The following is a 70,607-nucleotide window of genomic DNA, read 5'->3' as shown; positions in this document are numbered from 1 at the left end:
CGATAGCATCAGCGTTCTTTTGTTTGAGAAAGACAAAAGTGAGGGTGGGAGTGAAACTGTGTTTATATATCCCAGGCTTATCAACAGTGTTGACTGAGAGGAAACCTAACCTCACCATGACCTTGAACTGGTGTGGCACAGCCGTGTTAAAAAAACCCAGAGTCAACAAACACACCCTTAAATCAGATTTGGCACATTTTATGTCAATATGTCTTATCTTCGGCATTACCATCTCACCCTGCAGCAGATGACCTATCTAATGGAAAAAGCATGATCTTAATGGGTTCAGATCACTCCCACTCTTATCCAGTGTGTTTGTGTACAGGATTCCAACTTGATGCATCTGAGCCAACTCAGCATTTGGATTTTTACATAATTACATGTTAACATCAAAAAGACCCTCATGGTCAACAAACTTCACCCGCACAGAACAGACTTCTTCTATATGCTGTTAGTAGATGTAAGCTTCCACACGTAAAATCGTGATTTTTGGAAAAATAACTGCTTTAAAAAAGCACCGACACAGCAAATGAGGTTGAAAGATCCAGTTCAGCGAGTTGATGATTACAAACGCCTAACTGTCATTCACACTACACATGCTCGAACTTCATTCCTTTGTACATTTTGACTTATAAAAATAATCTAACTGGGAAATTAGCTATAGACAGACCCAAACTAACCACTACGATAGCCTAGCTGTTAGCCTCCACCCTGAATTGGATAAGAGAAGGAAACGGATGAATGGATGGAGACCAAAACTGACATCTGGGATGGGGTCCAGCATATTTAAACTGAAACCTCATGGTACTCAATTAAAAGAACTTCATCCTCAGAGACTTGCACAGGCAGGTAATCAAACACGGGTTAATCTAAATGGATTTCTACTTAACTAACTTCTTCTCTATTTAAAATCTTCTCTATTTAAAATCCTGTCTTATCTCATGCGGTACATCACATCTATCAAAAACTGTCTATTTGTAGAGGTTTTATATATATAATGCTTCAGCTGGTGGGTGGTAAGAAATCAAGTGCTGACAGCTGTGTAGTCAACCAAGACTTAGTGCTTTTCTAGGAATCTGAGCCTTTTATTAGATTGGTGGAAAAAAACAACCACATTTCCAGTTAAGATGTCCTCATATTTCTTTGTCAACACCAGCCTGTCCGGTGCAAATGTGAGAGCGGACGTCCGGTGGGTCGGTCAGGCTATGGTCATCCAGGAGCTCGGTTACTTGCGGGAAGGCTTCTGTAATGCTCTTCTTATGCAATAGGAGTGCATGAAATAGTTTAGTATGAGAAAGTCTAAAAGCTGCAGCTGTGCAAACAAGAATTCGAGCAGCCTGCAGCAGGTGGGGTGTGAGTCTTTTTCACTACCTGAATTTCTTTGCACTGCTGACTCTGTCCTTCTGCAGACTTTAGCTGCAGATTTAATCTTACATGGGATCAAGAAGACTTCCTCCTGTCATGATATGAGAACAGGCTGATGGTTGTCTGAATGGGAAATCTCCAGGTACTCTATGCTTTCATGTGAAGCTGATGGATTTTGCATTTCTTTCCACTTGGATGTGATTATTGAAATAAGAACGAAGAAAGGGAAAATCTTCAGCGTCTCTTTATTAAACAGGATCCGTGCAGGTGCAAGAAAAAAGTCAAGAACAACCAGCTGAGGCTTTTGCCAAGTGCTTGTTGCCAGAATAACTGTGGCCACCACAGTGCAAATTTCTCCTTTAATCATTTCCATGCGTCTTGCAGGGATTGAGAAAATTGCTGTCATGAGTGGTACGCAGACACACGCTGTTCACCGCAAAGTTAAAGTAAACACAAGTGAAGCTCGGCCTCTTTTTGTTTACCTTGCTTTCCCAGTCGCCAAACAAAGGCGCCAAATTGGTCTAAATCAAAACATTGTGAAAGTGCAAATGGTTTTTGAATGCAGCCGTTTTGTCTAACTTAAGAAGTAATCCTATTTGACACATGGGACAGTGAGTAATGTATAGCATCTCCGTGTCCTCTAATTCCCCAAGCCACACAATCATTTCTTTTCCCCTCTTTCTCTCTCTGCCTCTCATTTGTGCAACCTAGCATTTCCACCAGCCGTGCTCATTAATTAGCTTTCCCTTATGGGAAACAGATGAGTTTAAATAAATTAGAATCATGCCTTGAATTGTTTTAATGCCTCGACTCAAGCTCCCAAGCTGCAGTTTTAAAGCATGCTCTCGCCAGTTCAACCCAAAGGGATTTGAAAATGGTAGGAGAGCTGAGGGAAAAGTTACAGAACCACACATGCTTAAAGGTCCTGAGTTATTGTTCTCCACCACCAGATTTTTCTTTTTCCCAGGCGTAGAAATGTGTTTTGAAAGCCAGACGGGCTGATTCATCAGACACCGGAGCCTATATTTACAATAATCAGCGCCTTTATCTCAGGCACTCCCTCATAACCGTTTCTGCTTTCAAGATTAAGCTCGGGGCAGTTTGCCATATCTTACCTTACAGCAGCTCTCACTGTGGAGTCAAGTCATTCAAACATTTTGTGTTTTCTTTTCTTAATTTCTCTACTTTGGGGAGAAATTAAACTTTCCATCCTGTGGCTGTAGCAGGTGACCCTGAACTATCTCTCAGTTGCGCTGCAATAGGCTCCGACTGCTCCGGGACTTGTGATGCACTGAGAGCTCTCCACTCACCTCTTTTCACTCCACATGTGTTTATATACCACTGCAGCATGCCATTACATTTTTGTCTTCTCTCTCCATTAGTGTGGGTTTTATCCAGTCTCCCTGTGTGCACTCTTTTTTCTCTTACTCCTCACACTCAACCAGTCATGGCACAAACATGGCTTCAAACTGCTTGCTCACAGAGTGTTGCTTGATTGGTGGGGTTACCTCCAGAAAACTGTAGGGTCTTTCCCTAAAATAAAGCACCTTGAGGCTACTGTTGTTGTGATGTGGTGCTGTGTAAATAAATCAAAATTTTCCTGATTAGCATCACAGAGCACAGTGACTGAAATCGCCAAGGCTTTCCTGCTTTAACCAACTACCAGACCTTCGGTCCCCATGCGGCTAAATCCTTTCTATCAGCTACATCTATAGGATTTGTCATGCATGGCTGACTGAGCTGTGGTCCTAACCTGAAGCAAAACAACTGCAGCTTTAATCCTGCCAAAACAAGTCTCTCCCAAAGTCACACTGTGTGTCCGTTCATTTCCTTAGAGTCTGATTACACTGGAGTGATGTGGCGCACCCTGTGATTTTTTTCCCTTCCTGACAAAGGCACACGCATAAACTCTGTGTGACATCTGATTAGGACAACTTCCCAATCACCTCTAAAGAATTCATCTACTTACACATTCCCTTCATAGCTGGCTGAATGGAAGCAGGCGCAAGTGAGCCTCCAAACTACTGCTGTGTGTTTTGAACTCACCTCATTAACCACCTTACTTTGGAAACAGGTGACAAATCTATTATCCCATTACCTCTATATTACCCCACTGGTTTTTATTTGTAACTCACTTAATTTCTTATGGTACGTCCAACTTTCTTTCCCTTTGGCTGCTCACAGCGTAACTAATAGCCGGTGTTTTGCTTCTTTACACTGTCGCTTACTCTCCATTTGGATTTTTGCAGGGAGAAAAATGTCTTTCTATTTCACCAGAGAGGAGCTTGGTCGACTGAGTTTTTCCTCTGCAAGTCATTACAAGTTTTCTTCATCTAATGAGACAGATAATTTCTTGGATCACACTGAAATGTGGATAACTCTGTCTTATTGGCCACTTTGGCTTCATATGTTTGGCGTTTTTTCAGTACCACAAACTATGGGTATTAGCTTTAACTGCATAAGCCATTGACATTTGACTTGGTTTATAAAATGCCACAGAAGTTCCTTTGCTTCTCTGTTCGGCGTGAATCGGCAGTATCTCAACAAAAAGATCCTCCACATGCTTCTCATCGAGGTAAATAAACAAAAAAGTGTATATTTAAGCCAATCCTGTTATATATTAATGAATGTGACATTTAAAGCACGAAATCAATTTTTTAAAGCAAACCGAAAATTTAAGGATGCACTAACCAGTTTTTTATATTATTATCTTCATTAGTTCTGTTCATACTAATAAGCCCACAGGGACTTTGTGACCCAGCACTGCATTTTTCAGCTCCGTTTATTTTACTGCACCCTTTCACAGTTCTTTTTTATTTTGCATTTCATTTTTTAACCATTGTCAATAGCTGGATTGTGATAAAGTGACGCACACATCATGCCCAGCAGAAAACAAAAAATAAAAAACCACGAGCTGCGCAGAGTTAATAAATAGCTGTTGAACAAAATGAAGGTTTTTATTGTAAAAGCAGAGTGAAAGTTGATCAGGTGGCCAGAAATATGAGTGTCACTGTATGCAAATCTTGTTCCAGGTCTGCTGAAAGTAACAAAATACATACTATATGCCAACACAAACCATATGACAGTGCTTTTTGCTAGCTTCTTACATGTCCCCAGCAGGTAAAACCAAAATAATCTCTGTATGATATGATGAAAGTAAATGTAATGCATGGTGGAAACTGTGAAGGCTAAACAGAACCCGAAAGAACCCGAATAGACAAATGTTTTTCTGATAAAAATATTTACTCTGATTTCTAATTTTTTCTAGTTAATAATTCGCGCTTTATTATTATGGCTTAGCTATTAACTATTAGTATTAATAATATGTATGTACAAAACAAACAATATAACTGTAAACAATACTGTCCGAAAGTTTTTCTTTAAATTTTGCTTTCAGTGAGCCAGACTTTGGTGAAAAGAGGTCTTGGGCAATAGTTCTTGAGGCTTTCTGAAGGGCTTTGTTTAGATTAGCAGCTCTTCACTCTCTTTCAGTCCAGCCCTTGTGGCTGACCATTTTCTTTTGTTTGTTTGTTTATGTGTCTGTGTCTGCATCTGGACATGCAAATACCCACATAGTGCATTTATTAAAATACATGTCAAATAATAAGATTATAATAATAAGATAGGAGACAACATAAAACATATACAGTGCGTACACATTGTATCAGTGAATCAGAATGCATGTGCAACTGCTAGTTATTCAGAGACTGCTTTATGTTGAAATATATTTTTTATATTATTTTAGCCAAATATTGTTAGCTATTGGGCTAAAATTGTGTAAGTCAGAAATTGTAGATATTCAACCTGCAGTGTTGGATTTGTTACTCAAAAAATTAATGCATTACACAATACTTGTTACTTTTCTTAAATGAAATGCATTGCCTCACATAATTACTCTTTACAGAAGATATTTTGTTACACTACTCATTACTTTTGCATTACTTTGTAACATGACCTGTAATGCACTATTGCAATGGAGATTCTACTTTAGTAACATGAATAAGTAGAAAGGCAACAAGCCTAACTGTCTTTGTTACCTGTTAAAGTTCAGGCTCTGGCTGCTGTGCTGGGGTCTGCATACACTTAATCTGGGTTCTTGGCTAACTCTGTGTTAGCATGCTGTCTGTGTGGATGGCTGCAAAAAGTTGATGTTATTTTAGCAGCATAATGCAGATGTTTCTGTCCTGGACACAGTTTGCACTTGACCATCTTTTTCTTTTGTGTAATAAAAATAAAAGTCGTGTCCAAATCTCCACTTCTCAAAGGTTGTACACCACTCCACTATTTTCCTCCTCCCTGCACACAAATTGAAATCAGCTGGTTGCAGAACAAGTGCATCAGAGGAAAGGCATGTTACCACTCATGTTACAGATAGCTTGTGACATAATTGTAAATGTAATGTAATTACTGAATTTAGTACAATAAACCATTATATTACTCTGTAATTGAAAAATGTCATGTGATTACAGTAATGCTTTGCTTTGAAATGTCTTACACCAACACTGTCAGCCTGTGAAACAACAGTCTTGCCTTATGACTAGCTGTGTACCCCCCAAAAAAGAAGAAACAAAATTCAGAGTACAATACAACTGAAATATGTATAATCAAATGTTTATTTATTCAAATAATCAGTCATTAAGAAAAATGTAATTGGTATAAACTGAATGTAGTGTACCAACGAAATTTTATTTGATTAACTGTAAAATTTTAAGGGTAATTAAATGAGTTAATTATATATATTGGGTAGTTTTTTTTAATTGCATATGAATCAGTTCAGGCTATATTAAACATATGTTTGACTTTAGAAAAGAGAATTGAAGGAATTCTACTACACTCTTTGTGTAGGTGGAAGCTGGTATCTCCTTACAGGTTTCTCCTTCACTGTATTGCGTATTTCTTTCTTCCCTTTGTGTGAACAGAGCACATTCCTGTTGCCTTTTACTCTCTGCTGATAAGGAGGCGAAGAACTTTAACGGCTTAACTTGGCACTTTACAAAGGAGGAACAGGCACTTTCATTTGTTAGCTTTCCACTAAAGTAGCAAAGGAAGTGCTTTTTCATTCTTATCGTCCACTGACTATTTTGCACATAATGTAAAGTGATGCAAAGTCCTGTTTTAAAAGTCATTAAGAACCTGGAAATTCATTTTTTTTAAATCAGGAGTGCAGCAATCGGAAAAATGCATGCAACAAATTCCCAGCTCATTAAGATATTTTTAAATTAGAGCAATCCCTCCTGCACGATTCCACCTCCTCCTCAACCACCTAAACATCTCACAGCCTGTTAGCAGCCCTGCACCCCACACTAAACAAATATACAACTCAGTCAGGCCCTGTTTTGTTTCCTCTACCTCCCCTGCAATGTCCACCAGCCAATGCACCAATGCCCTTGACTTTGTACTCGGTGTCTACAATGCTAATTCTCTGAGCTTAGAACAATAAACACTGCAGTGATGGACCCAGCCCAGAAGAGGCCACACTTCCTGTCTGCCCAGGGCTACTCTACAGGAGAAAGACCAGAGGACTGACAGGAAGGGGTCAGGGAGACAGAAAGAGGAGGTAGATGAGGCATGAAAATGTGGAGCGAGATTGTGTTCATGTGAGAGAAAACAAAAAAGTTGGTTTATAGCGTAGCAGTGTAGAAGAATGTGATGTATGACTTTGCTAGTGATCACTTTCTTAAATGTAATGTGATTACACACATTAACCAAATCTGCTTGAAGCTACGATAAACAAATTGTTCTTTTCATCTTTTTTGGAACCACTAATCTTCCTGAAACAATAACACTTTGTCAGAAACAGAATGCAGGTCGATTCCAGCATTTATTATTATAATTCAAACAATGGCAGCAGACTTGGCTGTTGCTGCATTTGTGTCTGTCAAAGGAAAGAATGATATAACATTTAGAAAACTGTGTATATTCTAATTTTCTAGAAGATCCTTTTTTTTTGTTTTTCTGGCTGTGCAAGTCCAAAGAGCGCTCAAGCATGTTGCAGGCTCCTTGTGAGGTGCATGCTGATTGGTTCTCTCCATTTTCTCTGTGTCTTTGAGACATCTGGCTGCAAGCATCTTTAGGATTCCATCAATACCACAGCAAGGGGGAAAACCCCACAGCTGAAAAAAGCAGGCTCAGCAGTCTGAATCGTGGCCAGCTCAAATCGACTCCAACAACCTTTCAGTCATCTCGCAGAGCTCTCTGTGAGCTGCAGATCTTTGCCAAGAGTCAGAAAGCCAGGTGAATGTGGAGTGAGGTGCAAAGAGGGAGCTCTTTTCTGACCAAATATAAACCATGGGAGATCACTGATGTGCAGGAGAGGTAAGGTCTGTGCGTGATTGTCTTTGAATGACAGCGTACATCCTGCTGTTGTGCTTTTTCCTAGGCAATTAGCTGTAATCAGCCCCTCTGAGCTCCCTGGGTGTTCTACAATACTTTCACACGCTGGCACCGGATATCTCTCATCACCACATCCCACACACGCACTCACACCGAGTCCTACCTAGAAGCTAAAGTAATAAGATGAACCTTCGACCCGCTGTAAAAGTAGAGAATGTACAAGAACATGGTTATTTGTGCACGCGTTTGTGTGTGCGTGTGCGGTGGTTGTTTGTAGCCAGGTCTCTGTGGGCCTCTCAAGCCCGTGGCTCTCGCTCTGTTCAAACTTCACCATGTGTTGCACACATGTTCCCATTAGGCCTGTAAAGCAGTCTTTGTGTCTCTGAGCAGCATCCTTGACAGCAGTTAACTGTATTTCCCCCTTTGTGACAAACACTGACCTTGTCCACCTCTCCATCTGACTGAAAGCACCTTAACAACCCCCTCCCCTCCCCGCATTGGTGCAAAATGGGTGCAAATACTCCAGTGGGAACCTAAAATTCACTCTGTGGGAGAATTTCCCCAGCAATGAAAACTTCGGACACAGGCATTAAGACATTAAAACACAAAGAATAGAGGTTATCCCTCTACCTTTCCTGCCTCTACTGTGACTGATCTTTGTTACCAAGGGGGATTATGGGATAGTCCAGCGAGTTCACTATGCCATTTCTTATCCACACAGTGTGTGGGCCAGGTTGGCCTGCGGAGACACTGCCAGGCAGGCAGACGCGACTGCTGCTTTGGGCAACAGATGCCGAACAAAATGGAGATGAAAAATTCCACCTCCCCATTCCCATAAACAGGACTAAGATGTGATTTACATATTGTGAGACAAGAAGAAAATTATACACCTTACTGAAGGGCAAGTGTGTTTCAGATACATGTGTGCATGCTTGCACAATACTTAACTACAATTAGCATGACTAAAGAACCCACAAAGGGTGCATCTGGGAGCTTGAAATGCCCACATTAGAGATGATTATATTCTTCAGCATTCAACCGCAAGTTTTTATTGACAATAATTGGAAAATGTTCCCCATCCACAGGAAGGTCAAAGCTCAGATTTGGAGCTGAGAGAGATTTATTGCTTTCTCGAGGACACTTCAGCGGCACGGGTGCCTACTGACACAAAACTCACCCTGTAATGTAGTGACAGCTGCTACAATGTTGCATTAAAGTGCAACTGACTGTATTGGTTACTGTTGGTCAGCGGTTGTCCTCCAACACCCTCTTAAACTTGAGCTGCTCGTCTCCCGTCTGCAGCCTCTCTTCAAATAGCGGTCCAGCTGACTCATCCTAAACCCCTCTCACACAGATAGTGAATCCCACAGATAGAAATATATCCACATACAAGTGCTACACACACACACACACACACACACACACACACACACACACACACACACAGACTCTACTTACCCCTGGTGAAAGTAGAGCTCAGCACATTTTTGCGGGGCATGTTGACACCCTGGCAGGATCTATGAGGAGGTTCTGGCATCAGCGGCATTTTGTTATTCCAACGTTTTTGCTCTTGTGAATACTAACTTCTCCATCTCAGAGCCACAGACCAAATAAGAAATCAGCCAAGTATTTCAGTCGCACCACATGACATTAGTGGATTTTGGAACTGCTAGTGAAAGGACGTATATTATTACTTTTCCGGCTCAGTCAAGTTTATTACCCAATGTATTCTTTATATTTATGCCTAAAGCCTCGCTGTGGTACAGATCTCTGCAGTGCAGACTGTGTATGGCAAATTTCCAGCGAGGACTGACTGAAATACCCTGTAAGTCACAAAGACAAGCAAATTCACTCTCACAGTGCATTCACACATGCTAAATGCAGTTAAAGGTAATCGAGTATCAACTTATAGCTCATGTAGCCAAGATAGCGTGGACAGCAAGCATTATTCTTTTGACAGGTATGCAGAATATAGCAGATAAGCAACCTTGGACATTTATCTGCTCATACATGTGCCAAAATATGATAATATACAGATGTTTTCACTCAGATGTTAACATCTGAATGTTAGCATCTGAATGTTAGCATCCAGGCTACTGGAAGCTTGTTGAAAAACCAAAAATCAAAACACATAAATATTTTTCCATTTTAATAATATTGTTGCACCAAGAAAGTGATTAGCTATTAGTTGAAAACTTGACATGACATAGGACCTGAGAGATGCACCCAGACCTTCAGCTAATCTGTCTACTGTTCACTGGGGCCTCATCAGAAATGGTCTCAGTGGAAGGTTATCTGTCAAGAAGCTGTTCTTAATGAAGGAAAACAGGAAGAAAACGCTGAGGTACGCCAAATTGCACAAGAACTGTACTGAAAGTCAGTGCCAACAATGCAGCGATGAACCCAAATTGGACATTTTTTTGTTCAGACTGTCAAAATGTGCAGAGGAAGTCAAGAGAGGGGTGCAAAATTGAGTGTCTACAGCCTTCTTTAGAACGTGGTGAAGGCTCTCACAGAAACCGTCTGGAAAGTTTCATTTTTCAACATGACAATGATCTCAATGCAGTAAAGAATACCTGGATAGAAAATCCCACAATGGAACACAGTCATTCATGGATGGGCCTCAACATCACTGAAGCAGTGTGGGATCATCTTGACAGGGAAAAAATCAAAAGAAAATATCCAAAGATGAGCCTTGAAAGTCCTTAAAGAATCCTGGAGAAGTATCCCTAAAGACTACGTAGCTCGTAAATTTCAGGCTGTGTTGAAGAATAAAGGTGTTCATAGCAAATATTAACCTCTTTTCGCTTTATACACTGTATTTTATACGTTTGCTTGTTTCCATAAATAATAATAATGGATTGCATTTATATGGCACTTTTCGAGACCCCCAAAGCGCTTTACAATTCCACTATTCATTCACATCACCAGTAGGCAGTAGGTGAAGTGTCTTGCCCAAGGACACAACGACCAAAACAGACAGAGCTGGGGATCGAACCGGCAACCTTCGGTTACAAGATGAGCTTTCCCAACCCCCTGAAGCACGGTCACCCGTAAATCAATTTCCCATTTTCTTAACAAAATACAAAGAAATGAAGGGTTGCTCAAAACATACTTATACCTACAGTATACTCTGAATATTGTTTTTTACCACTTTCTTGATTACTGACAATATGAATGAATAAATAAATGGTAAATTTTCAATTTAAGAGTCTCTGCCATGATATTTATCTTTTGTGTATTGAAATTCAGTCCAACATTGTAAACAAACTTCCTTACAGCGCGTATCCCCCCACTGTGTTTCACTATATTCCCGTCCCACGATGGACCTGACTAATTAGTGGCAGCATGTTTCGACCAAGGTCTATAAATAGTCTTTCCTGTGCCTCGGGCCTCCTTTTAGTCAGGTCCCGATGGTCGTGTCAGAATGTCTTTACCAATATGGGGCACAGAACGGCTAATGTCAAACACGTGTGGAGAGGGAAAGGCTTTACAGAGAGAGGGAAAAAATGCTTCATCTTTTAAGTGATAATTACTTGATTCCTATTCTGCTTTTCTTGGCATTAGCCTTTGATCTCACGCAAGTCAGCTTGCAAGACAAGCATAAAATTACAAGAGAGTGTAATGATGTTAAAAACCCTACTGTTATGTGTCTAATTAGGACATCTCTCTCCTTCCCTTCTTGCTGCTATTTTTTAAATCTCACTCTCAATCTCCTCTCCTCTCTTCTTTGATGAACCCGGAGTGTCAAGAAAAATCTTGACACTCCGGGTTTATCTCCTACTTGCTTGCTTTGTGTTTGTGTGTGCAGCACGCATGCCTCTCGACACATTTGCTGCTGACTATGGCCTGACTGAGATGCCAGTGGAACAGGGTGCGTCTCCCAGAGCCAACTGCACATACTTCTGAAGTCAAGATTTGCAAGAGTCTTTCAGACAGCCCCCTCACTTGTAAACAGAACTAGGGTCTGTAGGAAGGAAACTGAACTCCACTTAGAGCTATTAACAGCATTCAGTAGAATACAGTGTGTATCCGCCGCATGAATATCTGAACTGTTAGACTGCAGGTTGGACGTGTGTCTTCATTACAAGTAGTATCGCAAAAGCTAAACATCTGTGTGCAAAATAAATTATACGTCCATATATATCAGCCTCTCCATGAAGTTTATACTGTGTCTTTATTGAGTTCATGTGGAAATATACTGAATTCAAATCAGAGGGCTTTGGAGGTATTCATCGGAGCAGTGCTAGGGCTCTCTGGCGCCTCCTCCCCCGTCCTCCCTACCTCTTCTCATCTCCTGACCACTTCCTCATGGCTTTGAAGCCGGGCGGCCTTCTCTGCTGCTGCCAGACAGGACACCCCACATCCTGTGAGAGACAGGAAGGAGCTCTGCTCATACTGCAGCCCCAGACACAAAATCTGTGCTCCAGAAACCTTCAGAAAAACCTTTGCTACTGTGTTACTTCTCACACTGTTCTTGTCAGACTGAAGCAAATACACAGAAATGTAGATTAAACAAATTAAAATCAGTCCTCAAAGATGCATCTCAAATCTGCAAGGATCTCAACAGCTGTTACTAATTTCCCTGAGCTTCTTTTGGATAGGCTCACCCGTGCTTCAGCGAAGACAATCCAGAACCTCCATCTGCTGGAGAGCTGGTGGTGGTGGTTTTGGTAGCTGCACTGACGAGCCGCATGCAGATCAAGAATTTGGGTGCCAGTGCAGAGTTTTCTTTAGCTCATACAAATGCGCAGTCAGGATCTGTGAAGCTGGGATCAAGAGTCCGTGCACATCAAAATGTGCTAATGTCCAGTGGCAGCGCTCTATCTCAGCCACTGGACACGTTCTCAGAACTTGTGATTGCCTCATGAAATGCAACATCTGCTGTTGTTTCGAGCTGAAGTTTTAGTTTAAGGGGACTATTTTTAAAATGCAAACGTATTTGAATTTTGCTAATAAAATCATATCATGCACCCTCACATTCTGCGAACACCCAGAACTGATGGGAAACTTTACCTGCTTTACTACATGCCTGCAGTTTAAGGTCAAAGGGAGTGAACCAAAAGACCTGCAGCCCCACCAAACTTTGTGTGAGCCCAGCTGTCATTTGTGTTTCGGACAGGCATGCCAGCTTGAGAGAATATTGCTTTTTCAAGTAATGAAAACAGGCACACACCCAAAATCCTTGGTCTAATTCCAGAAAAGAGAAGAGATGACCTTGAATAAAAAGCTCCCGAGCTATGACAGAACTGACTGTTCCTTGTAGTGGCAGCCTAACCTCTGCCAGGAGCAATCGGCTTTGCTGCCCTGTCAGCTTCCAGGTGTGGGAACCCCCTCTCTGCCAGACAGCCATCGAATGCATGACTGTAATTCAGAGCATTAAGATGCAGTAGAGTTCTTGTAGAGGGAACTGGCAGGGGGACAGATTCACACACTGCTCCCAGCATGAAAGAGTCAAGGCTTTGAGGTGGGCTGATGCTTCAGTGAAGACAGCCTGATGGGCTGGACTTCCTAACAGATTCCACTTCACTCAGACAGCAATACAGTGGGCCAACTAATTAGATGATCTATTTGCATACGTATATTTTATTGCGTTTTTACTTGTCACTTTGCCATGTCTGCCAGTATCACCCATGTCAGACTTGTTGGTTCTTCCAGAAATGACACTGTGTGACTGGATTTGTGGTGTAAGTCTCATAAAGCCTACCCATGAACCCTAAAATTGTCTCACTGAGGCACAGCGAGACATGGATAAAGTTCCAGAAAATGGAAAAAAGGTTGGCAAATATATTTTAACAAAAGCAAACAATACTTTCAAGGTCTGTGAATTGAGGGAAATGTAAAACTAGCCCTGGGCGTACCTTTGTTAGAAACTCACCATGTATTTATGTAGCGCCAGAGGTTGAGTGTGTTTGCCAGCAGTGACAGGAGACACCTAGTGGCCTGTTTGGATTTAATACAAAACCCATATTAACCATAGCCCATATTAACATCACAGCTGAAAACACATCTTCTCTTCTCTTCTCTTCTCTTCTCTTCTCTTCTCCTCTTCTCTTCTCTTCTCTTCTCTTCAACGTTTTTAGATGTCTTAATATCCGTTAACCCCAACAGCAAAGAGACTTTGCAGGGGAGCATTGAAGAATAACAGCCAGAGTATGGGACACACAGGGGTACATTTGCCCGATGAGTCTCCAGCATTTAATGTGCTTTAATTGGCTCAGGAGTTAATGTTACCCAACCCCAGAGTTCAAGTTTTATAATAACATTACTGCCAGACTATGCACCCCACTCACCTCGCAGATCCCATCATGCTGATGGCTGCCATGCTGATTATATTTGTCAAACCTTACTCTAGCTGGGTTTTTTTAATCTGTAAAAGGGTTTGTAAAAGTGATGGTGGGTCATCAGCAGAGCTGCAGGTGTTAATTATAACAACGGTAGTTCTGTAGGACACTTACAGTGCAGATTTATAGCTTCTGTGCATGTGTGCAAATTTATACATGTGCACACCAGCAGAACAGTAACTTCAGAAATCTTGGAGTAATTATAAATTTAGGAGCAGAATTTAGGGCCATTAAAACTAAGTACGACTTCTTCCCAGTGACAGAGGGCTGTTTGTTGCTGGGCCTCAACGTCTCTCCACTCAGGACAGAGGCAGTAGTGCCAGTGTGCCAAATGCTGGAAGTGGGTCAGTGCACAGTCACACAGTGGCTGCAACGCATACATCACGCGTGCACCTGTACAAACATACAGAGAGAGGGAAAGCAGAGGAGAGTCCACATTCAATTCAAGACACATTTTAAGGACATTTTTAAGCACAAGGCTACACGTTTAGCTACACAAAATGATGAACTTATAAAATAGTATACCAAATATGAAAGCTGTATGAGTAAAGCCTCTATGTTTGTAATTTTGCACTGGCGAACTTGGTAAAGTCTGCAGTAACCGCCCTGTTTGTCAGACAGAAGAAGGATCTTGCCTGCATCAAAGCCAAGACCGCAGTGGTAGTATATTTTATTGCCTTATTTGCATTTATGTTCTCAGCTATAGCTCTTTATAGTTCAGAGACTATAGCTGTATGTGATTCAGCAATCTGCAACTAATGAATGCAGAAAAGATATATATATATATATATATATATATATATAGATAGATAGATAGATAGATAGATAGATAGATAGATAGATAGATAGATAGATAGATAGATAGATAGATAGATAGATAGATAGATAGATAAGGAGCAGGATGCTATTTTATGTCAAATGTCTGGTTAGGATAAAAGACTCAAAGCAGGAGTCTTCATCAACTGGTTAAGAAAAGCATGCAGTCATTTCACTTTTATCAAAAGAAAACACAAAGAAAAAACAGGATAATTATGACGATGAAAGACGTCTTTCTAAAGAGCAACAAGATATAACTTGCTTTGAAGAAAATATTTGTGTTGCTTCTTTGTGAGACTGTGCTTAAGCACAGCAGTTGCCTCGAGCTAAACAGTAACATCCACATGCTTCCTGACTGAACAATTATAATTTACTTTTATAATATTTGCTATTAGCTAACAATGATGAATCCTAGAGGAATTTTACTTAATTGTTCATTTTAAAGGCACCATAAAACACTATGGGAATGCCTCAGCACACATATGGATTACTGGCAAATTGTATATAAATGATAAAAAATAAAGGTAATAATTTGTAGCACAATGTTCTTGTTTACTTGCTTGTGCTAGTAAACAAGCTTGTATACTTTGCTCAGTCCTCAAGCCATTGTTAAAAGGAAATGGATGCGCCCATGAAATCAACCTTCACTGCAGATTTCAGTGGAACTGGAGGCAAGCAGAATTAACCCTGCTTTCTCAGACAATATCCAACTGTGGCCACATGATAGCAGCAATTAAAAGGACGCAGTGAAAGATGCTAATGGCACAGAATACTGTTGAGATGGAAAGAGAGGTTTCACTCTGGGATTAATTGATTTTTAGATTTCTATTTTTAGATTTCACTGGGCAAGCAGTATTTGCTGTGCTTGCCCCGATGGAAGACAACTGTTTAGAGCACATAAAAACTGTTTTTCTCTCCATAGCTAATCCCCCATTCATGACAGCTATACCAAGGTTAATATTTTTAATATAATTTACCTGTTAAAATATTATATACGCTTAAGTTAAGTGTGTAGCTGCTTTACTGGTAAGTAAATGCTCACACAGCTGTTGCAGTCTGTCCCTGTCTGCTAAGTTTCACCTTTACAGGACTGACCATGTTTGTTGTTTTGTTGACTTTTGGTTCTTTTGATTTGATTCATTTGAAAAAAAAAACAGCACTTTGTCATGTCTCTGTGTAGGCAGGCAGGAAGAGAGGACCCAAAATGCAGGACTCACGGAGGCAGAAGAAACTCAAAATAAACAGCTTTATTGCTGGGATGAAGCAGAACAGGAAAAACACTAACTAAACTGGGAGTACAGAATAACTAGACAGGTTGGCAGGCTGGCAACCAGAACACAGAGGAAGTGAGGGTACAATGCAACACTGACACGAAGAAACACTGGGCTTAAATACACTGAGGAAGTCATCAAGGAATTAGAGACAGAAGGGGAACACAGCTGGGAGGAATAAGACCTAATGAGACGGGGGGAACAAAGCTAGAAACACTGACATATGACAGGAACATGAACCTTCAGAGTAAAACAGGAAACAAGACACACTTAACTAGGACACGGACTCGACAGAGTGAGACAGACAAGACGCTGAACTAAACCGGCAAAAATAACCAAATACAACCCGAACCTTAATCATAATGCAGAAGCATACCAGAATAACTGAAACACAGATTCATAATAAAAATCAACAAAGCACCAGAGAAACATAAAGAACAATCCATCATTCAAAAATAAACCAAAACATAAGGAATTCAAAATGCTGGGTCAATCCGACCCAGGACCGTGACACACTTGGTCTATGGTCTATGGATTCACCTTTAAACCACCGAGAATGTAAAAGAACTCCACTTGAGGCTTCAAAACGAGAGTGTCCCTATGCATCGTTTTTGTTTTGAAATCTATGTCCATCTTTTTTATACAGTCTGTGATATTAATGTCATTAGTTCAGCATGTGTTTTATTTAAAAGAAATACAAAAAGAATTGTGGAAATTAAATTCCTGAACAAATGATTGTACTCGAGGCAGTTATAGAGTCATATTCTGGAAACTGTGAATGTCCATCCAAAAAATTTGTACCAGTCTGTTTTGTAGATGTGAAGTTGTGCCACTGGATAAATCAAACATTTTGGCTTGCTTGTGGTGCAAGACTAATGCTTGTTTATTAAATGTCACAAGTAAGTATAGATGATAGACACTCCAGGACAGTGCCTGATGAATTCCAGACCGCTGAGGGAACTATAACAAATGGTTCAGACCAGTGGGTGTCACAGACAAGTCTGCTGGTCTGGAAAGTATCATACCAGGGGAATGGTCATATTCATACCTGGGGTCAATCCGCAGAAACCCTGGTGTTACAAGAGTGGATGTAAATAGCCGATGTGTGGCATGTACAAATTTTAATTTCAGAAAATCTCAATTTGGGCCTCATTTTTCTTTTGGCAAAAGAATTATGGCTTTTTTTTCTTTCTTTCTTTTTTTTACCTGTATTTAAAACGTGGAAGGAAACTAAGTCACTCACTGGTAAGTGTAGCATTGTATGCCAGCATCTTGACTGGCACTAGTTTGTTAGGATTTTAAAACCTTTACCTTAGTAAAAGTAAATGATTTTACATGTTTACTCACACTGTCTGAATCTTTGTGATCTCAAAAATGAAAAGGTGGGTTCCCCGCTATTTCTCCCCCATGTCTGTCTTTTTCTTACCGCATGGGCTGTCCTCTATGACCGCAAGTAAACACCCTCTTCAAAGTTTTGCTCTTTTAATGCACAGTATGAATAAATTGCTCCAAGCCCATAAACTTTAACAGCTGTTTTGTTGCTCATTGCAGTTTCCTGCGTTGCTCATGCCCCGAGTGGAAAAACTCCCTGACTGCTTGCCTGTTATGAATCTGCTTGTTCTCATAAAACATTTCTTTAATTCTGTGGGATTTTTTTAAGTGCTTGGACCTGTGAGCCGGTCTCAACATCTCTTCTCACTAAGAGAAAGTCGTAAAGAAAAGCTCCCGTAAAGAGGTTAATTAAAAGTCTTAAAACTGCTGGTTAATTAGGGAGCTTTAATTTAAAAATACAGGTCATTATGTTGCATCAACAAAGGATAAATGAGATGCAACTATAAATGCTGTAAATAAATCAAATGTAACTTATATTTCTTGCTAATGCTGGAGAGATCAAATTTTCCTGCACATACAAAACATTATAGGTATGATTTTCTTTGCACCGTCTGTTTTGTACTAGCCTTCAAAGGCTTACAGCTCTTTATTAGTAGTTCACTGATTACACAGAAAACATCTCAGTCGGGGCTAGTTCACCTGACCAAACAGCTCCTGATTAAAGAAGCTTGTTCTGGGTGGAAGCTTTCTCCTCCACGACTTAAGGGTGAAAGGTAAATATCCAAGTGCACCTGAAACACTCCAGAGCAGACACCCTTTGGTACAATTTGCCAAGCATATAGGTCTAAATATACTCTGCCAGCTGCGAACACAAATCATACAATCAACCTCAAATGCACAGTTTATATATCTCAATATATTATCCCTTTGGAACATTTTTATGTTGTTTATCACAAGTGATGAAACTACTGTGCAGTGTTGAAATATTGTAGTTGGCAGCCACAGCCCTTCAATTTCGGTGCTGTAATGAGCGAGTTTACCTGCCGTAATAGGCAGCTTTGTATCTGCACAGCTGCAGCAGATGTGTCCTCTCCGTCTCTGCTGGTTTAGGGGAGACAGAGTTACTGTGGGAAAGGGAGAAGCTTGTTTGAAGCAGGCAAATCTGCTGGGTCTTTTAAATAACATCCAGTAACACATCCAGAGAGAAAACTGAAACTTTAAGTAGATTATTGAATGTATTATGGAGAATAGATCATCTGAATTTTTCAGATATTACAGCTGTTACTCATAAAGAAAAACATCTGGAATGAAAAGCTCATAATTCTTTTTATTTAGTTAAATCATGACTTTCAGTGACCGTAAACTTCAATCAAATGGATGAGTCAGACGTGATCAAATGTTGTAATGTACCTATTCCACTGAATGGGGAATGGGAACATTCCCAAATCTGTGGATTCAACGAAGTCTTTTTTAAAAGACTTAACATTCCCATTATGGAGCAGCATGGGCTGCACGGTGGTGCAGTGGTTAGCGCTGTTGCCTCACATTAAGAAGTACCAAGGTTTGAATCCACCAACCATGTACAGCGCACATGTTTTTTGCTTGCGTGGGATCTCTCAGGTGATCCCGGGGTTATGGTTATTGGTGATTCTAAGTTGGCTATGAGTGAGAATGATTGTCTGTCTCTCTGTGTTAGCCCTGCAGTAGACTGGCAATCTGTCCAGGGTGTAACCTGCGAAAGCTGTGAAAGTCTCTGGCGACTCTGAAAAGGAAAAGTGGAAGAAAGTGGATTGGGTGGTACGGCTATGTATGTTGTGTGCACACACATAATGTGATAGAGTAGCGGGCAGATGTCACCAGCATGTTGTCCTGTTTAAAAACACAGCAAACAGACTTAAGCAGAGGCAACTTGCCATGAACAGAATTACCTGATTTGCCCTGTTTGCATATTAAAACTTGTTCCCACTGCTGCAAGCATAGCTGTGGCTATTTATGTACTGCACCTGTAAGCCATCACTTATCATTCACGTCATTAGATGCCACAATAATGTGCACGTTCATGTATATATCAAAAGATGTGAACAGCCTCCAAAACTTTTCAAATAATCTTGAAGAACATTTGCTTTTAATGAAGTTTAACTGATTTATTAAAAATGTGCTTATTATCACTGGCTATATATAACTGAGACTGAGAAACCAAAAACAGTACATGCTCATATCAAAGCAAAATTTAATGCAATAAAGTGCACCCTGATTTATTACCTTTTCGACACGGGAACATCACATTGCATTATGTTTGAAGCTTTTCCTCCATTTCTTGAGTTATTAGGATTGTGCCCTATCAAATACATGACTACTTGCCTGAAAAGGCGGGACTGCAGAAATGCATGAAAATAAGATATTTTGATCAGAACAAATCATCTGAGATCAAATACATACACCTGGAAGGATAACTGAGATTTCAGTTGTGTTGTATGGAAATTGGAGGAGAAAGCGCTCCAGCAGCTCAGCTTGACTCTCTAACTGTCAGGTTATGACTTGTGAGTTGCACATGTGTGAATGACTCCAGCCTCTGCTTTGTGCCAAGCTAAATGCATCTGTGGCTTCAGTTTATGGCTTAATGCACAGATAAAAGAGTGGTATAGATCTGCTAAATTTCAGTGGCAAATCACATGTGTTTTCTTTCCACAATGTGAAAATATTCCTTTACCTGTAATTACCCTCTACAGGCTGCAAATACAGCTACCACCAAGTCTAACTTGAGTGGCATGGTAAAGTTCTGTGAGGCTAGCCCCTATATTGTGGTTGTGTAGTTTACACCTCCCCTGTCACACCGCTGCCAGACTGCGTGATTTCTGTTTATTTATGTATGAAAAATGCAGAAATATATGTGGGCTGAATTAGAGAGGTCTTGCAGACCCACTGTGAGCCCACTAGCTGGAGAACCAACTGGGCCTCAGAAACCTCCATTACACCACAGTTTTATTTTTAGCAAGCATTCTTCAACTCAACAAAGAAGACATTCAGGTTAATCCAAAAGCAAATATTTCTCAGAGAGCTATAGAAATAAACCATGTCACATATTGACATCTGTGCTACTGTACAGTCTTGCACTGGTGTGTGTGTTTCATCAGTTTAAAAGAAAAAAAGAACCTCTTCACACGAGCTTTTGGTCCTTAGATTTAGAAAAGATAAGTGCGGCCTCTTTATAAAGAGTCCTCTGAAATAAAAACAAGGATCCTGCTCATTGAGTTTGAGCTTCAATAACATCAGAGCATTCCTCAGTGGCATCAGAAAATATTTGGAAACTATGGGAGAAGGAGAGAAACCCTAGACATAAACATGTGGGTCAGGGAGGGCTAACCGGCACAGGAGGACAACCTGCCAACAGGAGTTGTGGCTTTCAGGAATGTGCACAAACACTCCGCCTCGCTTTGGTTCTCAGTATCATCCGATTCTTCCCGTTTTCTCAATGCATTTGTCTTACCTGCAGCTTGCAGACATTTGACAGATGAAACTAATATTTCTGAGTTGAAAAATGTTGCATGCAAATATTTAGTGCTAAGATGTTTGCATGAAAAGTTCAGCATTTGGAGAAATACATGCGTCGGGTTTCTTTTTAAGACTTAAAGTAACCAGCTGTTGTTTAGTTTGTCCTAGTATAGCTTAGTCTGGATCAGTCAGAAGCACCTTTCAAGTTCACAAATTTTAATAGACACAGAAACAAAAAAGAAAGTAATTTAAGTGAAATGATACTTTTGTGCCGGTCAGTTAATCTCTGAGCTGAAAAACGCTCTCACACTCGACTCTCTTTATTCAGTCTTTAAAGTATTTTAAATTAATCAAATTTGAATAAACTTGGAAGAGTCTACAAACAAAAAGACAACAAATTTACCCTGAGGTCAGACCATGCTATGCTCAGAGACACAGCAAAGAACCCAACAGCCACATAGCAGACTCTACAGGCCCCAGGTAGCATGTTAACGTTCAGGACAATTACAACTAGAAAAAGACTGAACAAGTGTGGCTTGTTCAGAAGCGTTGCCCAGAGAAAGTCTCTTCTCTCCGAAAGGAACATGGCAGCACAGCTTAGATTTAAAAAATTGCATCTGAACAAACATCAAGACTTCTGGAACTGTGTTCGGACAGATGAGAGCAAAGTGGAGATGTTTAGAGAAAATCAAACACGGCATATCAGCACAAACATCTCAAACCCGCTGTCAAGCATGGTGGTGGAGAGGGATTGATTTGGGCTTGTTTTGCAACCACAGGATCTTGACACCAGATCACTTTTATTTATATAGCACCAAATCACAGCAACAGCTGCCTCAAGGCTCTTTATATTGTAAGGTAAGGGCCCTACAATAATACAGAGAAAACAGAGAAAACCCCACCAATCATTTGACCCCCTGTGATTAAGTGCTTTGGTGACAGTGGGCAGGAAAAACCTATTTGTACTCTCTTCCTACAGAATTTGGACCAACAACAGAAACTCAAGTTAACTCTTTAGAGTTTCACCATACTCTTAAGACTCATATTGACAATAATTTATTGTTAATAAATATATTATTAAAAACAGTAAATGTTTAAAATTTGTTCTCCAAACTTTTGGTCTAACCTTGCTCTGTTGGTAATTGCCTCTCCTGGGGCAGGAGCTGGGTTGGCAGCATGTTGTTGCTCCTGCCTTGTTCACTTCACCTTGATGGCCTACCAGCTGCTCAGCCGGCACTGAGTTGACAGCGCAACCTCCAGTTTTGTTTACACAAACCCCCACTTCCAATTTCTCCCTGCATCACGATTGTGCAGTTTATTTCATGCGTGTCACCCATGTCAGTGTAATTTCCTTCAGCACACACCACACCAGTAGACCTCTGGTCACAGATGGTCACAGTTCCACACCTCTGTGGAGTGATTTGTACGGTTTAGTCCACAGTTGCTTCACACCACATAACAGATCCTGTTGTGCTTGCACCATGTGCTAAGTCAACCTTACTGAAGTTTTTCTTTCCAATACAGATCTGCAGCAATGTCACCCTGGCATATTCATGTTTTGGTATTTAGAGAGGCAAGTCAGAACACTGAGCCATCTGATGGTGCTGTTATCGAAGCCAGGAGACGCTGCCAAGCATTTGATTCATTAAGAGTGCTCTTCCTCCAAGAAAAACAAAACATAACAGTTAACGGATTGATTTATGTTAAGGTGTGTTTATCAGGAATATTGCTCCAGGAAAAATCGAATGGAATTCTAAAATTATTGTCCGTGTATAGCAGCTGCTTGCGTCATCAGATTTAAAATCACAGCCAATTTTTTAAAGACTCATTTAAATGCTTTCAAACGGCGTTAAAGGCGTTTATTTGTGAAGCCAAAGAGATGCTCTATTCATTTGTTTGCCTGAGCGTTGCTGACATGTTGTCACTTATGGTAATGAGTCTGAGTGAGTGGCACATAAAGACTCTTTTCATTGCACTCTCTGGGGCACTGGAGCAGGGCAGTCACAGAGTTTGAAGGCAGAGCTGTGCCCCTGCCTGAATGAAAATACAGAATGGAAAGAATTTCCTGAAATGAAACTCAATCACTTTTGCCACTAAACAGCAGACTATGCACTGGAGGAATCATCTGCAAAGTCTTGGATTGGAGTGGCTTATTAAAAGCAATTCTGTAGAATAGTGGAGGCACAATCAGAATTATACAGGGCAGCTCTGTTCAGTAGATAGTTTACTTACATGCAATGCAAAATTACATTTTTTCCCCCAGTTTATATTGACTTAGACCTTGAAATTTTCCATTGTTGAGTTCAAGTGGACTGATAGCCACGGATGACAGCGACGTTCGTAAAGACGGTGGTGGCAGTGGAGGCTGTAATCCATGGCTTTCCTGTGCTTACTAGTCTCACAGAGGCCAGCTGTTGTTGAGTTTCCATCCAAGCAGCTGGGCTAGGGTGTTCTGTGGTCTCCTTCAGCCCTCTTTGAAAGAGGATAGTCAAGTTTAGTCCCTCTGTGAGTCCCTGAGAATACACCCACTGCAGCCTCACTGAGGAGAGATGTCCTTGTTGCAAGGATGTAAAAACAGGCCTGCAGAAAGGGACTCTGGGAGACTCGTGGGGATGTTGGCAGCAGGTGAATGCAGGACCAGTATGAAGGGAAATATCTGGCAAGTGGACTGGAACATCTTGACCCAACGTGGGAACTCAGGATGTCGTCAATATTGGTGAAATGCGTCTGACTCAAATGGTGGGAAGAAATAAAAGACGTTGGTTCAAAAGCAAATATTCTTAGTTCAGAAGGGTTACTCAGACGTGGTGAAGCAGCTGTCCTGTTGGGAGAGGCACAGGGATAGGCGAAGCTTTTCATTTACCCCCACAGAGGAAGTGGACAACTTTAGGAAGGGCCTTGACAGTGCGTTGATTGGGCCTTTTTGTCAATCCGACTGATCTAGCGTTCCTTGATCTGAGAAGGCCTGGGTAAATGGTTTCCTCGTATTTTGCCTGGCCACACAGATGGTGGAAAATAGCTCTGTAGTGGGTTTTGCTTGGCTAAGCAGCTCTGTTTTATTTGGAGTCCTGCACTAAAGGATGAGTAGCCCAGCTTGACTGGAGAGAGCCCAAGGCCTTTTGAGATCACACAGGCACTAAAATCCATATGTGAGATGTATAAACAGCAGACAGTGTTTATTTACAGCATTTGATCTTTCAGCATGTGTCTCATGCTTAGCGCCACACTCTGGAAAGAGGAGTTGACATATCTAGGCTTTGTAATGTAAAGAAACACATGCAGAAACCATAAGCTGGGGCAAGGTTTACAGACATCACTGCCATTTTAGTCATTTTACTTCCCCAGAATATAATTGATCACGCTCTTCTTATTTTACTGCAGATTTTGAGGTTATAGGATGTAAGCACGTCAAGCAGCCAGGTTCTGGCCAACATCCGGGTCCGTGGAGATTAAAGGAATGTTTGACAATTTGGCAAATGTGCTCATTTGCTCACTATCACACATGAATGTCAGGTTAATAATGTTACAACTAGCAGCTGCTTTGCCTCGCTTAGTACAAACCTCAAGGAGAGGTAGTCAGACTAACCTGTTAAACTAACGAACCTTTTTTTTATGGAGGTCTTCACTGGATTAGACAAGCAATATTTGTAAATAGTTAACATTAGAGGTGTGGTTAGGTGGATTTTGTTATGTTTGAGTAGAGCTAGACTAACTGTCTTTTTGCATTTCAAGCCTTTATGCAACGAGTCCACAGCATCTAGCAATTGCATGAGCTGTGCACTGCAGCAAGCAAGGCACCTGTTCCTTATTTGGTTAAAGTTGAGCGCTAGGCTATTTTATGCAGTGGTTACCAGAGTAACATGTCTGTGAAGGTTCTCAGTCATCCAGGTCATCGTAAGGAGCTTGGACTTCCTTAAGTTGCTTGAAGACGTTTCACCTCTCATCCGAGAAGCTTCTTCAGTTTTAAGGGTCAAATGGTGGAGAGTCCCAGATCTAAACCCAGTGGGAGTTTCCCCCCAAAGAGGGACAAAGGACCCCCTGATGATCCTCTACCTAATCACATGAGCCAAGGTGTGAAAATGGGTGTGGGTCAAAATCAGCCAGGGTTTCGAGTGAGCTAATTGTGAAACCTGGCCCCACCCTATCATGTGATTTCCTGAGGTCAGATGGCCCAGCATGTGAGTAGGTGTTTAGGCGTCTGGGAAGGGATCTCAAAACTGGATTATAGATGGCAGACAGTTGGTGTCGTAAACCACCGCCTCTGTTCAAAGATGGTCGCTCACAGTGGACATAAATGGCTTCTTTCACTCCTCTTTCAAACCAGGTGGAGTCCAGATGCTTTTCTTTCCAAGATCCTTAGATTACCAGAGTAACATAAAATTTTGAAAACGTTTAAAATCGTTTAGTGTTGATCTAAAAGGAAAACAAATTCAGCAGCTGGATGTCCTAATTATTGCCTTAGATAAGTTTTCTTATTGGCGGCACTGTTGTGGTTGATACTGGTGTCTCACAGCAAGAAGGTCCTGGGTTTTATAATCCAGTCTGGGGCCTTCCTGTGTGGAGTATGTATGTTCTACCTCTATCTTTGTGAGTTTCCTCCAAACATGCGAATGGTTGTGTCGCTGTGTTAACCCTGTGACAGACTGGTGACCTGTCCGGGGTGTAGCCCTCCACCCCTCCCAAGACCCTAAACTGGATAAGTGGAAGAAGATGAATGGACATTTCCTAGATTGTATTTTTGTAATGTATAACAAAGGTTGCAAATTAGCCATTATGTTGGTGCTGCTAAGTTTTCACCATTGTCTATTCTGAAGCTGACTTATAAAGTGTCCAGGGAACTGAGAAAATACAAACAGGGCATTGGAAAGGTAATGATAGATAACACCAGGAAAAATATGACACTAAGTTTAAAGAAAAATGGAACAAAAATACAAACAAAAGTTGAACATAATTCCCTTCACAAAGAACCAGAAGAGAATAAAGAAACAGAAACTCAAACCAAGACTCAGGGAGCATGAGAGTGATTTTACTGATATAATTAAAGCTCCTGATATGTATGGCACATGTAGGTTTAAAAAGAGGATTATTCACCCAGTATTCTGTGGGATCACTGCTGTTTGTGTGCAAAAACAAACATTTTCGTTTCATGAAAATTGTTGGAAAAGTGGAGGATGACAAAGACAGAGTCGGTCAACAAAATTACAAAACTGTTGCCTGAGCTTGGCTTAAGTTGTCATTTCTTTCTCTTAATTTTGAGTTGAATTAACAGTTAAAGTAGCGGACCTTGTAGGTGCTAAAATATGTCACTAGAAGAAGGAGTGGATATTTATTGGTGAGACAATGGGCCAGTGAAATCCATTTTATCCATTTTTATGGATTTAACGCTTTGTTCTGGTCTGCATATGTCTTTTCACATTAATTACGCTTTTGTTTTGCAGTCATTCCTTTTATGTCAGCTGTCTGAGGAAAGTTGTTTTCAAAACCACGTATACGCACCTGAATTTGGGTGCCAAGAAAAGGAACAGTCTTTTCTTCCCCAGCTGACCTTAGTGGACCTCTAGAAATTTTAGCAAGGGAGCAAATAAATGCACTTTCCAACATGTGAAATCACTCTTTGAGGTGTTGGGGATGTGTTTAGTTGAGTCCTGGTAAAGATTTGGATGTTTGCATATAAACGTCCAGTGTTGTAAGAGCTCCTTTGGCGTACCCCAGCAGTGGTTTGAGGATGAATAGAAGTGGGCACATGAAATGAAGAAGTCAGCACAATTCTCATCCTTATTGTGACTAAAGACCAGGATAAAAAGTTTCTATTGAAAACAGGAAAAACCTACAGCCAGTCTCCTATGTCTCTGGAAAAACAGAATCTCTGAGCTCTATCTCAGAGCAGTGATTATGGTGGTACAGTGAATGACTGAGGTGGTCGAAATAGGAGCTTGGGGGATTTTTTTTTACATGCTCTGAATACAGGAAACACATGTGTGCTTCTGCTTCTCTTTTGGTTGTTGACTCAAACTGCGATAATCTGAGCAGTGTGTACCCACCACAAACAAAGGGTTTGCACATAACCTCACCACAAAAGTTAGCCTATAGACTGCTTATATTTTTTCTAAATAGCTACTTCATATGTGACAAAGCAAATAAATTCTATGTTTGATAAAGCTTTATTTAAGTACTCTAATTTTTGTTGTTGTTGTTTTTACTTTATAACACAGTGCAGCATTCTGAAGCTTTCATTGTAGCTAATGGATATTCAGGCCATGATTTCCATTTCTAGATTCCGATCACAAAGGTGTAACATATAGGATCCATACATTTATATGGTCGATATGAATGGTTGTCGAGAGATGGTAATGGTAAATGGTTTTTGTAAAACTTTTCTACTCTACCTGTGCACTCAAAACACTTCACACAACATGCGTAATTCACCCATTCATACAAGCATAAAGCTGTCCAGTGGGCTCAAATGGAGTCTTTGTTGGATCAGTTTTGACTTCTGGGCCTGATGTTTGAAACCACTGAATAAAATGAAGGCTAAAAAAGAACTACATCATCGTTAGATGATTTCTCATGGTAATGCAGTCCCTTCATGCTTTTGTCGTCATCTGTTTGTTAATCTGCACTCGGCCAAAGTCTACCCGAATATGAATGCTTTACGAACAAACTATGACTATAAACCAGAAAGTTTCTGGGGCCTAAATTTTATCTACAAAACCACAGACTCTTCAGAAGCTACCGATTCTGTGTTTTCACAGAGAATCACTGCATAACTGTGACCTGTCTGAGAAAAAAGAAGTTTATTCTAACTTTGGAATACAGTACATCATTCATTACAAAATATGACCATAAAGTGGCTTTATAAACAATAAACTTCCTTAACTTTAAATACTCCTATATTGTGTATTAATTTAACTGTTAAAAAAACATCAAAACTCCCGGGGGGCATTTTCCATAACTGCGTCCCTCTGATTTTTCCAGTGAGCCCTCGCAATCTCATTAGTTCATTTTAGTCACATCTGTATCTTATCACACTGTCTCGTACTAGTGTGTGTGTGAGTGTGTGTGTGTGAGTGGGAGGAGTAAACCATGCATGGCCCACGTTTTTCCTGCTGAAGTTGGCACTGTGAGTTACAGCCACTTCAAAGTCTGGTGTAAGGGTCTATTAACCATTGGTAATTGAAGTATCACTTTAAATGGCACTGAGTACGCTGCTCTCTCTGGACTATAAAAGGAAAAAAAAAGGTTGCATAGAAAACATAGTTTTATGAAGTCCAGCCTCATTACTAGAATGAATGCGGTGACATTTTGGCAGTGGCTGTGTAATGATTCTATAGCAGGGCTTTCCATGAGGGTCCTATGTAACATGCTGGCTGTAATTTCCTCTCTGTGTTCACCTGTGTTTTGTCAGCTAGTAAATTTGTCATGAACAAATTGGACGGTTAAACTTGTCAGAGAAGCTGATTGCTGTTGAAATAACCTTTACTTTAAGTGCTCATTTCACATATTCTGCCACTTTATTTTCAAATGGCCTCATATAAAGTCCAGATGCTACCAGCACTTTCACACTGTACATTCTGTATGAGCAGGAAAACCTCTGGGTCCACTATGACCGAGTGATTAAAAAAAAAACAGTGCAAATATCTTTAAATGACTGAATAGATGAGTAAAACACAGGGATCTGCCCCATAAAAAGGCCTGCACCACTGCTTTTGTAAGGCTACATATATCTGTATGCAGACTAGTTTTTGACTATAAGCGTGGTTGCATTTTACGTTCAGATGCTGTTATCTCAAGCGTTAAATGTAGCATTATAAAAGTGCAGTTGGCACATTTGGAAGCATTTACATAAATCACACTTTCATGACTGTCTTCTTTTAAGCAGGCAAAAAAAAAAGAAAGAAAAAGAAAAAAAAGGGTCCTGGAAAATCAAATTAGGTTTTCAGAGCTTTGCGTTTTGCCTTGCCAACCTCAATATAATAACTGTAAAACTATTACAAACTGAGAAGTGTTGGTGTTGGCAGCTTGTCAGAGCAGGGGCAGTAAAACAGTGCCATTTGAGACAGGTTGACGTTTCATTTGTATTTCTCTGATGAGAAGCGGCGCAATCTGTTAATAATCCAGAGGCATTACCAACAACACACGTGTAAGAATGAGGAATGGTATCATTTCTTTGTCCGCTGTATAAAAAATAGCATAAGTGTGATTGGTGCTAAGAAGTTCATTGCTTTTCCATCAGTATGCCATTTTGGGCCTGGGTACCTTCCAGTACTGTCTGTGCACCATCACTTGGAAATATTACTGTGTTCGAAAGAATGCATTTCCTAGGTTTTGTCATTAAAAAACAAAACAGATGATCAATAAAAAATGAAATTGCAGCTGATGATTGTTAAAGGAAAAGCCACTGTGGACGCCTCAAGTGGGAGAGACGCCTTGGTCAGTGGATCCCCCGCAGGCAAAGGCCAAAAAGAAAAACAGCGGTTAGAATTGCAGGAGTCCCGAGTCAATCCTGCATGTTTTATTTGGTTAGTTTCTCTCAACGAGATTCTTTAACTACCAGTTATGATGTATGGAGGCCTCAGGCAATGTGCAAGTAAAACAAATCACATAGAAGGTATAGGGGTCTCTGTTGGGGAATTATTTTTCACATTATTTTTGCTGGTGCGAGGATAACTTTGCTTCTTTTAAATTGGTTACTTTCTGTGGGAAGCTGGGAAGCGTGCCAAACTCACTAAAAATAAAGAAATGAGAAAAATTTAATCCCTATCGCAAACACGCCAAAGCCAGGGAGATATTAAAGGCCACTTCCGAAAAAATAACATTCCTGGAGATTGGACAATAATTTCAGTTATACCACACGATATTTTGTTTTTGTACATGCGAGACTCATTCTCAGGTCGGGAATGAAAATTGTTGCTTTTGTTTTGTATCATTTCACTCAGTAGCTGTGTCACTGAGGAATTTACCCAGCCAGAAATAATTTAAAATGATATTTGGGGTCACTAATGAAAAGGCTACTGTTTCCCCACTACACCCTGGGCAAAGTTAAGTCAAACTTGCTGATATCACGTGGGATTAGACAAGGTTCATTTATTCCTCTGGAAAATTATATTTTAACGAATGAAACAAAATACATTAAATTTCATTTCATTTATTTCACACTTGGTACAACAGTTTCCACAGTTAGTTCTTTCAGACAAACCAACCACACTTTCTATCGGTATAGCACTGTAAATAAACATACATATCATACCATTGAAATGCAGTTAGGTTGATGGAAATTCTGCCAGTTCTGCCAATATAATATAGACTTGTTGACCACTTTATTAGGTACACCTTACCAGGACTGGGCTGGATTTTTAGCTTCAGCACTGCTTCCATAGATTCAACAAGTTGCTGCCTGTATTCTCCGTTTCCTGTTCTTAGCTGAAAGGAGTAGCACCAGGTGTGATCTTCTGCTGCTGATGCTTCACGGTTCAACAGATTGTGCATTCAGAGATGCTCTTCTGCAAACGAGTGGTTATTTGTGTTACTGCAGTTTAAAGCAGTCTGACCAGTCTGGAAACAAGGCATTTTCCCCTGGAGACTTGCCACTTACTGAATATTTTCTGTTTTTTGTACCATTCTCTGCAAACCCTAGAGACAATTGAGTGTGAAAATCCCAGTAGTTCAGCAGTTTCTGAAACACTCAGCCTTCTGGCACCAGCAACCATACCACAATCAAAGTCACTTAAATGATTTTTCTTCCACATTCTAACCATGTCTGCATATTTAGAGTTGCTGACATGTGATTGGCTGATTAGACATTTGCGTTAACAAGCAGCCGAACAACTGTACCTAATAAAGTGGCTAGTGAGAGTAGAAACATCAGTCAAAGTGGGTGTCATGAACTGACTCAAAGTTCAGACAATAGAAGGGGTTTGGTGGAGTCTGCACAGATAAATGCACAGTGGGTTAGACCTTTCAAAGAAAGAAAATAAACCCAAATCATGCCTGCCTGCTGGGGAGACGAGAGAATGTTAGCTACCGCCTACTGGTGATGGCCAGAGGGGCCGATGGCACGATATGGCAGCCTTGCCTCTGTCAGTCTGCCCCAGGGCAGCTGTGGCTACAACTGTAGCTTGCCTTCACCAGTGTATGAATGTGAGAGTGAATGAATAGTGGTATTGTAAAGCGCTTTGAGGGGTCCCGAAAAGCGCTATATAAATGCAATCCATTATTATTATTATTATTATTATTATTATTATTATTATTATTATAAAAAAAATAGCTCATGAAAATCCCACACTGCAGCAGCTTGTAGGGTTGTTGTCTTGCTGAACCTGCATTCATCTCTCCCTCAACCCTGACTAGACTCTCAGTTCCTGCTGTTGAAAAACATCATGGCATGATGCTGCCACCACCATGCTTCACTGTAGGGATTGCATTGGCCAGATGATAGTGCTGCCTCCAAATTTCCTCCAAATATGATTGGCACTCAGGCCAAAGAGTTTAATCTTTGTTTAATCAGACCAGACAAATTTGGTGACCATGGTCTGAGAGTGTTTTGGGTGTCTTCTGGCAAACTCCTGGCAGGCTGTCATGTGCCTTTAACTGAGGAGGAGCTTCAGTCTGGCTACTCGACCACACAGACCTGATTGGTGGAGTGCTGCAGAACTAGATGTCCTTCTGGAAGATTTTCCTCTTTCCACAGATGCTGGAATAATGTCAAAATGACCACTGGGTTCTTGTTCACCTCCCTGACTAAGGTCCTTCTACCCTGATCACTCAGATTGGCCGGGCAGCCAAGCTCTAGGAAGAGTCCTAGTGGTTTGAAACTTCTTCCACTTAGAGATAATGGAGGCTGCTGTGCTGACTGGGGCCTTTTCTGTATCATTCCCCAAATCTGTGCCTTGATACACTCAGATGTCTGTAGACAACTGCTTGGACTTCATGGCTTGGTTTGCCCTCTGACATGCGCTGTCAACTATGGGACCATAGATAGACAAGTGTGTGCCTTTCCAAATCATGTCTAATTAACTGAATTTACCACTATCAAGTTTTACAAACATCTGAGAGATGATCAGAAACAGGAATGCACATGATCTCAATTTTGAGGATAAAAAGAGATTATTATTTAACTATTATTTAATATATTTTATAGAATTATCAATACTTTTTTATGTTTGTTTCATTGTATTCATTGACAAAATTTCTGACAGACAAAGCTACATGAAGCACTGACTTTGACTTTGATAATCATTATATCAGATCTGATATTGATGGCTCTCTCCTAATTTGAACAGATATTTGTTAATTTACCTTTATTCTGTTTTTATTTGTTAATGTGATGAACTGGGTAGTGATCATTTTGTCTCTACCTCGTCTCCTTTCTGTCATGTCCGCCTGGAGGTTGCGAGGCCAGTTGTGTGTCCGAACAAAATCCACCATGGCGTCAGCAAATGTAACACTGGAAAATCAGTTGCAGAGTGCACAGAAAAACCTGCTCTTCCTCCAGCAGGACCACGCCAACACGCTGAAGGGGCTGCATGCAGAGATCCGCAGATTACAGCAGCAGTGCTGAGAAGGGCCACAAGTAGGACTTCACGCTGCTGCGGAAGACCAACACATTTAATCTCAACTGGCTCTCTCCTAATTTGAACAGATATTTGTTAATTTACCTTTATTCTGTTTTTATGTGTTAATGTGATGAACTTGGTAGTGATCATTTTAATTGTTGATTAGAGAGTGTGACTCTGTTAGTGCAGCCAAAACGAGATAGAGAGAGTGGAATGTCAAAACATGTGAAAAGTGGAAGGAAAAAACTGTTGCTGTTGTTTTACCGCCTACACAGTAATTGAGGGGCAATACTGCCCCCTGCTGCCCTGCAGCTGTACTGTCCAACAGCTTTCGTTCATTTTTATTTTTTCACGCATTCCAGGCGCTTTGACATAACTAAAAATCAAACCTAGCGCCTGAATAAACTATCATAAGCATCAAGAAGTTATGACACGTCACACCTGACATAACAACTACTTACTTCGACTCTATCACTAGATGGCGTGTACGCCTCACCCCTTAACAAGTGACAGTTTCTGTTGCTATGGTGACGACGCTCTCCCCGTAAACGGTGGCACGTCCGTAAGAGCTGCTACTTCCACATTTAATGACGTTTAAAGGTTAGTAGACTCTATTCTACTTTTACGTGAGCTGCTTAGTTTCAGCTCACGTAAATTCAAGCTGTGATTCTAACCTTTAACTTTAATGTAACTGGTCAAAAGTCACTGGTCTGGAACATTTTATGGTTGTATCGCTTAACGTTCAGGTTTCCCATGATGCACCGCTTTATTTTGTCTAGTAGCTCGGGGAGATGATAGGAAACTGACACAGCCACCCCTCTCTTTAACCCAGCGGAGGCGAACCCCTGACAGCAGCATCCTTGACATGCCCCACAAGGCGGACTGCGCTTAGCCGGTGTGGCTAGTCTGTTTATCCACATTTCCCGATATTTTAGAAGATATTCGACGGCCGAGTATTTTTAGCTGTAAGGTAAGCTCTCCGCCATATAACGTCAAGGTACTGTTGTAGCCTTGTTAGCAGTTAAGCTAGGCTAGCATCAATGAAAGCCTCATAGCTTACGTAGTTACCCCGTTTTATTCGAAGGAGGCTATCGGCACATTAAAATATATGTTTCGTTTATCTGAAGCTAATTTTTGTGTGCTTCAGTTTTATTTGGGATTAATCTAAACACACTCAATAAAACTACATTTTAACTTTTAAATTGTTTTGTCTATTCCACGTCAGAAAAAGCCTTAATGTCGTTAATAATGGCATGGCACCTGCTAATGTGTGCGCATTGCTGCAGGACTTTCATCGAAAGTACGGATAAGCCCTGTTGGATGTATTCAGTGTATCCCGAATTTACCTGACCACCTCCACAAAGCTAAATAAAACCCCATCTTCATGCTAGGATTGGTCGGTTGCTTTGTGCGTGCAGCAGGCTGTTTTTGGGTGATTGTAAAGTGTGGTTTGGTGTGACCCACCAGAGAAAGAAAATGTACTGTTTGCTGGACACTGGTCAGCTCCTCCCTGGACCACAGTCGCACATAGCATTGGTTGCAAGACAGCCTTTGTAATGACCCCTTGAAACGCAGCAATGGCATCCAACAGCACGCGGAGTCAAAAAGACCACATAAAGTGGGGTGTTTTGAAGCCTTTCACTTCCACCGTTCGCCAGGCCTGATTTACGACTTTCTCTTATTCTTCGGTACAGATAAAGAAGGTCAAGTCGAGAATTAAGTCTCTGGATGAAGATTAACGTTAAAACAATGATCCTCTGGCAGCTACCGCCAGGACCAGCGGAGGCTTCATTTCGGGGTGCTGTCCGCAATGCAGGTGCTGAAATTGAAAAAGTGTCGTGGAGCGCAGTCTAATAACACGTAGCGTTATCTGTCCTGTTGCAGTTGCAGGCGTTGTTTGTAGTTAGACCACTTAAGCTTTAGCTGCCTCTGTTTTCCTTTTAATTCTTTTGTTGATGACATAAACATGACTCTATGTGAGGACGTGATTATTGTGGAGAGTAACCCAGACTGCATCTTTCCATAAAATACAAGCAACAGATTTAGAGAAGATGCTGGAAGGGAAGCTTCTGTTTACAGTGTGGAATCCAAGGTTGAAGGATGCACGTTTGCGTGCAGTTTCAGCGTCATTACAGGGCGTGACAGCGAAGGAGTTATGGCTGAGGATAGTAGCTATTTGCTAATGTTTCGTTCTGCTGCTGCAGTTCATTGATTATTTATATTCTCTGTGTGGGGAAATACTGGTTGCTACATTAGGAAAAGAGAGTCAAGTAAACACGTTCAAATGGCAAGGATTTACATCTTAGAGGAACTGTCTTTCTTTAATTCACTGAGCATCCATACACTTTTTGAATCACCTCCATGCTATGGCATGAGCCATATTACTAAAGTTGGCAGAGGTCACGTCTTTGCAAGCGGAAAGCTATCAAAGCTATTCTAGGAAGGAGATGGGATGAGAGATATGCTTGCAGCGCAGGGTCTACCGGAAGGACCGCACATTACTCATCAATAATAGATTATCTCCTCAGCCTTTGTGACACACCCCCAGCTGTATGTGCCAGGCTGTGTTTTGGTTATCACATGTTTTCATGGCAAAAACACACAGGCGCGTGAGAGCTAAAACTAGGGAGCATGTTAGGTCAGGTGCATGGGATGTATTATTCATATAAGTTAGATGATGTAAGAGTGGGAAGCTCAGAGATGTTTAATTGAAACACACTTATGATTGCAGTCAGAGGCTGCCTCTGTATACAGGAGGGGATTTTAGCGGAGATCAGTGTTCTCTGAAGCCTCAGCACAGTTTAACAGAGGGTGGAGATATTGAGACTCGCCTCTGGAGACAAGGATGTTCAGTGAAGAGAGTGTGGAAGAAGGTGGGGCAAGCCACACCCAGTGTCACTCACCGTGACATCTGTTAATGTGTTCAGCTTTGATTTAGTGTTATGACTGATGGTGTTATGGACACTTAATGAGAGCATTATGTAATAGAGACATATGTTATGCTGTTTCACTGTTGGGGTCTGTTAGATATTCTGAATTTGAAAGACTCTCACAGAGGAAAAACATTTCCACTGCGTCGCTTTATCAAATTACAAGATAATATGTAAATTGGATTAGTACGTATTAGATTAGTGTTACCTTTCAGATGCCTTTTTTAAGGCCAGCAGGGCCCACTCTGTATTATAAATCAATAGCCTAATTTCAGTGATTGGTCGTTAAGCACAGCAAGCCATTACTGGCCTTTCTCTGCTATAGTCTTATTCTAGCATTGACCCAGGCAGTAATGATATCCGACACAGCTACTGTGCATAACAAACAACAAACAGAGTTGCCGTTTTTGCCTTTGGATGATCAGTTTAAATGTAAAATGCCCTTCTTTGTAAATGGGGTTAATGGTATCATCCCGTATTGGCTGGTTTGCTTAGAAAGCAAAGTTAGACCGTATCCTAAATCTCACGTTTACAGCCAAATGGGTGAGAATTGATGTGATTACTTTTTTTATGGTCTTCTTCTCTGTCTCTCTTCTTTTTTTACTCTCTCTGTCTCTACCTCGTCTCCTTTCTGTCATGTCCGCCTGGAGGTTGCGAGGCCAGTTGTGTGTCCGAACAAAATCCACCATGGCGTCAGCAAATGTAACACTGGAAAATCAGTTGCAGAGTGCACAGAAAAACCTGCTCTTCCTCCAGCAGGACCACGCCAACACGCTAAAGGGGCTGCATGCAGAGATCCGCAGATTACAGCAGCAGTGCACAGGTGAGAAGGGCCACAAGTAGGACTTCACGCTGCTGTGGAAGACCAACACATTTAATCTCAACTGTGGTAGGGAGTGCTCGTGAATTTAAAACAGAGGCTTTTGCTGAACCTAAGCTTATGCCTGGAACTAAAGGTCAGCAAGATGATGCGTTTCCAGTGCTAAATATGTCTGAAAAAATATGGCGACTTACTGGCAGTAATAGATACACGCAGCAGACATAAATATGGTCGCCCAGGAAAAGGAGAAAACAGCATGATCTGCCCCTGACTTCCTGTATCCAGGGCTAACCTGTTTACTAAAGCTGACGATGAGCTCTCACTAATCTTATTAAATGGACACTGCCATATGGAAAGCACAGACATGTTTTCCCCAAACTTGCTTTGCTGTTAATTAGTATGTGAGGAGCATGCTGTTAGATAGCTGCCCTGTTCTAGCCTCATGTAGCGCAGGCATTGTAAATAACCCTCTTCTTTTTCTTTCATAGACCTGACGTATGAGCTCACTATCAGAAGCTCCGATCCCTCAGGTAAGCATCATTTGTAGTACACAAGCACCAGTTATACCACTGGCATTCAGCGTTGTTGTCATGAGTTAGCGATGCCATTAATTTGTTGTGGAAAGGTGATTACTGCTAATGCTTTACACACTGTTTTTCCCAGTGTGAGCCCTTTGGTCTAGCCCTTTTCTTTTTAGACCAGTCAGTCTTATTAGTTCAATCTTCTGACATGACACTGGTATTCTGACAAGAGAAGCTAAAAAAACTGTTTCAAATTATACTCACTTCCCCCAGGTAAAATATTTTTTTATTCTTTGTCTTTTGGGTTTTAGAATGATATATTACATTTTCTGTAACTACTTCAAACTGTGCAGCACAAAACCCCCACAGCAGTAAAGGCTGTAAATCAGTGTTTTTTCCTTTGAAATAGAGGTCTGTGTCAGTGGACAGGCCTGGGAGCACAGCACTCTCCCTGTTCCCACCCAAGAAGTATTGCAGTGTGGGCCTCCCTGCTGTTTATTGCAGCTCCCATTGCTCATTGCCACCTGCCCCTCCCCCATAAAACCAGGGCCATGACATGGTCTGAATCACATGCTGCTCCACAGCTCAGCCTCAAAGGCACCTGATAGGCGGAATACAATTTAATTTATGTACAAACTATTGATGGCCACACTGATGTGTGCAAGTGAGTATGTCACCAGGAGCACATTACGTAGTTGGTGTCCTTAAAGGCCCAGCCTCAATCAGTATTGTCAAGGCCTCCAGTCAGAAGCACTATCATGTTAGTGGGGGACATCTCAGAGATTGGAGTGCAGGAAATGAGATTATGTGTCACAGCACTAATGCACACACTGCTAAATGCTCACTTTAGCAGGGCCCAGCTGTTCTAGCTGTAGCAAACATGTACCAGCCCCTCCTTCAGAAAGTGAAAAAAATGATATAACATTGCTGTAACCACCCCTGTATTTGATTAGACTAAATGAAGGAATTGCAAAGGATTGAGGATTTCTACTGAATAAAAAATACACAAATGTGCTTCATTCCATATTTTTTGCACATATACAAACATAGCTATACATTGATTGTACCTGGGTGGGGCAAGGCTGGGTGGGGGCAGCAGTGATGGAGATCACATGGGAGTACTCTGTCTACCAGAGATGTAATGTGAGACAGGAGCTCTCTGCCCACTGCAGATGAGTCTCTGTAGGATCATACCATCTCTGTCAGCCTATAGTCAGCGTCTGCACTTAATGCACTAATGATTAGTCCGGTGGTCTTTGTTTTTTATATATATATATATATATATATATATATATATATATACTCTTAAGTCATTTTTAATATTTTGCTGCCAAGGAGCCAGACTTTCTTGTAGTTTTTTAAAGTGGTGGTTTGTTGTTATTTTTTGTTTGTTTATTTTCTCATTAATCATTCAAGCATAAAAATGGTAGCTAAGTCAAGGGATGAACCAGCAAAGAAGCTATTTTAAATTGTATCTTTAGGCACTTTGTTACTAGCAGTCACAACAACACAAAATTTCTTCCAGTTTCTTTAGTTGTGTAAATGAAAAATGCCAAAGACTACACAGTTTAAGAGAGTTAAGATTTACATGAGTATTTTTGCACCAACAAAGTGATTCCCAAAGAGCTGTTAGCTGAAAACTTGGCATGTCTCAGCATGGTGTGCAGTGTCCTTAAAACTGAACAAGCAGAGGACAGATAGAAGAAATGTTAGGTTTTAAAAATGATCTACACTAGATAAACAGTATCTGAAAGTCGTTTCCAACAGAAAGACCTGTCTTGAGACCTGAGAGATGCATCTGACTCTTCATTTGATTCATCTTCTGTTCACTGAAGCCTCATCAGAAATGATGTCAGTGGAAGTGCGTCTGTCAAGAAGCTGTTATTAAGCAAGGGAAATGAGGACAAAAGGCTGAAGAATTGGACTGATAGTCAGTGGCAACAGGTCTTTACAGAGTGATGATTCCAAACTTGAAATTTCTTTAAAATTTATTTTATTTATTTTTGTTCAAATGATTGTCGGTATGTACGGAGGTATTCAGGATAGAGGGACAACAGAAATTGTCTACAGCCGTAAAACACAGTGGGGGCTCTGTCAAGGTTTGGGGCTGCATTTCAGCAAGTGGAGTTCGGGATCTCATCAAAATTGATGCAATTATGAAAGCAGAAAAGTAGAATACCATTGCAGCACCATCTGGAGTAACAACGTACTAGCAACAGCTTTATTTTCTTTATTTTTCAGATCCCAAACAGATTGCTAATGCAGTCAAAGCATAGTTGGATAGAAAAACATAGAATGGATTGGCCTCATTAGAGCTCAGACCTCAACATTATTAAGACTGCTTAAAGAAAATTTCAAGAAAGCTTGTCTAAGAGAGTTCAGGCTGTGTTGAAGAATAAAGGTGGTCATATCAAATATTGACTTTCATGTTAGAATTATCAAACTATTTTTCCTTTTATTCTGTATTTACATGTATGTTTGCATCTTTCAGTAATTGCTGCACTATTTCCTATTTTCCTGTCAACATATAAAGGAATGTTGGGTGGCTTGAGACTTTTGCACAGTACTCCATGTAAGAGCTGTTGGTTTTTTTTCTGTGTGTGCAGACAGCAGCGAGGCCCGATGCAGGGAGCTGCAAAGGAGGTGTGAGGAGCTGGAGGCCCAGTTGAAGAAGAAAGAGGAGGAGAACACAGAGCTTCTCAGGGACCTGGAGCAAAAGAACGCCATGATTTCTGTCCTGGAAAACACCATCAAAGAGAGAGAAAAGAAGTACCTGGAGGAGCTTAAGATGAAGAGCCATAAACTGGCTGTTTTGTCTGGGGAGTTAGAGCAGAGAGCCAGTACCATTGCTTACCTTACCTCACAACTACATGCCACTAAGAAAAAGCTGTTAGCCAGCAGTTCCTCTGAGGCCAGCCCTAACGCCAGTCCTGTCACCTCGTACAAGCCCACGCCTCCACCGGCCAAGGACAGGCAGCCTGAAACCCCACGTCGCCGCATGAAGAAGAGCCTCTCCCAGCCTCTACATCCAGAGTTGACAGAGGTGTATCGCCTTGGAGCGGACGGTAGACGGATGGTGCTGCGGGAGACAGTGGATGCCATGCCTGACCCAACACCCTTCTTGCAGGCAGGCAGAGAGTCTCCTGAACCACAGGTAGTTCGTGAGCGGCCTGCTGTCATCCCTCCCATTGCCCCTGAGCGCTCACATGCTCCTCCACTGGGCGCTACGGCAAGTCCGCGACACAGCCCCGCACGGGACCGTCAGTACAGGGCTCACGTGGGCGTGGCACACCGCATTCCACATGGCACTCCTCCCTTGGCTCCGCCACAGGCGGATGTGGAGACTCTGGCAGTGGACCAGGTCAACGAGGAGAAGGTTGTTCGGAAGCGCTCGGGAGCCGACAGGACAGTTTAACACTGCACTGCAAACCTGCACCTTAAATGCACATCTACTGTATACACACCACACTGCAAGAACAAGAAGCAGCCTGAACCACTTTGTAGCCTGCTTTTGACGCAACACTGCAATATTAAAAAAGAAACTATGAAAGTATATTATGATTTGGTGATGGTATTCCATTAGGACTTTTGTTTTTTTTCATATACAGTAGAAATGGACTACTATAAAGCATGCCAAATGTTTATTTACTGTACACCCCAGTGAGTCCTTGTACTATCACACATTGACTTTTTGCTTAGGCTTTCACTTCATTCTGTCTTACATGGTGCACACAACAAATTCTTAGCCAAATATCTGCATCAGTGCCTGCTGAACCAGTTTTACCATACACGAGCTCCATAATGTAGTCATGGCTAATAGTTATATTTACATATCTCTGTCTTCTTCATCTTCTCTGGACATATCAACAAACTGTATAACAAGCTGTGTGCAGCTGCTTAGGATAGAGCTGAAATAATTAAACTATTACTCCCTGAATGTCTTTCATCTGCTTGTGATATCAGTATAATAACAGCCCTGTAGGTATGAGCTGTGTAATATGCAATTAGACGATTGGCAGTTGCGAAGGTGAAAACTGGACTCTCATCTTTTCCTTTGCTGACTGGGAAAAACAGCAATAGGCGTGAGAGAGAGAGCGACAGCGAGTGCGTGTTTCTGAGAGACAGTGTAAGCCACTGTGACAGCTAAATTTTAGTTTCAACATTTATCCATTGATGTTGTCATGCAAGGGCATTTTTTTCAAAAACACTGCTGTAATAGGATTTTTGTGATATTATTAATTGTACTTTATAAAAGCTGTACATTTGTAATGAATTCCTTTTTTTTTATTTATTATTGATTGTAGGACTCAATAGAAAGTACAACAACACCTCAGATATTCACTGTAGTTACACCACCAATGTGACGGTAATTAAAATCACTAAATAATCTGCTTTTCACTGTAAGGTGTACTATACAAAACAGTACAATAAACAATAAATGATTTTTTTCAAAGGGTTACTGGGTTTCTGTTAGTGGCTGATGGGCCACACTGAAAGTGTTCTCCATGATCCAAACTGTGGCTGTTTTGCACACCTGTCTACACCAGCAGCCATGCAGTCACATGACTATAACTCACAATACCATTGTTATGCTAGACCCATTTACAGTCTGTTGTTCTTAGATTTAAACAAAAATAAAAACTGAATCACATCAGGAAAAAATCTGCCTTTTTATACTTACCTGTGTATGTACTTCTACCAGACACTAGGTGTCCCAATTTTTAAAAGAAAATGTCACTGAAGGGATATTAGTCACTGTATGAAAACAAAGACTGCATTACATGTAAACAATACCTTAAAAACATAAGTCATAGACCAAAAAAACATTTGTAAAACATAATATTTTACTTCAATGATTTGGTTGTAAGAACCAGTTCTTAGGGCAAAAATGTTACTTTAAGATTAAATGTATACTTAGTCTTACGAGTCTCGAGTTTTGCTGTAACATGATAATAGAATCAGAATTTGGCACAAAGACATGAAAGCATGAATATATCCATTGAGCCTGTGGTGGTGTGAAAATGTGCAGGATATTTACTGACACACTTAGGCCTGTTAGTACTAGCTGAGCATCCTTTAAGTGCCACAGCCTATCCTTAGTATTGTTGCTGACCAGGACCACAGTGTACCTATAGTCTGATGGCTGCCTCCAGCAGGTTCACTGTACTCAAAGGAGGTCCTGTTAAAGTGGCTGACGAGTGGATACTGTGTGACAGAAGTTTTGGAAAAGCTAGTAATTTCCTAAATATTTACAGTACAACTATATTTAGGGTCATATTTGATGCAAGAAGTAAATTTCCTAGTGGGCCTTCCTGTGCGGGCTTCCCTACCCAGTCCAGAGTGCTTTTGTGGTCAATTCTAATAGAAAAATGCTTCATGTCTGCCCAATTCAAATTACACTTGTTTATTCTCCGTTTATTCCAGAGGCGGCTCCAAACAACTACTAACTGTCTCCTTTGCACAGCCTGAGCACAGGGACCGACGCACGAGCACCACAGATGAGTGATTAAAATAAATTTTATTTTTGATATGGCATATTTGGTTAAACTCACTTAAGGTAGGCTTTTCTCAGTCTTTACAGGTACTCTGTATTGAGACTAAATGCAGTTTTTATAAATCATTTGGCATAACATTCTCTTTCCTTTTAGGTTCATATTTACAATCCAAAAGGCCACTTAATGCACTTTACAGGACTGCTATTGATGGACATTTACACACAATAATAAACACACAATAAACAACAAATACAGTTTGTTTTCTTACTCTTCCCAAAAATAGCATAAAATTATGTCCTAGTGGTGACATACCAAAGAACCAGTTTCAAGGGGTTAAAACGTTCACTCCTGACTTGAGAGCATTTGAAAGCGCTCAAGTTAAAAAGTGCACAGAGGGGGAAATATATATATTTTTAAAGTCCTTTTTGGCATGCCCCCACAATAAGGAAATTTTTTTTTTTCAACGACAAATGACAGAAAGTGCTTTGTTGTCAACGTGGTATTGGCTTCACAATCCCTCAAATCACTACTGAGTATTATTTTAACTTGTACGAACTCGCTTTAATTTCTAAGAGCTTCACTTTGTCTTGATATGCGATGAAGACCTTCAGGCTTGCCACGTCTTGCCTGCTCCGTCACTGTGCAGGATCTAATATCTTGGCTGGCGATGTCAATTTCTTCTTTTGAAAGCCTGGACAGAGAAATGACTGTGTGTTATTTCAAAAGACTTACAACAAAGCTGGATAGAGAACAAAACTCAAAGTGCAAACCTGAATCTGTAAGAGTCAACTGATTTAATTCTTCCTCCAGCTGCTCGGTGCTAATATTCAAGGGGCGTTGAGGTATGTCGGGCAGAGAACTGAGGATGGACTCAGCAGAGGGCTGCAGATTGGTTGCTGGGACTGTGGGTAAACTGGAGACGGAATCTGGCTTTGAATCATTCAACAAAGATTTCAGTTCTTCCTCCAGCTCATCCATGTCTTCATCTACAGAACAAAAACACAAAAAGACATGATTAACTTAGAGCTCTATTAAAATCAGATATAAAGCATCTTGTAGATACAGCTCAAACAGAATGACTTACCTGCAGCAGTCACACCGCTGGATATAGTCTGGTTCACCTCATCTTGAGTGTCACATAACTGTTTACAGAGAGGATACATGAAGATCGTTAAATGCTGGAGTTAACTAAAGTGGATCTATTATGCCTTCTCCTTATGTTTTTGTCATTCATATATTGTTAGAGTGATGCATTCTCATATTAATTATGACTAAAGTTTCAAGTTATGAGGTCAGTCCACATGTACATTTTAAGAAAAAGTATAAAATAACCACTTAAGACTTTAGTCCAACAATAATTAAAGTAACTTAACCATGCTGTCATATAATAACACTGAAAAGTATTTTCTACCTGGGTTGTTGTATTTTGTATTCTGTTTTTGCACCATGTGATCACATCAGTAATTTTTCAGAGTTGCACATCCCTAGTTGCTATCATCTCCTCCGCCATGGCCTGTTTGTACTCAGTGATGTTTTTTGTACAGTGAAAACACATTTACTTGTTGTTTTCATATTTAGCAGGAATTGTGCTTTGTTGGAGTTTTTTTTGAAGCAGTTCCCTTTTTAGGTGCTTTGTTATGCTGCTTTAGAGATGGTGGTGACTGTCAAAGTGGAGCCAATGAGAAATGATAATGTTATCAGAGTTGCTAAATTCTTATCAATTCCCATCCCTAAGTATATCTAATATCAGCACTGATACCACTACTTTTAACCTATAAAAGGCAGCTTATGTAGGGGAGAGCTGTGTGTCATCATCAGTTTGCAAATTCTGAACACATCATAATGAGTCCTACTTAAAAATAATAAAACATGCAATTAAGTTGAACATAAAAAGAAGTTGTGTACCTCCTGGATTTGATCCACAAGGCTCTCAGCGCGCTCCACAGTCACGTCTTTGAGAGAGAGCCTCAGGGCAGCCACTCCAGCCTGATATGCTTGCATAACCTAAAGACATGAGACAACAACCAGCTTGGTTATAAACAGCTGTACAATAAGGCTGTGGCAGCTCCTGTTAGTGTTGCCCTTACCATCTTATCACTCTGTGACTGGGCTATTCGATCCAGGATTTCCCTGATGGACTCCAGCTTGGCAAATAAGTTGTCTGCTCTCTTTTCTACCCTCTTGCGACCTCTCAAACACCTCAGTGCCTTTTTGGATTGACAGCAAACATAAATAGGTGCTGTGACTGCCATCGCATATTTGGTTGCAAGTGCTTAAATGACTTTTTTTTTGGTTTTTTAAACAGTCAACATTAGTAATAACCTGTGATTTCTTCCCTTCCCGCAGCAGAATCCTTGCTTCCTCTTTGCACCTGCAATTAGATCACGTAAAGCAATTTCAGCAACAATCTGTCTTTCTGAATCACTGTTCCTAAAAAATAAAATAAAATTTAAAGAAATCTGATGACACGAGTAGCACACAAACCAAATCAATCGTTTATTATAAAATGTGAGTTACTTGTCAGCCTCGAGGCCCAATTTCTCAACTCGCTCTCCAAGCAGTTTCTCACTGCGCTGCAGCTGATAGATGCCTATGTCCACGTCACTAACCGCAGACACGCGGTCCTGTCCAGGTAGACAAAACTTAACAATCTGTAAGAGAAAACACACAAGGACAGAGAGATTCCTTACATAAAGATGTCGCTGAAAATGTTAAATGTGCAGATTGTTAATGGTGGGCAGACTTACCTTCTCGCCTTCGTGCAACGAAACCATGACTTGCTTGTCCCTCTGCAGCTGCAGGAGCGCCATGCATAGGGTGCCCTCATCAGCACAGATGTTAGAGGAGAGGGTGCAGAGATCTTGAAATGACACAATGGAGCAGCTTGAAAATTCACTGCTGCGATAGACCCTGAGTAATTCTGCTGCTTTCTCCTGGGGAACAAAAAGAGAATTTTGTATTTTAATGGCTGCAAAATACTGGAGAAATGGAAAGAGAAATCCCTCATCCTAGCTGCAATTCAAAATATGCAAGATGCATTTAATTTGGCTCACTAATATGCAGCATCAGGGCTTGACATCTACTGCAATATGAAACTTAAAGTGCATTATGGGAGATCAAGATAAGAAATGCGCACAGTAATAACTTAGAGAAGTTATTGACAGTATAACTAAAAATGTAAAGATCTCAGTGGCTTGAATGTATGGATGTCAGCTGCTATGAATATGTGAACTTTAATGAGAACAACAAACCTTTACTAGTTCAATGATGACAAAAGACTCCTCCAAATGCACCCGGCTGCTACCCAAAAGAGCCGAGAAGGTCCACTTTAGAGGCTTCACTAGCAGCAGACCCACACCCCAGGACAACCAGCCACAGTCCACATTAGCAGCAAACTCCGACTCCCTCTGGATCTTCCCGCATCTGTCCGCCGAAAAAGAAAAATACAGACAATCTAAGTAGACTGACCCAGACTGGCAGGCTTAGTGAGGGGGGGGGGGGGGGGCAGAGATTCACTTACGTGGCCATGGACTGGATGACAGTAGCCAAGCCAAGCGGTGACTTTTCTTTTCTCTTGAAGATTTTGTTCAGTTCCTGCAGATTGACACAGACGGTGCGGCGGTCCTTGCAGCTCTTCACGATCAGAGCCGTCCAGAAGTCCATCTTACTGTCCCAGTCCGTAGTGTTGACGTCTCGGTTCTCCTTGAAGTCGGAGAACATAAAATTCATCCGCTCATCGTCGTCCCATTCGAGGGGGAGCGTAATTTCAGCGGAGTTCGACATTTGTAACACACAAAGCTAAAGTTTCAGTAAACCTGTTTATCGGCTAGCTTGCTGTTTTTGCCAATCGGACAGCTGAAGCAGCTAGCTTAAAACCGAAGCAGCGTTTGGTTAGCTAGCAACATCCACCAGGAGCCCTTTAAAAAGAGCCAGAATATCACCGCTTAACGTTTAATAACATGTAAGTCCAGATGTCACCTGCTGGGTTAATCCTACCATTCACATGCCACCTGCCACAGCAAACTGAGCTGCTTAACCATTAATAAAATATCTCGCTAACGCGAGCTATCGTTTCACATTCCAACAACAACAATGTGTGGTAACATGAGTTCACAATTCTCAGCCGTACGGAGAGGCGGCAACAGTCGTTCCACTGCGTAAAAACGTCGGGGTGACCCACAGGGACACCCCGAACAACAAAGCAAGCGCCCCTTCAACTTGCTCATGAATGCTACGGTTGCGCCGCTTATGAGCATACGAGAGGTACGCAACGTCTCTTAATGGAGTCTATGGACATTACCCATCATGGACCAGATTTCACAGTGTAAATGAAGGTGTGTCCCACCGCATAACCACATAAAATACAAGACACAAGACTATTTGGAGCCCATATTTAATTAATTATAGGATTTAATTATACAGCCATCCCAGTCATGTGCAGATGTACACAGCAAGAATTAATACAGTTTGTGACTGTTCAAAGCATAGACTGCGACAGGATCTTGACCTTGTCTTATAATTCAGTGATTTTGTTATAGTTCCATAGAGAGTGTCGGATAGTTGGGAAACGTGAAAGGAGTTTAAATACCTGGGATCTACCATCCAAAGCAACAGACAATGCACAAGAGAGGTAAAGAAGAGAGTGAAGGCAGGGTGGAGCGGGTGGAGGTGTGAGAGGCAACTGCCTCTCACACCTCCACCCGCTCCACCCTGCCTTCACTCTCTTCTTTCTGTCATTTCTTGTCTCCAAACTAACTAGTTTGGAGACAAGAAATGACAGAAAGACAGGAGCGCAAGCTGTCAGAATTAGAAATGAATACGTGGAGACAGAGTTAGAAAGGCGACGCTGGTTGGGACATGTGCAGAGTAGAGATAGTGGGTATACTGGACAAAGATGTTGAAGATGGAGCTGCCGGCCAGGAGGAAAGGTTCAGACCGCAGAGAAGATTCACAGAGGTAGTGAAAGAGGAAAAAAACAGAGGGTTGGTGTGACAGAGGGGAATCCTAGGGATGGGATGAAATGGAGGCAGATGAGCTGCTTTTGTGACGGGAGCAGCCAAAAGAAGAAGAAAGAGAGACGGTATGGTATTGCTCCCACAAATCCCAAAGTTTTGTACATGACCTCCAACTCAGCCATGAAAAGCAGGGAAATCTGCTGCATAATAAAATCAGTGAATGTCTGTGTAAACTCATCTTATAAACATCATAAGAAAACCGAACTGCCCAATGCTCAAGTAGGTCTACGTAGTTTCTGTGTTTAGTTTGTTTCTCATGCGTCCTCAGATCTGCTCTGACACTTTGTTAGAAATGCAGATCCAAAACAGATCCATGAATATCTCATTTGTAAAGATAAAGATAGTCAAGGATTTATGTTATTGCATTGTTTTATAGAGATATACAATGTCATGCAAGTAGCTACTCAGATCAGCTAGCCAAGATGTTGGAAGTTAGAAAACTGATGAAGATGTACTGTCAATTGTACAATTACCAGTGAATGATCCAGTAGATGCACATGCATCTCATTGTCACATTAGTATGATATACAACGTAATCCAAAAACAACATTACCTGGAGCAGTGATGCAGCAATGACATGACACTTGTGTTATTAAGTCAAAGAACATGTTATTCTTTCAGATATCAAGGGATAGTGCATAAAAATAGTTTAAATACTCTTTTAATTAATTGCCTCGCTTAAAACATCAGAGGAAACAGCAGACTTTTATTTCCATGGCAAAAACAGTCTTTTACTCGTTTGGCACGTTTGACACATATCCAGGAACACCTCTTGTTGCTCGAACGTGTCTACTTGGCACTGAGATCCACCACCAGGTGCTGGTAGGCTAGGGTGTTGCCTTTGAAGCTGGCGGCAAGCAGGATATCCTTGTTGTCCACGGACACCAAATTGAACCCCCTTGGGGCTCTCATGTTGAGCTCTTGGAAGGGCTGAAAGCGCTGAGTGAGGTCATCCCACAGGTATACCCTGGAGAAGGAGAAATCGCTTCCAAGAATGAGGTACTGGCGAAGGCCCACGATGAAAGGGTACACTGCCATTGAGCCCCTGGAGGGGAGAGTCTGGATTTCCACAAAACGCTGCCCTTCCCAGCGGAGGATCTTGGAGTCACCGATGAAGCGTGTTAGACAGAGGTAAAGAACTTTCCTCACCCAGAAGTGCTTAACCATCTGTACATCGGCCAGCTCTGTGATCTGCGAGTGGAAAGCAAACTGTTTTTGGCTTCGGTTCCACTGGTAAACCACCGGTGGTTGAGAGGCGCTGGAGAGGATGAGATGAGGCTTTCCCCCAACGTCAAGGAACTCGACGTGGGTGTCTCGATGCCAGGGATGGAGGGACTGGTGGGAGTAGAAACCGTTGCTGTACCACCGATAAATGCTAGTGGAGCCCGCCTTGGAGCTGTCTGCTACCACAAAGTACCATTCGCCGTCCAGCTGGAAGGTCTCCACAAAGTTGGGCTTCCTTACTCGACTGGTGTCAATGTCTTGGATCTTTACAAAGCGCTGCGGGTCCTCTTCCCACCTGTGTTAGCAGAAATGCTGTCAGTGCATTCCCAAAACTTTAAACAATTAGCTCAAAAAGTTAGATGAGTGGTTCACTGACTCTTTTATCACATCTTTGATAAAGGTAAGAGCAGCAGGTCAGCTTAGCCTTGCAGAAAAGCTGCAAAGCATCAGTAATTTTAGGCTATGAGGTGAAAATATTTTGATAAAACCTTGTGTGACTGGTTGCTTCATCTGGCAGCAGATCACAGATCTGACGAGTCTGTTTTACATTATAAAGGTAAAAATACACCTGCCAAGCAGTACTTATTTTTCAAACAAACTGCAGCTTGTACTGCTGAACGCTCACTGTAACTGACAGCTTACTGCTAACACGACTGCTTCTTGCCACAAGCCACTAACCGCAGCCTTAGCTAGGGTGCAGTGTGGCTATTGAGAGGTGGGTCAGCTGTTTGCTCCTCTTGGCAAGTGTTGCGGACTGCAGAGTCTAATGAATGGAGCCTGAGCTACTCCATTTGCACTCTGAACTTGGTCAAGCTTCATCCTTGTACCTACCTCTCAGAAATCTTTTTCACTTGTGTGAAGGCTTTCTGCCAGAAAGGCTTTGCAAAGACAGGAGAGGTAGTACATAAAGAGACAAACGTGCCCACATTAGAATGACATAATAGTGGATAAATGGCAAATGCGGGTTTGAATTCCACAGTAAACCTAAATTTAGTGTTGATTTTTTTTTCAAAAGATCTGTGTTTCAGTTTTCAGACACAGTTTAAGAACCAAAAGTACTTGGATAAGTTTAGGCAACAAAACTATTGGTTAGGGTTAAGAAAGAATCATTGTTTGGGCTAAAACAGACCCCATTCACACTCTTAACCAAGTGTCAGAAAAACCTGGCATAAAGTTCTAAAGACAATATTGACCTGTGTGTGTGGATCTGTGGCGTTCCTGCACTATTTAAAGCTCCACTGATTCTCCCTGTTTCCCTGTATTTACTCAAGCTTCAAATTTACCCAGCAGATATTAGAGTGGAGTTACTCTCTCAAAAATAAAGGGAAATAAAGCACTATGTACTTAGCTGCTCATATTTAATATACTGGAGACATTTTACAGGTCACCAGTGGTATGTGAGAAATAACTAACAAATCTTACTTGTATATGTGAGATCCACCGAAAAGTTGAGCCACGACCATGTAAAGTGTGTTGTTAATCACCACGGGTTTGCAGTACACGGCGGAACGAGCTTCAAGAGAGACACACGGAAGTCAAAAAACATCAGGACCCGTTCCTTAACACAGCGCTGTACACACTCATATGCCTTCATCCTCAGCAACTTACAGGTAATGTTGTGAAACCTCCTGAAAACCATTTCCACGTGATCCCATATATACAGGGTGCAGAACCCCGAATCAGGCTGAGCAAAGGCCACAAACTGATCTCCATTGAACTCATAGGACTCAACTGACACAGAGTGGAAAGGGAAGGTTTCGTACACTGCAAAATCTGTAGGAGGAGAAACCAGAGGCAGCGTCATGGCCAGAGACATAAGAGAAGTCTAAGTAGTCAGTCAGGAGTTCAGTCTTAGTAGTCTAATAAAAGATTAAGGTTAAACCTGCACTGATGCAGTTGAAGTCTCGTGGTGTAAGGTCGCGGATTCTGCGTCCTTGGAATTCAAAGGGGCTGGCGCAGTAGATGGCGGGAACAGAAGTGTTGGTCTTCTCCATCCAGTCTACAAGCCACTTGATTTTACAGTCACAGCGGAAAGAGTTCCCACGCAGGTCTCTAAGTAGCAGGTGGGGATCAGGGAAAACATGTGAAGTTCAGTCTTGAAAGCTCAAACTTAAATCTTTCAGCAAAGAGTGCAAATCAAACAGTTCATTTTTTAAAAACACGTGTGTGTTTCAAACAAGAACCGAAATAGAAACAAAGCTCATGCTCCAGTCAGACAGCTCTGTGGACCATTTGGCTGCAGTGTGGCGCTCCACTGAGGCCTTGGGGGAATCTGAGCAAACCACTGTTCATAGTGACAGACTGTAGGGTCAAAGCACTCGAGATGTTGAGGCAGATTTCAGTGTGGGCGCACTTACAGATCTGTGAGGATGTCTAGATGTTTGAAGAGATCTCTGGGCAGCTGCTGCAGGTTGTTGTTTGAGAGAGAGCTGAAAAAACAGTTGTCATCGTGTCGTGATTTGTAGTAAGCAGTTGGCTGCGTTAGTTGCATAAATGCATAGATTATTAGCTCGGTCGTGTTGCTAAGTAACAGGTTCTTTATTGGAAAGCGTTACCAGAAAAGTACTCACAGATGAGTCAGAGATTTGAGTCCTCTGAAGGTATGCTTCGAGAGAGCCTGGATGTCGTTGTTCTCAATGAACCTGAGGAGGGAACAAATTATTCATATGTCACACAGTGATGTTAAACTCTGAAATTCAGCCATTCGTCATTGGACGGAGGCTGTAGCAGCAGCAGGGTTTTCAGGGATTAGTCAATTTTTTTCAAGGGCTGACTTTTTCTTTTGTGTTGTATTTTTTGTATTGGATGTATTCTTATTGAATGGTCCTTGTATTAACTGCAAGGAATTGAAACACTAAATGTTAAAAAATATATTTCCGTCTTAGCTTTATCTGATTAAAACCCACAGTCTTACAGAGAGCTCTGTGTTCAGCATCATTTGATCCTGTTCTGTCTTTGTCTATTGATATCCGAGGACATGCTGTACATCATATGCAGACTCTCTGGCTGGATATGATATTATTACTTTATTAGAATTCACAGCGGGTAGCGATGGTACTGGCACTGATGCAGGCCAGCAGCCTGAGGCATAGCCATCATGGAAAGCTGCACACCCCAGAGCATCAGCTAACGACTCTCTAAAGCTCATCGATTCACAGATGGCATATTCAGCTTGATCACACTGCAGAAGCAAAACACTTGCTGTCGCGGGCAAATTTATTTTCTGGTTTACTTTTGGCATTCTTTGCAATACTGCGGAATTCTGTGCAGATTACTGTTATGCACTTCACTGAGAAATAAGATGCCCGCTATGGAGGACCGTTACTGACTAAATGAATATATTTGGGATTGAATTAGTTAATTATTGTATAACATTGAAACTGCTTCTGTATTTATTTAGCTATATATTTTTTTCCATTGACTTTTATCCATCAAATTATTATCTAAAAGTAATTTGTTTACGTAGCTACTTAAGTACTATTTTCACATTGCCTTTTTATTTCCCCAAAACTGTTAATAAAACGTATTTCTGTGTTTTATTTTTACACTTTTGCTTTGCTATCTAAAGAGAAAAATGAATTCTTTAATCAAAGTGTGAAAATAAATATGGAAATGAATACAAATATAAAGAAATATAGACACAAACTGAAACAAACCTGCTAATGTCTCCTACATTTTATGTTGGGTTTTTAAAATTATTTATTTATTTGTTAGTTTTGCCGTTGTGGTCCTCCATATAAAAGACTTACTTTATAGACATAGTTTAATGAATCCCTGACAGCTCCAATGAAATAATTATTTTTAAACATAATGTAACAGTAGCACAGTAAGATTCAGTTTATTAGTTTGGAAAATATGTTATTTCTATTTAAAAAATACAGCGCTGTGCAAAACTCCTCATTTCTTTATGTTTTACCAAGAAATGGGAGGGGCAGCGATTTATTGAAATGGGCAAACATAAAAGAAATATGGAAATGGAGTATATAAGGAAAACACAATATATATTTATACAATGAAAAATCAATATTTGGTATGATAATAGTTCTCCAGGCTTCTTGAAAGACATTCAAAGTTCTTCTTTGGATGTTTGCTGCCTTTTGTTCTGATCTCTGTCACCATGATCCCATGCTGATTCAATAAGGTTGAGGTTCAGTGGTGGCCAATCCATGACCGATACTGTTGCAGTATCTTTTACCTGTCCAGGTATGTTTTCACTGCATTGGAAGTGTCATATTTTGAAATTAATTCTTTTCTGAACTGTCTGCTATGACTGGAAACACACAGTGTTATGACTGACACAGGGACCAGTCAGGAAAGTAGAATATAGAAAGGTTTGTGAGAAAAAGGAGGTCTGAGAGATTTTGGGATACCAACTGACTGTGAGCTTTGAAAGTAATGAGCAAAATATTTTTTTTCGCTTAGTTCAATGGCAATCCATTAAATTTAGACTTAGTGATGATCTGTTCTGCAGAGTTGTGTACCATTTGGAGCTGATGAATGAGTTTTTTAAGTAGACCGACGAGAATGGCATTAAAAATAATCCAAAGAAAAAGGCGTAGTCTGGAAATGTCACACAGGTGGAAGAAGGCTGACAGTAAATAATCACTGAGGTGGGCAGCAAACGAGAGAGTATTGTCCAAGATGAATCCAAGACTTTTGACACTTGTACAAGTGTGGACCCAACAACTATCTATAGAGACAACAAAAGGGTAGATTTTTGAAAGAGATTACTTTGAGCCAATAAGGATAACTTCACTTTTATTGCCATTTAGTTTGACCTGATTGATTGCCATCCAAGTGGTGATGGCTTATAGGCAGGTGGTGGGGATAAAAGGGGGAACGTATGTGTTGGGTTTTTGGAAACATAAAGTTGTGTTTCATCAGCATAGAAATAAAACTGTATTCCAAAATTAGAAATAATAAATTATAAATAAATTCTGAATAAATTATGAAAGTATTACAAATTATGAGTCCCAGCATCTCTGAGGGACACCATGTGTGAATGAGGCTGATAGAGAGCCTTGAACAAACTGTTTCCTGTTAGAAAAGTAGGATGTGAACCATTGTAGTCCTGTGTCCTGGATTCCAATGCTGGCAGTCATTCTAACAGAGGATGGAGAATTATATCAAAATTGGGACTGAATGTCAAGGAGGATGAGGATGATGAGAAGCATGGGATCTAATCCAAAAAAGAGGTCACCAGTGATTTTAACAAGAGCTGTTTGAGGTTATTGAATATAAGGTTATTCCATTTGTCTCATCCAAGCTGAGTAATTTGTTGATTAGGCAGTATCTGTAAGTATTGAGCCAATCTACATGCACAGGCAATTCAATTTTCTTAGACAGCCTTTTGAGTCATCCCACAGGTTTAGGCTGGCAGAGCTCAGAGGTTGATCATGAAGAAGACTCTGACAGTGCGGATTTTAAATAGATCCAGCGAGTTGAATGCACAGGTTAAACTGTAATCATAGTCATTTACCAAAGCAGCAGCAGAAATAAAGGGTGAGGAAATAATTAAACTGGTGAGTGTGGTGAGATTAATGCTTTTGAGGGGGAAGTGTCATGTTTCTGTTGAGATTTTTTAGAGGCAAAATATTGTCACAGAGGGTAAGCTTTGATCTGAGATGGGAAACTCCACAGCATTAAAATGAAAAGGTGTGACCCCAGAACGGCAGACTAAATCGAGCATATAGCCCTTAATGTGGGCAGGAAGATGAACACATTTTCAAACAGATCTAACAAAGATTGAAGCTATCCAGGGTGAAAATAAAATCTTGTCCAGAAGCATCAATAGCTTTATTAAGATTAATATTAAAATTATATCTGTGAGTAACTACATATAGGTCAGCAAAATTGTTTAGTGAGTTTGGTAATAAAACACTAAACAAAGAAAACAAAATATTTCAGGTACAAGGACTGAACTGAAAATGAGAGAAAAAGCAGCCAATGTCCAAAAAAAACAAAGAAACTTTCAAAAGACTTTCAGAAAGCCTGGAGAACTATTGATCAAGACAACTTTGGGAAATCACAAGAAAATCTGGAAGCAAAATATACAGAAATGAGGGGTGACTGGAGATTTTTGCTCTGTACTATACAAACTCTTGTTTTAAAACAAAAACCAAAGATACTATTTTTGTTATCAGTGCATATAAGACAGTAAACTGAAATATGATACTACAATGAATTTTATTGCTTTAAAGACTAAATTAATAAAATAAAAGTAATTTGCAAATGAGGAAAGTGAGACACTCACAGGTACTGCAGGTGAGCCAGACCAGCAAAAGCATCATCAGCTATAGTAGTGAAGGTGTTGGAATTCAAGAGTCTGCGCAAAGAAGGAAAAGTTAAATCACCTTACTGTTAGAGTTCTACATGTCCAACAACAGAAGACACAAAGCAGCTGGTTGCCATTTAAAGTGTTAAAAAAAAACAACCAAAAAAAGCCAATGTCCTGCTATCCTAAAACGATTTGTCACAATTTCAGTGTGTAAATCTCAATGCAAGGCAAATGTTTTGAACAATAACACATTAGGACTATAAGGAGACGCACAAATGCAGATGTGCACACGAGCGCCTTACTTATGATTGCATATGAGGACATAAAGGCCCTTTTGTTTAGAAGAGCACAAGTGAAGGGAGTCAGTCATTGGCAATGACACTGATACAGAGCCACTTAACCCTTATTACTTGCGCTGTCACCACTGTTTTCAATAACCATTCATTTCTAGTACAGTGGCTCAAGTCCTTTCATTGTCCCTGCTAAACAAAAGATGCCCGCGTGCTGTATGAAAGCGTACCTGTGTGACAAAGCGCCGTGACAGCGTGTGTGCGTTTTATAAAGGGGGTAATAGCTGTACACTGGTTGCTTGAGAGCTTGTGAGTCAAAAGTTTGCAATGTTGTGCAGTTTTAAGGGTGTAGCGTGGTCAGGCAACTCACAGGAACTGCAGCAAGTGAAGGTGTGAGAAGGCTCCCTCAGGGATCGTAGTGAAGGCTGCGTTCACCATTGTCCTGTGTAGACAAACAACAGCAGATGTCATCAGATGTGTCACACGCCATGTTTGTGTCTAAGGGTTGAAAACACCAGATTTTTAATATTTCTTTGTCATTTTATAAGCCTGTCATCTTTGCCTGTCATGTGCTTGCAGCTTGAATTGCAGTCGTGGCTGCATCATTCGATAGGCCAACAGAACTTTACTTTTTTCTCTTACTAAATGAGGGCACCACCACCAGCCCGTGCTCTTCAATTCCCTTGACCCAACAGTCAAACACCAGTGATGGGGGTTAACATCATCAGCGCCTTGTAACCTTTTCGGTGAAACATAACCTTGCCCCAGTCAAGCTTTCACTCCTCATTATTTGTGCTCCATTTACCGAGCAGCTCTCTGTGCCCTCTTCAAGATTAAATCTCTCAGAGGAGAAGCAGGTCTCCTGCAGTGAGAGAGGGGAGCTATTGTTAGTATTCCTCCCTGGAGCTTGATAGGATTTTTACTGCCATGCTCCCTCAACTAAGTTTACCATGCCTTCGCCGTAAAGGGACATTATTGTCACTGTTACATAATACTGCCAATGCAGAGGTGAGCTGCATTGTGAAAACATCAGCAGGAGACGCACCTTTGTTCACTTTAAAGTAACTAAAAGGCAAGCGAGGGGTTTTTCATGCATCATTACATAACGCAGGGTGACATCAGTGATGTAGCCGTCGGTGCCAGCCTGCAGACTGCCGAGATTTCACACAGGTTAAGATAAAGATGCTTCTGCTGAGCGAGAGGGAAACATATAAACAGAGAACTCACAGAGAGATGATTCCAGGGGGGAAACTCTTGGGGATAGCCTTGGTATCCACACAGAAGGCACTGTCTTTGGTGCAGGAACAGGTTGCAGGGCAGCGGGGTATCTTTGGGGCTCTCCTGCTGTCTGACTGCCCCGGCAGGCAGAGAAACAGACACAGAACCGACAAGCAGGCTAGCCTCACCCATCTTGGTCCGATTTCCAGCATCGTTGGTCGGGAGGAAAGGGGAGCTGTCTGAGTGAGCTTCTTCTTAAAGTTTTAGATCAGTAGCAAGTGGCGTGTTTGAGAGGCGGTGGTCAGCCTGCCTACAACACAAGCGCACAAAAGACAGAGAAAGAGAGAGAGAGAGATAAGATGGGATGTGGGTGAGAGAGGAAAGGAAGGTAGAAAGGAGGGCGAATAAGGGTAAGCCTGTGTATCCTCGGTGGGCGTGGGTGCTCTGCAGCCTCCCTGGATTTGTGCAGTCTTTTTCTGTGTCCCTGTCAGGAGCTGCTGCCAGGATGCACACTGCAGGAATGATGAGCAAGGCTGCTTTCTCTCCACCAGGACCTGTTTGCAGTGCCGCTGACAGTGAATTATTTACTATTACGCATGCAGAAAACCTCTAAAACAGCGGCAGCAGCAGGGAGAGACGGGATAAAGATGAGAGGGTCTTGTAGAAGACGTCTCATCAGGTGCAGAATCCTGTCAAGCTTCTGCAGTCAGGAGAGCAGACAAGGAGGCATCAAAGACACAGGCAATATGTGTGTGCATGACTTCATGTGTCAGTGGTTGTATGTGTGGGAGGGTGTTTTTATTCTGTCTGCTTCTAAACAGCAGCCAGTGCTGAGATTTCTCTTATTTTGAAGGTATTAAAATAAACATGACTCAAAAAGAAGGAAGAAAAAAGTGAGAAGGAGAATATGAATGCTACCCAATATACAGAAGTGTATTATTATGTTATGAAATAATCTGAAATGAGTTTCTCAATCTCGGCAGTCAAATGTGTAAGTAAACAGGAAAAAGTGTAATCAGTAACAACAATGGCTGAAAAACAAACCCTTGTTTTTTGTGTGTTATTGCTACAGATTGTTTATATGGTGATACACGTTGCTTTAATATATTCAAATACATAATGCAGGTAATGGGGATCAGAATAAACAAATGTGCAATTACAAATATAAGAAAAGTGTACTATTTATTTGTGTTGACACAACTAAAACCACTGTCTACACAGCAATTACCCTAAAAGTAAGTTCCATCACCTAATTTTTTAGGTGAGCTTTAGATGTTCAAAAAAGCGTTTTCAATTAAATAATAAATTGAAATCTTGATTGCTTAAATGTTGTAAAACACATGCTGCTAAATGCAATAAAATGCACAATGGGAGCTGTAAGAGTCTCTCTTTGTGCCTTTCTACAAAACCAAATATTTTTTTCTCTAGAATATTTTCATTTTGTTTATCAAAAGAAGTAGCAACAGGATTATGAAGATAATCATCTAATATCTGATAAACATCAGATTGCCAGCGTGAATTAGACGCAATCCCTGTCAAACTCAGTACTGCCTCCAGACACCAGGTGGTGCTGTTGTCAATAAAATGTACAGCATGTTTAGGGCTGTCAGCTGCACTGTGGCCAAGTAGCTGGTGGCAGGGGCTGCAACCTCAGTGCCAGGCATTACCAGCTTTCCTGCACAACGACTCTGTTGTCACAAGTGCAGAGACCCTGCGACGTGCTGTCTGTCCAGGTCTCAGCACATTGTTCCCAACCCAGACGCACAGCATGTGGTTTTAATCATCTGATTCAAAGCAGCAGCTCTTTGTACTTTTTTTTTTAAGTAGAGGGTAACTCTTAACAGACACATGTAACCAAAAGTGTGATTTTGCTTTTGTTTTTTCAGTCCCATATTCTCTTCTGATTTACTGTGTGAAACACAATCAAACCCATTACTTGATGTCCAAAAGCAGAAAATACCAAAAAATGTCTGAATGGGGCATATATTTGTTTTGCCTTGGGACAGTCTGATTCATATCTATGAGCAGCTTCTAAAGAGTGTAGTGTTTTTGAAAATCTTCAAACTCGTGAAGCTGCAGCAACAGCTTTCGAGAAGCAGTTACAAAGTTGGGTGGTGTCTCTTTTGTGCCTCATCCAGTTTAGGAATGCCATTTCCTGTACAGTAGCTATTTTTATTGTTTATTTTCTTTTGTACTCCATGTGGCGTGTTTGCACTTGTCTCATTTTTTTTGTGCTAACTGTATTTGTAGATTTATGCAAGTTATGCCAAGTCAGGAGCAGTTAAGTCCTTGCAGAGCTCCACCCAATCCGAAACCTCCGGTGGGAACCAGCATAATTGCATGGCATAAAGAAGGGAGCATGAAACAGCAGCTGGAAACCCTAACATGGCCCATGCGGAGGAATCTGAAATGCCGCTGAGCTTAATCCACAAAATTCTCCCCATACAAGTGTACTTAGTAAATCATAGGTCTCGGTTTTAAATACTGTTTTGGAAAAATGTGCTGTGTGAATTCAGTCGACCCTTAAAAAATTAAACACTGAATTGCTTTGTTTGCCAAGACATAGATGAGAAGTCTTCCAGTCAGCTTTAGTCATGATGTGAGTGTACCCACAGCAGGCTTTTAGTTCGGCTTAGAACAAAGTATCACTCAGTTTTAGAAGTGCATCAAAGTGGCACCGAGCTTACAATCTACAGTACTGTGCAAAAAAAAATGTCGCCCCTCATTTCTTTATATTTTGCTTTGAGAAGTGATGTTGAGCAATAGTTCTCCAGGTGTACTGCAAAGTTGATCTTTGGATATTGGCTGCTTTTTCACTCATTGTCAGTCCAGTCCTTGTATCTGACCCTTTCTCAAAGGAATCTTTTTTGTTTGTCAAGCCACTTAACACTGACCTGTGGATCAATCAAGCATTTAAAAAAGGCACCTAAATCAAGGGATTGGCAAAGAAGCTAATTTAAATTGTATCTTTGTTGTTAGCAGACTAAATTATTTATTCCAAATTCTTTAGTTTAATCCATGAAAAAAATGCCAAAGATAACACAGTCTGACAGCTTTAAAATATTATTTTCTTATCAACAAGATTACTCACGAGGACATATTAGCCAGAAACGTGGCTCGGGATTTTAGGGTGGAGTGCAGTGTGTTTTTAAAACATTCAAATTGTCAGCAGTATTTACAGAGGAGGTCAGGGGAGAGGTACAGCAGTGTCTACAGCCATATGTAAAACACAGTGGAGGCTCTGTCATAGTTTGTGCAGTCAGATTTTGATTAACCATGTAGTACCAATAAGTGTCAGATTGGCAGTGGTTTCATCCTTCAGCATGCTAATCATCCCAACATACTGCTAATGCAGGAAAAGCATACCTATAGAAAAATACACACACGTATTATTGAAGCAGTGTGGCTGTGTTGAAGAATAACTGTGGTCATACCTAATATTGACTTTCAAGCTTATTAGAACTTTGCAAACTCTGTTTTTTCACATATATACTGTATACATACATGGAAATCCGTGTATGTTTGCATGTTTCAGTAAACTGCCGCACCTACTTCCTATTTCCCTAGCAAAATATAAAGAAACGAGGGGTGGGTCAAGAGTGTTACACAGCACTGTGAATCTCAACAAGAAGCAAATAATACTACAGCTTTTGTGTGTGTGTCATCATTTGTTTAATATCACATCTCTACCCATTTTTAGCCCTCCTTTTGGTCTCTGCCTATTCCAGAGGAATATATCCCTGTCTGCTTGTTTCTGGCTGCGATTAAAGCAGTTCAAATGAAGCTGTGCATAACATTTGTGGCCTATATAGCAAACACTGAGCAAAAACTGTCTATAAAACACTATTAAACAGAAAAAAGTTGCACACTGTCGCATCATTTTCACTTTTAATTCTTCATAGTTTTGTTTCAATTAGTTAGTTATAGCCAGCAGAAATAAATAATTTGATATTTTTTCTCATAAGACGAGTAGAACATGAATAATCCAAGGCTTATTCTGTAACTGCATTAACAGCCCCGAGGATAAACTTCGAGGACTGTGCTTCTACAGGCAGTGCACCCTTAGCACATCTCTCAGTCAGGAATTATATGGAATTAACAGCTGTGCCTTTTGAACTGCTTTGTTTCATATCAGCCCTTCGGGCAATCAAGGAAAGTTCAGCCAAGTTACCACTCACTCTGAGAGCTCAACATTAAGAGGAACACTTGCTGAGTTTGGCAAAAATTAGTCATTGAACATTACAAGTGTTCTCGTCTGCCAAACTCTCACCATCCCATTATATCCTCTGCTGTCTGGCACGAAGGTGTTCTAAAATCCAGACTTTTCACCTCTTCTCCCCAAAGCCCTGCCTTACCGGGAATCAACCCTATTTGGACAACTGGAACTTTACGTCACAACTTGAACAGCGTCCCCGTTCTCCTCCGTTTCAAACCCACATCCCATTCTGATTATGTGCCAAGCAGCCTGAAAAGACCTCTCTGTCACTCTGTTTCAATTTCTGTTTGGTTTTCATAGTTTGGCATGGTGACTGTTCAGGAAAAGGCAAAGAGAAAAAAAACTGAGTAGGAGGAGAGGTGAAATTTGCTTCACCTCAGTTCTTTTCAGGGAAAATCAGAGCCGCTCCAGGCAGCGGATTCACAAAACTGTCAAGGCTTCAGTCAAACGTGCGCACACGCAGACACGGCGCAGCGTGTGCACTTCCTCTGGAATTCTTTACACGAGTTGATTAACAGAGATAGACAAGGGCACAAATAAACAGGGGATTCTGAGGCATTAAATCATTAACTTCATCTTCAGGTGTCTCCATGAGGCCGTCGGCCGATTCATGCCAGTAACTGAGTTGGCTGAATTTGAGGACAAGCTGACGTCAGGCCTGGTGAGTCAGGAGCCATTGATGCATTCACACGTGACCAAAAATTCAATAAGTTAGTAAGTGTCTGTCACAACAGGCCACACGAATATATCACGTTTGAACCTGTCTTCGACGGCCAATCGCAGAGTCGCAAACATGCCAGTAAAACTGATAATCATTTTATATAAGACAATAAAGCTAGAGCTCTCAGTCAGGTGTTACTACTCCAACTAAGCCAGTGAAATGGAAAGCAAGGGACAGAGCACAAGCAGGCTGGATACTTTCAAGGTTTCCTCCCAAACTGTGCCAAGAAAACAACCATTCCAAATTGCTCTAATTCCTTGCCCTGCTATCTCTAAGTGAGGCACAGTCGCTGGAAGGTATGTCAGCCCATCTCATCCTAGGCTCAATTCAATTAAAGAGAGTACAAAGACATATGGCTCAGGGGCAAGTGATATGATTAGAGTCTTCTGTACGAGGACGCCGCAGCTTTGATTCATACCCTCTTTCATTTGGTCACTCACAGTGTGAGTGTGTGTGTGTGTGTGTGGGGGGGGGTATTTGGTGCTGAAACAACTAAGCTCTCCCAGGTGGACCTGTAAAAGGCTTGCTGAGCTAACCTCCTACAATCAGCTCGTCATGTTGTCATTGTCTTCTCACTGGAAACCGGCTGCAGACAAGAAAATGCTACATATTTTTCAGTTTATCATCAGTCTGTCATATTGAGACCTTGAGCGTCAGGAAAATCCTCTTAAACTCAAGACTGTGCTACTGTCTTGGTTTCCATTCCTCACAATGCAGAGGAGCAACTGTACCCCGTACCCCCGCCCTTCGAGCGGAGCTGCCATAAAAGACAAGCGATACGCCTCTTGGGACAGGGATGTGTCGGAGGAATGCGTGTGCAGGTATCCTGCCGCCTGTGGGGACTGTGGAGGAAGACCCGGCACGCCAGTTGATCTCGCTTGATAAAGGCCCTGACAGGCCCAGATTATATGTCTCAGCCTGGAGGAGGTGTCTGTGTCTCATTCCTGTGCTGAAGAAAGTCGATCTGGTGGGAAAGAGGCGGGACCATGCCTGTAGGCGTCAGTTTTTCTATGGACGCCAACACACACACACACACCTTGTCAGGCAGGCACCACTGCCACTACCCCCTCTCCACCCCTCTGCAAGCTTAACACCAAACAAACACACTCACCCATCTCATTTACCTGACCACACCTGTGCCTCAAGACGCCATGAATATTCTTTGGACAAATCATGACAGACATACAAAAGACTGCATTTTGTTTGTTTGTTTTCAGTTTTTTTTAATGCAGGCTTTATTTGGTGAAGTATACACTATGACTAAAGTCACTCAAATCATAGTGACTTTAACGCTTACACTTGAAAAACTACTAATAATGCTTCCCAGCTTTCTGTCACATAGTGCAGGCATACCTGGTACTTACACTCAAAAAAGTGAAATTTGGTGGTTATTGCATTTACAAGACTCTAACATGTAATTTAAACACAATGAATTTATGTTTCTAAGGTGAACGTAATAAAATCATATAGGATCTACATGAAATTTACCAACTTAGCACCTCTTAAATTTATTCTTGTTGATATGACATGATAAAATCTAACAAGAGTGGTTAGCTGCCTTAAAGACTTGCGATGTGAGATTCTAAACAACAAGAGGCAGGAAAGCACATGGTTTGCTTCGTGGTCATCTTGGAAAGGTAAGAGTGAATCTATCTTCATCCATCTTGATGAAAATACTTTTTGCACAAAGGTATCATTAGTTTGTCGATTCTTTTCAGTTCTATTTATTCACATTTGTTTTTTTGTTTTTAAAAAACAACAACAAATATCTGTTCGTTTATGCCATTCTAGCTAGCTAACACGTTATTGGAAGAATATAGCACAATGTCATGCTAGCATGATAGCCTAATATGAAAGACTTAGCTACTCCAAATATAGATATTGTTTATAACTTAACCTCTGCACATAAGCTAGTTTGGCTCTACCACAGAGACTGTTGTGATAAATTTACATTTTACGTGTGGGTTGTTGAAATTTGTAAGTTTGTAAGTTGCAACTGATGGACAGTGGTTTATTTAACAATTTATGTGTTTTTAGTACACTGAGGAGGAAAGACAAAACATGAACAGATATGTTTTCCTGTTTTTTTAATTTTTTTGAAATTAAATATTTTTCTACTTAATAAACTTGCAGACTTGCAGTTCCCTCCTGTAAAGATAATAAATGTTTAATCTTATCAGGTGGTGAAAGGTCTGGAGAGCTGGCAGGCCAGTTCATCAAATTCAAGGTGAGCTAATATTTTTCTTAAAAATGATCACATTCCCATGTTATGTCACTTACAAATGTATTCATTTGTAAGTGACATGTAGTTTTGAGACCAAGAAAACATTGCATTCTGATTTTATGTACACATCATCTAAACTTTCTTGAATTGGGGGTATGGCTTGATTAAATTAATACACAAAGTAAAAAACAATATTAAAATGACAGACTTGTCTAAAATGCATAAATACTATTTGAAAAGATTAAGACTGTAAAACAATAGCCTCTGTATTTCTCACAAATTCCTGGTAATTCAACTAAAAGTTCTTTAATCCCACTGCTAGGTCGTTGAGATGGATTTCCGTATATATTTGTTTTTTTCCCCCTCTGTGTATAAAGACTGATGCTGTTGAAATCAGAAGAGAATACATCGCCAAAGGTCTTTGCGTGTACCTGAATGAAGATCCTGAGAAGCTGGTGAAGGATTACCTGGTATGTTAACTTGCCTGTATCCTTAACTAAGGAGACGATCAAAGATAAGCTTGAACTACATACAAAAAGTTTCAGGGGATGGGGTTTTCCTGTAAATTACCGGTGGCTGTAAAAAATGACCTTTTAAAATAGGAAAAGTAAGAGCTTTATGTTTCTCACTGGATACTACACGCACCATTCTTGAGTGTTTTATACTAACCTTATTATAATATCATTATAATAACCTCATTCATACACACATTCATACAAGATTTTTATGTAACATTTACACTTCAATGGATGTATCAGGAGCAACTTGGGGTTCAGTATGTTACCCATTGATAGTTTTAGTATCAGATTAGAGAAGCCAGGGATTAAACCAGTAGACAACTTGCTCTATCTCCTGTGCCACAGTCACCCCTATCACAAGATTTTGAAAGACAGGACATTGTTGAGGTATTGAATGAACTTCTCTTGAGTCAGGAAAAATATCGGGCAGTCATTTTTGATTACATTTACATTATTATAAAGCTTGAATGAATAAAGCTTTTAGGTATTTTACATTAATGTAAAACAGATATGTACTTTTAAAACGGTTTGCAATGGATATTAGTGAGAAATCCTTATCTTTTTTGTTTGTTTGTTTTATTGTTACAGGAAGTTGATAAAAGCATCGCCACTGCCATAGCAGAGACAGTCTTTAGCATCTGTGTCTTTCGATCAGAGGGTGCGGAGCCTGGCGATGACCCTCAGGATGTTATCATTGTTCTAGAGGGGGTGGAAGTGATGGGTGAGTTGGGCAATGTAGTTTTTGCAGTGACAATGTTGCTTGGTCTGGTCTATTCACTGAACCTGAGCTACCCTCTGGAACTCAGGTACACCTTTGAGGTCCTGCAGAAGATTCTTATGGAATTAGATGCACACGAACTATACGTTATGTGAAATTTGCTATAAATTCAATAAATTGGAGAAAACAAAAAGATGTGTATGACAAATTTTTAGATGTAATAGTGAAATCTATGTTAACCAGACTCTAGACTTTGTTAAATGCTCCAAAAAATTACTCTTTAAATTAACTTAAAATAATCATGGAAAGAATTTCCATGTGCTTAAATTGCTTTCTATTAGCATTAAAGACTTGTGTTGGAATAACTTAATTTGTATGAGTTGGTTCAACTCAATTAACTTAAGCTGGGACCAAATTTAGTAAATTAGTTGGAGAAAACCTACTGAATTGAGTTGGAACAAAACTCTTCAAGTTGGATCAACACTATTGAAATATATTGGATCAAAATGCAGTAAATACGTTGATTCATCAATCTTTAATTAAGTTGGTCCAACATGAGTGCATTAAGTTGGAGTAACAGAATTGCATAGTGCTAAAATAAAGCAATTTAATCACGTGGAAATTCTTTCCATGATTTTTTTATGTTCATTTGAAGAGTTATTTTTTTGAGTGTACAACATTCTCTCTCCTTACCTTTAAAACCCTGCGCTCATCCACTTGTTGCCATTAGTCTTGTTGTGATCCTCTGCACCTACATTTAAGTACCAGTAACAACCGCCAAGGACTAAGTAAGTACCCGATCCATACATCAAAGTGATACTGTAAATCACCGGCATTATTATAAAGTGCTGTAGCCCACACACGGAGCACTTTATAACTGCTTTGAAAAATGGGCTAACAGGAGACTGGTTTTATTTTACAGCCTGTGTGCAGTTAAAAATAATATCAGGAAGCTGTTAAAAATAGATGAAATATATAGATATAGTAAAAACACTGTAGCAGATCCTAAATGAATACTGTCAGTGTTTTACATTTTTTGTTTAAATACAGTGTGTTGCTGTCATTTTACATGCAGCAGTGTGTATGTTGGGTCATTTATGTAAACAATGCTGGTTCAAAAGGTCAGACTGGAAATTGCAGGAAAGTGCTGTTATAGGCGTATTTCTCCAGAGTTATCAGGACATTTAGATACTTAAAGAGCAGGAGGCAACAGACCTACAATCACCAGACACTTTAGTGCTAGTGCTGGGTTGGACTGTCTTTTGCCTCCAGAGCTGTCTTAATTCTTTGTGGCAAAAATTCAACATTGAGCTGGAAACATTCCTCAGAGATTTCCCACAGTTGCTGCAGGTTTGCTGGCTGCACATCCATGATGCAAATCTTCCTTTCCACCACATCCCAAAGGTGCTAGTATTTCAAATAGTCTTAATCTGGGTTTGAAAGGACGTTTCACAGTTTTAGGATACACATTCAATATTCTGATGCTCTGTTTGAGCTTCAGCAGGCTGTCTTGATGTGTTTGCATGCCTAAATGCACCGAAATGCTGTACATGGCGAATTAGAGGACTGTGTTAACAAGCAGTTAAATGGGTGTACCTGTTCAGACTGTAAAATATCCACATATGATAAATACCAGCTATGAAATACATATCATCATTCTCACTTCATTTACATATAAAACATCTCTATGCTGTGTCTTTCTGTGTATATGGTACCATTTGTACATAGTACAAATCATTAAGCCATTTTATTGACATTTGAAAACTTTCCAGCATTTTTTTTTGTTCTAACTTATTTTTCTTATTATATTATTATTTTTATCATTTCCTTCTCTGTCCATCTATCAATCCATTCATCCATTTAGCCAACATTTAAGTATTTCAAGTGTAACAGTATTTAAATAATAACTGACGCTATTAAAAAGCCCTGTCTGAATATTATCCCACAGTTTTCCTTCTTTTTTAGTACTAGTAGGAATGCTTAGTTACTAAATGAAAAGTCAAAACACAAAAACAGCCTTTAGACATTCTCCCTGTGTTTATTATACCAGATGAGAAATAGTTTTTTAATGATACCTTGCAGTACATAATTATAACTGTAATTACCACATAGGAAACAGATACTTCCCCATGAACCTTTTTTTTCCTAATGTTTTTTATGATGTAGAGACAGAAAATAGTGAAACACGCAGTGAGTGACAGGGCGTGCCCTGGGCTCACCGCCGTCTGTCATGTCTGTCCCCGAGAGCGGCTGGGGCACCGGGGACCTGTCATAAAGACAAGTCTTCTCACAAACAGAGGCCCCGATCCTCCGTGGATACTGGAACATCAACAACCAAAGTGCACGGATGAGGACTCTGACTGTCATTTCTACTTGAGAAGGCCAGCAGAAGGCTTACGTGCTTTCACAATCTGTTGACAAAATATTTACATCAATATTAGATTTCTGATTCTGCAGAAAAAAGCAAACAACACCCGAAACCACAGCGGTCACATAAAGACCCAAAACAGCTGTACACCATCTTCACTATTGTTTCCAAGGGTGGGGAATCTGTCACAGCGAGCAAACAACAAGAAAATTTAAAATCCATGTCCATGTTGAAATCAATCTGTGGTGCTCTGGAGCTAAGCCTGTCTGCCGCGGTTACCCACACACTTAGTGCCTGAACTGTCTTAGCTCCTTTTTTTATGTACTTGGCATAAGGAGGAATGTCAGGACAAGAAACACGTCTCCTTCACCTTGCATATGGATGCTGGCCAGAATGATATTCATGAGTTCCAGTACTGTACTGCTCAACCCCTCTATCAGTCTTTTTTTTTTTCGTGTGCATTGACAGCTCCCATAAATAATCAATTCATTTGAGAAGAACCTGATGTGTCACAGTCCCTTGTTTCCCAGAGGCTTAAGAAAGCAGAAACACACACATGCATCATCAGGGCCATGAGTCCCAGGACCCTCTTACCCAACCCTGCAAAGCTGAGAAATGATCCGATCGACATGGCATCTCCTCTTCCGCAAAGGTGGCGGAGAGGTGAAGGGCAGGTCATCTGTCTCTGCTGAAGGGACACACAGGGTGGAGATTAATGGCGATGATCAGACTCCCCCCCGCCCCCCCCACTCCTGCTGATGATAATCCCGAGCTGGAATAAATCAAACCGTCTCTGGTAAACAAGAGCGCGGTGCAATTCATCTAACAGGCCACCAAGGGAATATGCGCAAAAGTCATCTTGCTTATATTACTGACTTTCAGAGAATGTATACAGTTTCAAGATGTGATGGCTATGTTCACAAAGGCCCACACATTATTGTGTCTGTATGCTGTTAACTGAAGTATTCAGCTAAGTAAAAGAAATGTAATGTTCCAAAGAGGTTCTGAGCAGACAGAGTCTGCAGTTTTTAAAAATGAATCAAATTTAAAGTTCACAGTTTTAAAAAGTTAGATTTACCTTATAAGGCTAATGGGTTAAATCTTGTTTTAGTTTAGTAACTCGACTACCACATGGCTAATGGGTGGTAGTGCTAATACTTGGCATTGAAAACATTTTGTCAGAGATTTTGGTCTATATTGACATGACACAGTTGCAGCAGACTTGACTTGCGAATCTCCCGCTCACCATCTCAAAGGCTCTCTATTGGACTGAGATATGGTGACTGTGGAGGCCACGTGAGCACAAAGAACTCACTGTCACGCTCGAGAAACCAGTTTGAGATTATTTGACCTTTGTGGCAAGGTGCGTTATGGCATCAGCCATCAGAAGATGGGTACACTGTCCTCATAAGGGGATGGTTATGGTCAGCAACAATACTCAGATAGGGCTGTGGTGTTTAAATGATGGTCATTTGGTACTAAGGGGCCCAAGGTGTGCCAAGAAAACACCCCACTACACCACAACCACCAGCCTAAACCACTGATACGTGGCAGGATGGATCCATGATTTCATATCATTTAGGGTAAATTCTGACCCTAACATCCCCATCTTGCAGTAGAAATCAAGATTTATTCTAGCAGCCAATATTTTTTTGAATCTTCTATAGTACAATTCTGGTGAACCTGTGTGAAATGTAGCCGTAGCTGCCCGTTCTTACCAGACACCGTGTGGTCTTCTTCTGCTGTAGCCCACATGTTGTGTATTCAGAGATGCTCTTCTTCATACTTTGGCTGTATGTAGTGGTTATTTAAGCTACTGTTACCTTCCTATCACCTTGGAGCAGTCTGGCTATTCTCCTCTGACCTCATCAAAGCATTTTCTCCCAGAGTTGGGATATTTTCTCTTTTTCGGACCATCCTTTGTAAACCATAGAGATTGAGAGGTTGTGCAGGAAAAATTGGCTAAGGTGATGTAAGAGTCGCTTACATCACCTTTCTTCCTCATTCAAATGCTTTGTTTGAATTTTACCAGGTTGTCTTGACCTACGTGGCTAAATGCATCGAGTTGCTGTCATGTGATTGGCTAAACATTTGTGTTAATCAGTGACCGAGCAGGTATACCTAATGAGGAGGGCAGTTAGTGTAAATGAGTACTTAACCTGTTTTTGGAAGGACAGGATGTTTGCAGCAAAAAGTCTTCAAAATAAGCAGCTGGTGTAACTGGAGGCATTTCATCAGGCTGTCCAGAATTGTGCAACAGTGTTGCTGGAGTTTTAACATGCCAGTTCCAGCTGGGCAGTGCTCGGATGGTTTAAATTCCGGTATTCCCAAATCAGTTTGTATTGCCCCCCCCAAATCAGTCCGCGAAGGCAAACACAGGATATAGCAAACCCCTTCTTCACTCATCTCAGAAGCCATTTAATTAGATGTTAGCTGTTATGACTGGAGAATGTGACACTAGCGGTAAACATCTTCCCGTGTGTCATTAGAGCAAAATATGGACACGCTCTAATGGCGATCGTAAATCACAGTCATCCGCTGAAGAGTTTAACTGTTGCTTTACCAGAGTATGGATGATTTACCAAAACTCTTCCTGTGCCATCTGTTAGAACGCGATAATGCCCTTCACCTAATGGCACCCCTGCTCCTTACTCAGCACCATTAGAAGGTTATAATGACAATCCTTGCACGTTCTTTATATTCTTAAATGCAGCTCTTCAGGATCACCTCAGCCACAGCACATGGATACAAGGACAGGTTTCCAGGAGTGAATGAAATTTGTCAGAAAAACAATGAGGTGTTTGAATCCTTGAAGTGGGCACAAGGATACTACCTCGTCACCAGGAAGATGAGGTGGTATCCTTGAAAGCCATCATAAATGGCAGCATTTCAGTTCAACTGTTAATAAGCATCTGAATAAAACTAATATAGATTTTTAATCCATTACCAAATAAACTGCTCTACATTTTTGCAGTAGCACAGTATTGCCATGGAGGCTAACAGCAGTGACCCGAGCTGTAAGAGCAGGCTTTTAAAAAGGCTCGAATGAGCCGTGCCGTGCTGCCGATTTTAGCCTGTTGCATGGAGACTGCAATCCAGGTGATGCATCAGCCAGTGGCAGGAAGCCAGAGGCAGACACGGGCACCAAGGTTGGTGTGGCTGATGGATGGAAGACCAGCAACAGCACTTGCCAAGCCATTCACACTGCCATAAATAACATGTTTACTGCTGGCTGTGGGCTCTCTGCACTTTCCAACATTTCTTCTGATGTCAGCAGCGCATTATCATATCTAATCAGACCTTAGCAACCCGTGTTAACTGGGTGGGAGATTGAAGTGGCCATCGTTCCATCTCTGTAAACATAATTTACATCACCAGCATAAAAATGTTGATATTTATAGAGCACTTTATGGAGTAGAGTTCAACCACTGAAAGCACCGCTAGTTTGTTTATCAACAGCATTTTTATTTAATGTAATTCTTTTTTACGATGACATACGTGTTCTGCAACCCTTTTGTCAGAAGTTATATGGCAGCAAATGTAACCC

At 40.9% G+C, this 70,607-nt stretch overlaps 5 protein-coding genes and 1 long non-coding RNA gene across 13 annotated transcripts in view; 2 read left to right on the top strand and 4 right to left on the bottom strand.

Annotated features, from left to right (window-relative positions):
* Window positions 1-13,465: 13,465 nt before the first annotated feature.
* On the bottom strand, window positions 13,466-33,031 carry LOC146696618 (uncharacterized). Of its 2 annotated transcripts, XR_014923316.1 has the most exons (4): window positions 32,967-33,031; window positions 32,308-32,538; window positions 30,289-30,453; window positions 13,466-14,435 (listed from the first exon to the last, which is right to left on the bottom strand). It is a non-coding gene; the product is annotated as an uncharacterized LOC146696618 (long non-coding RNA). The 2 variants fall into 2 exon arrangements; XR_014923315.1 differs by lacking the exon at window positions 30,289-30,453.
* A 7-nt stretch (window positions 33,032-33,038) lies between these two features.
* ccdc92 (coiled-coil domain containing 92) lies at window positions 33,039-41,232 on the top strand. Of its 3 annotated transcripts, XM_085474793.1 has the most exons (5): window positions 33,411-33,475; window positions 34,200-34,321; window positions 36,086-36,258; window positions 36,744-36,785; window positions 39,383-41,232. In XM_085474793.1, the coding sequence occupies exons 3-5, from the start codon at window positions 36,123-36,125 to the stop codon at window positions 40,189-40,191; spliced, it is 987 nt and encodes a 328-aa protein (XP_085330919.1). In that variant the 5' UTR covers window positions 33,411-33,475; window positions 34,200-34,321; window positions 36,086-36,122; the 3' UTR covers window positions 40,192-41,232. The 3 variants fall into 3 exon arrangements, with proteins under 3 accessions (XP_085330920.1, XP_085330919.1, XP_085330918.1); XM_085474794.1 differs by lacking the exons at window positions 33,411-33,475; window positions 34,200-34,321 and adding an exon at window positions 33,039-33,105; XM_085474792.1 differs by lacking the exon at window positions 34,200-34,321.
* Window positions 41,233-42,277: 1,045 nt separating this feature from the next.
* On the bottom strand, window positions 42,278-46,411 carry chmp7 (charged multivesicular body protein 7). Its single transcript, XM_085474791.1, has 10 exons — window positions 45,792-46,411; window positions 45,523-45,694; window positions 45,019-45,204; window positions 44,789-44,922; window positions 44,594-44,642; window positions 44,359-44,478; window positions 44,177-44,275; window positions 43,356-43,413; window positions 43,042-43,257; window positions 42,278-42,962 (listed from the first exon to the last, which is right to left on the bottom strand). Exons 1-10 carry the CDS (start codon window positions 46,052-46,054, stop codon window positions 42,907-42,909), a joined length of 1,353 nt encoding a protein of 450 aa, XP_085330917.1. The 5' UTR covers window positions 46,055-46,411; the 3' UTR covers window positions 42,278-42,906.
* A 622-nt stretch (window positions 46,412-47,033) lies between these two features.
* On the bottom strand, window positions 47,034-57,072 carry lgi3 (leucine-rich repeat LGI family, member 3). Its single transcript, XM_085474790.1, has 9 exons — window positions 56,305-57,072; window positions 55,448-55,519; window positions 54,764-54,835; window positions 51,081-51,152; window positions 50,868-50,939; window positions 50,393-50,562; window positions 50,119-50,283; window positions 49,933-50,023; window positions 47,034-48,805 (listed from the first exon to the last, which is right to left on the bottom strand). Exons 1-9 carry the CDS (start codon window positions 56,505-56,507, stop codon window positions 48,076-48,078), a joined length of 1,647 nt encoding a protein of 548 aa, XP_085330916.1. The 5' UTR covers window positions 56,508-57,072; the 3' UTR covers window positions 47,034-48,075.
* A 4,871-nt stretch (window positions 57,073-61,943) lies between these two features.
* On the top strand, window positions 61,944-64,866 carry LOC146696614 (uncharacterized). The gene is made up of 5 exons (XM_085474074.1): window positions 61,944-62,053; window positions 62,778-62,869; window positions 63,413-63,459; window positions 63,834-63,926; window positions 64,563-64,866. The coding sequence occupies exons 1-5, from the start codon at window positions 61,944-61,946 to the stop codon at window positions 64,845-64,847; spliced, it is 627 nt and encodes a 208-aa protein (XP_085330200.1). The 3' UTR covers window positions 64,848-64,866.
* Window positions 64,867-70,504: 5,638 nt separating this feature from the next.
* The window catches only part of fgfr1a (fibroblast growth factor receptor 1a), a 31,806-nt gene continuing 31,703 nt past the window's right edge, over window positions 70,505-70,607 (bottom strand). For all 5 annotated transcript variants that reach the window (XM_085474785.1, XM_085474788.1, XM_085474786.1 and 2 more), the window contains one exon: window positions 70,505-70,607. This exon is cut by the window's right edge and continues 1,104 nt beyond it. The gene's annotated coding sequence lies outside the window, so the exon portion shown is untranslated.

Source organism: Copadichromis virginalis, linkage group LG12, assembly GCF_057382275.1.
Source record: "Copadichromis virginalis isolate Kocher_CV1m ecotype Utaka linkage group LG12, C_Virginalis_male_GT1.1, whole genome shotgun sequence".
Classification (NCBI taxonomy): Eukaryota; Metazoa; Chordata; class Actinopteri; order Cichliformes; family Cichlidae; genus Copadichromis; species Copadichromis virginalis.
The sequence above is the reverse complement of the archived record's forward strand: the minus strand, read 5'-3'. Positions and strand labels throughout refer to the sequence as shown.

Bases quoted from the DNA above. Each gene is read 5' to 3' on its own strand.
- ccdc92 (XM_085474794.1), top strand. From the start codon at position 36,123: ATGGCGTCAGCAAATGTAACACTGGAAAATCAGTTGCAGAGTGCACAG. The intron at 36,259-36,743 runs GTGAGAAGGGCC...TTTCTTTCATAG, and splicing joins ATTACAGCAGCAGTGCACAG to ACCTGACGTATGAGCTCACT. The intron at 36,786-39,382 runs GTAAGCATCATT...CTGTGTGTGCAG, and splicing joins CAGAAGCTCCGATCCCTCAG to ACAGCAGCGAGGCCCGATGC.
- chmp7 (XM_085474791.1), bottom strand. From the start codon at position 46,054: ATGTCGAACTCCGCTGAAATTACGCTCCCCCTCGAATGGGACGACGAT. The intron at 44,276-44,358 runs GTAAGGGCAACA...TCATGTCTTTAG, and splicing joins AGTCACAGAGTGATAAGATG to GTTATGCAAGCATATCAGGC. The intron at 43,258-43,355 runs GTAAGTCATTCT...TTTGTTCTGTAG, and splicing joins CAGCGGTGTGACTGCTGCAG to ATGAAGACATGGATGAGCTG.
- lgi3 (XM_085474790.1), bottom strand. From the start codon at position 56,507: ATGCTGGAAATCGGACCAAGATGGGTGAGGCTAGCCTGCTTGTCGGTT. The intron at 51,153-54,763 runs GTGAGTGTCTCA...TTCCCTCCTCAG, and splicing joins CTGGCTCACCTGCAGTACCT to GTTCATTGAGAACAACGACA. The intron at 48,806-49,932 runs GTAAGATTTGTT...CTGCTAACACAG, and splicing joins GGTGGATCTCACATATACAA to GTGGGAAGAGGACCCGCAGC.
- LOC146696614 (XM_085474074.1), top strand. From the start codon at position 61,944: ATGCAGAGGAGCAACTGTACCCCGTACCCCCGCCCTTCGAGCGGAGCT. The intron at 62,054-62,777 runs GTATCCTGCCGC...AAATCTAACAAG, and splicing joins TCGGAGGAATGCGTGTGCAG to AGTGGTTAGCTGCCTTAAAG. The intron at 62,870-63,412 runs GTAAGAGTGAAT...TAATCTTATCAG, and splicing joins TTCGTGGTCATCTTGGAAAG to GTGGTGAAAGGTCTGGAGAG.